Source organism: Solanum lycopersicum, chromosome 3 (assembly GCF_036512215.1).
Source record: "Solanum lycopersicum chromosome 3, SLM_r2.1".
NCBI classification, from domain to species: Eukaryota; Viridiplantae; Streptophyta; class Magnoliopsida; order Solanales; family Solanaceae; genus Solanum; species Solanum lycopersicum.
Window position 1 is genome coordinate 7,434,427 of NC_090802.1, and position 72,089 is coordinate 7,506,515.

Below are 72,089 nucleotides of genomic sequence, written 5' to 3' on the forward strand. Positions count from 1 at the left end.
TAATAACTCTATATGAGAGAAGGGATAGAAGAACACTTTGTTTTATTCGGTAGAAATCGTATTGCATGTGAAAACCGAAAGACCCACATTAAAATCATGATTTATATATGTTTTCATAAGATAAAAGTTCATGAAATTAAAAAATTGGTAGGGAAAGCTTACCCACATGAGTTTTCACAAAAATGCTCTCAAGTAACGGTAAGGGTGTAAGTCATTTTTGTAACGAAATTTATATTAACTCTAAATCACAAAATTAATAGGTATATCTAACCATTTTTTCTATAAAAAAAAAAAGGGGGTATTGAAAAATCTAATACTATATATAAATCTAGACAATTATTTGGAATCAGGTACACACACAAAAGAAAAATTAATAATATGTACCTCATGAGCGTTATTTAGAACAATTTATTCTGATACTAGTAAGTAGTATGCACGTGATTACCAATTTAAAAAATATATGTTATAGTAAATAGTATTGCTTAACTAAGTGAAGATTTGAATAATAAATTTAGCAAAAAAAATATTACAGGTTCTTTTGTGAATGTTCAATATGTATATATAGTTCACGCAGACCTATGAAGATGGTCAATGAAAAAGTTTATTAGTTAAATGCATAACGTATATATTTATTTCAATTTGATGATGTTCAATCATGTAGTTAGTCTTATCTTACTAATATTACCTTATATACCTTATTTATTTTGTATTTTTCTTGTCATTTAACCAAATGTGCTTTGCATGTGTATTTCACGTTTAACTGTTTAGATGTCATATGAACATGTGAAGAGAGCTACAACATTTTATATATTCACATATTTTCACATTTGTTATGAGATTTTTTTAAAAAAAAATAACTCAACGACCTTTTAAAATAATATCTCTTGAAGTTAGAAGATCTTGTTAACTTGATAAAACATTTTTGACATATATGATACTTTAATTTAAATACAAATACCTACCCAAATATAAATATATATTTGCATTAATAAAAATATTTATCTAAAAAATCTAGCTATTAAATAAATAATAAAAATTAAGCTAATACAAACTTCAATTGACGATATTACAAGTCATATGAACTTTTCTTCGTCCAAAATACTGAGATATTAGAAAATATATAGTAAATAAAAGGGCATGTTTATATTGTCAATTGTAATGATAATTTCAAAGAAAACTTTCTGAGAGTCTAAATCACATAAGTAACATCCATAAATAAAGTCATTCTTTTGTCTTGAGCATCAAAAATAAATTGTGAAAATCCTCTAAATTTTAAAAAGATATTTTGAAGCATATATATATGTACATCACAAGAGAAATTGTTAAAATAATACTCCCTCCGTCCTATTTTATGTGACATCATTTGACCCGACACAGAGTTTAGGAAATAAATGAAGACTTTGAATTGTTTACCAAATTGTCCTTTAAAAGTAGACTCACTTTTCTCTCTCCTCATAAATGTATTAGAGTATTATTTAAAATTAAGTGGTACCAACAATGGTAAAAGAGAAATTGTACCTTTAAATACTTAACATATAAGAAAATGTGACATTCTTTTTGGGACGGACCAAAAAGGAAATGATGACACATAAAATAGGACGGTGGGAGTAATAATTTAGACTACATCATGTTAACTTCGTATTTGGAACATTAGATACTAATGTACATATTAAGTGAACAATAATTATTATATCATCAAAATTATTTTCCTTAAATACTCGAGGTTATAAAATATACCCTCTTATGATAAAATGACTTGCTTTATTAGAATAGTGGTACCTCATATTCCTCTAAACTTCAAACTTACTCAACGATAATAAATCACACAAAACGGAGAAATAGAAGGGGAAAAGACATAAATTTTTCGCTAAACTTGTACCCAAAAGTCATTTATACGCTTTAACTAATGGGTGACCTATTACACACCTTAAGTACATATATGTATACTTAATTCCTCTTTCCGTCACCCAACCCAGGACATTATGCATCGATTGAGAGCCACTCGTCTCCTAGTGAAGTCATGTAGTAAAAGACCCCAACCACATTCATTTGACCCAAACCCATTTCTTTTGACCCAAACCCTTTTATTTCACCCAAATCCATTTTATATTACCCTGGGTCCATTTGTTTTACCCACCCATTTCCTTTCTCTAAGAACACCAAAATCTAATCGTAAAATCGTTTGTAAATCCTAATTTTAGCTAAAGATTTCTTCGAATCTATAGTATTTTTGAAGCATTCTTGTAGTTTTTATCATCGAATAAAGTTTTCACTATCATATTTGAATAACATTGGTGTGTTGTCAATCGAGGCGTTCATTGTTTGGTGAAGGTAAATTGGTGGTTACTAGGATTTGGTGGGTACAATCGAGGCGTTCATTGTTATTACATTATTTTCATCTCCATCTCTGATAGGTTAGTCAAACATCTCTAGGGTTACTTCATAGTTCATACTTTTTAGCTTACGATTTGCTCGTCTTTAATTTTTTTTCATATGTCATCTTTCATTCACATGATTTTCCTTTATTGTTGTATGAAGTTATTTGTTTTATATTTGTTGTTGAGGGTCAACTGTTAAAATGTCTTTATGAATTTTGTCTTTAATATTATTTTCAGGTTAAAATGCTTTTTGAATTTATTACTTTGAGATTTTACCACGATGATGTTATGAATATTGGAAAAAAAATGGATACAAGGGGAAACCATATCATAGTGGAGGAAGTTTTTAGATGTTGATGTAGAAAGGTTATTTTATTTTGAATTGAGAGATTGTTTGAAAGAGTTAGGGTATGACGCTAAACAATGTGTGTTGTATGTGAAACTTTCTAGAAGTATTGTTATGTTAGAAATAAAATCTGACCATGATACTACTTTATTTGCTGAGTGTTTAAGTCATAGGGATATTTTGGAGTGTTTCGTGTGTCACTTTCTTGTTGATCAAGTTTTGATTCCACTTTTATTGGAATTTGGGGAAAGTGGAGTAGGTGATGGAGCATCACAAAACACTGGGCCTAATGCATCTTTTAATGCTGAATTAGAACCAACACATCAGGCCCAAGAAAATGTCTCAATCCCTGCCCTTACCCTTACCCCTGCCGCTGCTCTTGCCCCTGCACATGTCAATTTAGATACATCTTTCTCTTGTACACTCTTTCACTGCTCCAAGTATTCCTCCTTCTGCTCATCAAACTCCAAACCCTATCCATCCTTCTACCAATCTAACTTTTAACCATGTTCATTCTTTCTCTGATCCAATTCTTGACCCTATCCATCCTTCTAATGATCAATATTCAGATAGAGAATCTTTAAATTGGGTGAATTTAATAGGAGTGATATAGATGATGAGCTAAGAAGTTTAGGGAGAAAAGAGTAACAAAAGGAGAAAGAGCTCCATTGCCTCCTGATCATGTCAAATTAGGAACTAGAAAAAAAAGGCTGGATGCTGGGTATGATGAATCTACAGGTGGTAGTAGAGATAACTTAGAAAGAAAGTTAGCTAGTCATGAACCTTATTATCCCTAAGATGAAGCTACTAGTTTTGAAATAGATCTAGATGCTTTTAGTGATGATGTAGGAGATGAGGTTCAACAAAGAGAGAGAATTAAGACAAGAAGGAGAAAGAAGGTGAATAGAGTTGTATTTGATGCATATTCACAGAAAATAGTGTGGGAAATGGGTCTTGTTTTTAGAAGTGTTAATGAGTTTAGATCTGCTATTGCTAAGTATGTTGTTGCTGAACTTGTTGCAATTGAGATGTGTAATGACCCAAAAGCTTCTCTTTAGAGTTTTGAATATTTGTTTAACTTAAGTTAATTAATCAATAGTTTATGGGCTAAAGTGATAATTTATTTAAGACCCTATACTATCTAACCTTTATTTAATAAAATATGTGGGTAAAACCTATCACAATTAGTACTTAATAAATTCATAAAAAGAAAAGAAGAAAGGAGAAATTGGGAACGGAAGAAGGGTTGCCGACGGCTTCAGGTATGAACTAAAGTGTTCATTTTTTTCTTCTTACGTAGCATTAATTGCTCTACTGCAGACGATTCCATCAATTGTTATACATATGCACATAACAATATTATATTATTATATGAATGGAACAATGAGAATTGAAACAAGGAATTTGGCAGTGCATACGTATTGATGTTGGGTAGGAATATGATTGATTTATATAAGTCTAATCATTGTCCAATGATGACCTAATAATTGGATAATAATGCCTAATCATTGGACATGATTGTGGAGTGAATAATTTATTGAATTAATGTTTATAGATGAACATTAGAAATATGTTAATCTGCAAATTTTTTGAGGCACATATGATATTAGTTAATTGTTTAGTTATCACATTATGGTTCAAGTTTTGATATATTGGTATGTAATTTAAATATTAGATGAATAAAATTTTGTGAGTACCATTTAAATTATGACGTTGGAAAAATTTGGGATGCAATCCTAAACTTGAAACTTGAAAAATATAATATTTGAAATGATAGTTGGCATCAAGAATTACGAACTTGATTATAAATTTGGGGTGAAATTTTAAGTCAAGATTAAACACACAAAAGTGTGAGTGTTTTTAGTTCTGAAATCTTATTGTGAATATATATACTTGCATAGATTGCATCGATTTGGAAGCTCAACGGAAAGGGAAGGCTCAAGTCCCAGAGTGATTATTCGAGTGGTTAAGGCAAGTGGATTTCTAAACTCCTGTTAAGCGTATGAAATTCGTGTATCTTCTTGTGTGATGTTGAGAATGATTTGGAGACTTGTTGCTTATTTGTTGGTGTTGTATTCCTTGTTGTAAATTGTGCTTTGGTATCAAAATGGTTATCTCCTCATTTTCATTTGAGCATATTATTTGCATTGTATCTGAGACATGGTTGTGGTAAGAGGATATACCATTTCAAGGGTCATATCGCGCGCTGCGATGGATATCATATTTCGAGGGATGCGCGCCGCGAAGGTTACTATTATCGAGGGTCGTGTCGTGCGCCGCAACAGATGCATGGACAGATATGTCCTCCATGGATCCCGGACTGAGAGACAGCGGGTGTGTATCATTAAGAAAGACATGCATCACTATATTTTACATTGTATCTCATGGCATTGCACATTTTATTATTAATGAACTTGAACACGTGTTTTGCTGATCTTGTGTTTGTTTCTCTGTGAAGCTTGTGACTGTTCAATATTGAGCTGTTATTGAGAATGTGTAAACTGATAGAGTGTGGTTATTGAGTTGTGTGTTTTGTAAACTGTAAACTATTAGGCTGTAGCGTGGAGGTTTAGATAGGGTGTAAGGAGTACCCGTATTTTGTTCACTTAACTTGTGTTTAGAGGTTTGCTTGTTGGGTACCGCGTGGTTTGATACTCACCCCTTGCTTCTACAAATTTTTGTAGGTTACGAGCCTGGATCTTCTTGATACCTGTCATTCTTTTCGTTTCCGAGGTATCTTGTGGAGGGTTGTGAGGTAGCTGCTTGTCATCTCAGCGAACTTTCCTACTCCAGTTTATGATTTTGTTTTTACTTGAAAGACAACTTCATTTTAAACTCTTATTTTATTTCAATTCTAATATGTACATTAGAGGCTTGTGCACGTGACAACATTGTTTTGGGAATTGAATTAATATGACTTGGTTTCATAATAGAAATTGTTGTCGAATTGTCATTACTTCCGCACTTTGTTAGATATTTGGTTTTAGGCTGACTTGTCTTGGTGGGATAAGATGAGTGTCATCACACCCATTTTTGGGTCGTGACAAAAATGGTATCAGAGCCCCAGGTTCATAGGTCTCACGTGTATACAAGCCGAGTCTACGTAGAGTCTCAAGGATCAGTACAGAGACGTCTGTACTCATCTCTGAGAGGCTATAAAGATTACTACGAAACTTCCTTTTGTTCACTCTTTCTCTTCGTGCTTAGTTACCTTCGTTAGTACTGAGTTGTTGTATACTCTTTTGACAGATGACGAGGACTAGAAATGATGTTATTGGTGGTAGAGGGGAGGCACTTCCCGAGGCAGTTGTTGAGGCCCCAGCTAGAGATAGGGGTAGATCTCGAGCTAGAGGTCGTGCTAGTAGTACGACAGTAGCCAGAGGTCATGGACATGGAGTAGCATCAGTGAGAGGTCGTGCTAGAGAGGTCTCTACAGAACTTCAAATTGATGGCAGAGAGGACCAGGTTCCTCCAGATCCTGTAGTCACACCTGTGATTCAGGATACACTATTGAGGGTGTTAAGTGTGCTAGAGGGCTTTTCTCAGGGTGGTGGGGCGACTACCACACCACATGACTCTCGTACTAGAGAGGGGGCTCAGACCCAAGAGCAGCAACAAGCTCCAGTTGTTCAGGATGCGGTGGGGAAACTACTAGTAGATCCCGCGGTTCAGAATGATGTTGCACCAGCAGTTGGGGGTCAAGTTGCATCGATGGTTGTTCTGACAGAGGATAAGCAGCGTAGGTATGAGAGATTTTGAAAGATGGACCCACCTCAATTTAAGAGTGGGAAAAGCGAGGACGCTCATGAGTTTCTAATTACCTGCCGAGAGTTACTAGAGGTGGTGGGATTAGCTGAGTCACATGGGTTTCGATATGCTACACTCCAGCTTCGTGGACCAGCGAGAGACTGGTGGAGGACTTATTCGGGATGTTTGCCAGTTGGATATCCTCCAGTGAATTAGGAGCAGTTTGCTAGTGCATTCCAAGATCATTTTATCCCATGGAGCGTGAGAGAGGAGAGTTGCTTGAGCTTTGAGAGTATGAGACAGGATGGTTTATCGGTTACAGAGTATGAGGCGCGTTTTTGCCAGTTGTCTAGGCATGCGTTGGCCATTATTCCAAATGAGACAGAGAGGATCCGCAGATTTGTGAGGGGATTGACTTTCTCTATCAGGTCAGCTGTGTTTCGGGCATCTACGGAGGGGGCTTCTTTTCAGTCCATTGTGAGCGCCGCCAAAGAGGCGGAATTGATGGAGAGAGAGGAGTTTGGGGACCCTAAAAGAGCTCGTATATCAGGTCAGTTTCATGGTGCCTCATTTGGAGGTAGGGGATCACAGAGAGTGAGTGGTTCTTTTCAGCAGCGGGGACCTATTCATGCATCTATGCCGACATTTGAGGGTGGCCAGACATCTAGGGGTTCTTATAGCCCGGGTCAGGGCTCGTACGGTTCACAACCGCGACCTACAGGGCGAGGTAATTATAGTGAGTTTTCAGGGTCCACACAGCAGTTCTCAGGTCAGAGATTTTGTTTTATTTGTGGAGATCCTGATTATCTACTGCGGCAATGTACTTCTCAAAGGGGTCGTGGTGAGCCTCGATCTAATTCTTTATTCCAGACTAGACCACCAGCTCTACATGGTAGAGGTCGTGGCAGAGTTCAGTCAGGTATATGTGATAGAGTTTATAGTTGTGGTGTTGCAGCTCAGCAGAGTGGGGGTAGAGGTACCACCCAGGCTGGAGGTGGACGAGGAGCCTACTGTTATGCTTTCCCCGGGAGACCTGAGGCAGAGACCTCTGATGCTGTTATTACAGGTATTATCCCAGTATGCCATCGACCTGCTTCTGTGTTGTTTGATCCAGTTTCTACATTTTCTTATGTGTTTACGTATTTTGCTGCTAAATTTGATATGATATGTGATAGCATGACTGTACCTATTCATGTTTCTACACCCGTGGGTAAGCCCTTAGTGGTGGATCGAATGTATCGATCCTGTCTTGTTTCTTTGGCTGGGTATGATACTTGGGTAGATTTAATCATTCTGGGATGGTAGACTTTGATGTTATCTTGGGTATGGATTGGCTTTCTCCTTATCACGCTGTCCTTGATTGTAATGCTAAGACTGTGACTTTAGCAATGCCTGGTGTTCCAAGGGTTGAGTGGAAGAGTGTTAGTGGTTCTTATCCTAGCAAGGTTATCTCTTTCATTCGTGCTCAGAGAATGGTGGAGAGGGGGTGTTTGTCTTACTTAGCGTTTATTCGGGATACTAATATTGAATCACCTCCCATGGACTCTGTTCCCATGGTTCAGGAGTTTGTCGATGTATTTCCTTCTGATCTTCCAGGTGTTCCTCCCGATAGGGATATAGATTTTGTTATTGATTTGGAGTGGGCACTAAGCCTATTTCTATCCCTCCATACCGTATGACTCCAATAGATTTGAAAGAATTGAAGGATCAGTTGCAGGATTTATTGAGTAAGGGTTTTTTTCGCCCTAGTGTGTCACCTTGGGGTGCTCCTGTATTGTTTGTGAAGAAGAAGGATGGGACTATGAGAATGTGTATTGATTACAGACAGTTGAACAAGGTAACAATGAAGAATAAGTATCCTCTTCCGCGTATTGATGACTTATTTGATCAGTTATAGGGAGCATCATTGTTCTCTAAGATTGATTTGAGGTCTGGGTATCATCAGTTGAAGATTAGGGCATCAGATATCCCTAAGACAGCTTTTCGGACCCGGTATGGGCATTATGAATTCCTAGTGATGTCCTTCGGATTGACTAATGCCCCTGCAGCATTCATGGAGTTGATGAATGGGGTGTTTCGACCATACCTTGATTCTTTTGTGATTGTTTTCATTGATGACATCTTGGTTTACTCTAAGACTGAGGAGGACCAAGTCCGACACCTAAGGATTGTACTTCAGAGGTTGAGAGAAGAGAAATTGTATGCCAAGTTCTCAAAGTGTGAGTTCTGGCTTACTTCTGTGACATTCTTGGGACACGTGGTGTCCAAGGAGGGTATTAGAGTAGATCCTTCCAAGATTGAGGTAGTTAGAGGCTGGACGCGACCTACTTCACCTACTGAGATCAGGAGTTTTGTGGGATTGGCAGGCTATTATCGACGATATGTTCGGAGTTTCTCTACTATTGCAGCTCCATTGACTAGATTGACTCGACAGGATATGGGTTTTCAGTGGTTTGATGAGTGTGAGGAGAGCTTTCAAAAGCTCAAGACTTTGTTGACTTGTACTCCTGTGTTGACTCTACCTGAGGAAGGTGTAAAATTTACTGTGTATTGTGATGCTTCAGGAGTTGGTTTGGGTGGTGTGTTGATGTAGAAGGGGAAAGTGATTGCTTATGCTTCTAGGCAATTGAAGTCCAATGAGAAGAACTACCCTACTCATGATCTGGAGTTGGCGGCTGTGGTATATGTACTTAAGTTATGGCGTCATTATATGTATGGAGTGCATTGTGAGATCTTCACTGATCATTGGAGTCTTCAGTATATCTTTAGCCAGAGGGATTTGAACTTGAGGAAACAGAGATGGCTTGAGTTGCTGAAGGACTATGATGTGACCATTCTGTATCATCCAGGAAAGGCCAATGTTGTGGCCGATGCTCTGAGTAGGAAGATTCCTAGCATGGGGAGTCTTGCAGCACTTAGTATTGAGAAGAGACCATTGGCTAGAGAGGTGCAGATATTAGCTAATAGTCTTGTCCGCTTGCATATTTCAGAAGAGAGTGATGGGATGATTGCTTTTATTGAGGCTCGATCTTCTTTAGTCGAGCGAATCCATGCACACCAGTTTGATGATGAAAAATTATGTCTCATTCGAGACAAAGTATTGAGAGGGGAAGCTAAGGAGGCTGTCCTTGATTCTGATGGTGTCTTGCAGATTGGAGGCAGAATTTGTGTGCCTAGGACAGGCGATTTCGTTAGATTAATTCTTGAGGAGGCCCATTGTTCTCGGTATTCCATCCATCTGGGAGCGGCAAAGATGTATCATGATCTAAGTCAGCATTACTGGTGGTGTGGGATGAAGAGAGATATTTCAGACTTTGTTTTGAGGTGTTTGACTTGCCAGCAGGTCAAGTGTGAGCACCAGCGTCCCAGGGGTGTATCTCAGAGGATGCCTATTCCTACTTGGAAGTGGGAGCGGATTACTATGGACTTTGTTGTGGGTTTGCCTACCACAGTGGGTGGTTATAACTCTATTTGGGTTATTGTTGATAGGTTGACCAAGTCTGCCCACTTCATTCCGGTTCGGGTGAAGTATACAGCAAAAAAGTTAGCCGAGCTATATATCAGTCAGATTGTGCGACTACATGGAGTTCCTGTTTCTATCATATCAGATCGAGGTTCACTATTTACTTCTCATTTCTGGAAGGAATTACAACATGGTCTGGGTACTCAGTTAGATATGAGTACGGCATTTCACCCTCAGACAGATGGTCAATCTGAGCGGACCTTTTCAGGTATTGGAAGATATGCCTCGAGCGTGTGTGATCAATTTTGGTGCAAGATGGGATCGACATTTACCCTTAGCGGAGTTTGCCTATAATAACAGTTTACACACTCTAGTATCCAAATGGCCCCATTTGAGGAATTGTATGTTAGACAGTGTAGATCTCCGATTGGTTGGTTTGATTCGGCGGAGATGGACTCTTTGGATATAGACTTGCTTAGAGATGCTATGGAACAAGTCCGTATGATTCAGTATAGTTTGTTGACAGCCCAGAGTCGACAGAAGAGTTATGCAGACCGGAGAGTTAGAGCCTTAGTGTTTATGGAGGGTGATCATGTTTGGCTCCGAGTATCAACCATGAAGGGTGTGATGAGGTTTGGAAAGAAGGGAAAGCTTAGCCCTAGGTTCATTGGACCTTTTGATATTTTGAGCCGAGTGGGAGAGGTGGCCCATAAGTTGGCCTTGCCACCAAGTTTGTCGGCAATTCATCCTGTTTTCCATGTCTCTATCTTCGGAAGTATATTCCGGATGAATCTCATGTGCTTTCACTTGAATCCGTGGAGTTGGGTCCAGACTTGACATTTGAAGAGGAGCCTATAGCTATTTTGGATAGGCAGGTTCGAAAGCTTAGGACCAAGGAGATTGCTTCAGTGAAGGTACAATGGAAGCACCGATCAGTGGGAGAGGCAACTTGGGAGACTGAGTCTGACATGCGTGCCAGATATCCTAAACTTTTTTAAGCTTCAGGTACTTTCTTTTACTCTATGTTCGAGGACGAACATGGTTTTTAGTGGTGGATAATGTAATGACCCAAAAGCTCCTCTTTAGAGTTTTGAATATTTGTTTAACTTAAGTTAATTAATCGATAGTTTATGGGCTAAAGTGATAATTTATTTAAGACCCTATACTATTTAACCTTTATTTAATAAAATATGTGGGTAAAACCTATCACAATTAGTACTTAATAAATTAATAAAAGGAAGAGAAGAAAGGAGAAATTGGGAATGGAAGAAGGGTTGCCGACGACTTCAGGTATGAACTAAAGTGTTCATTTTTTTCTTCTTACGTAGCATTAATTGCTCTTCTGTAGATGATTCCATCAATTGTTATACATATGCACATAACAATATTATATTATTATATGAATGGAAAAATAAGCATTGAAACAAGGAATTTGGCAGTGGCATATGTATTGATGTTTGGTAGGAATATGATTGATTTATATAAGTCTAATCATTGTCCAATAATGACCTAATAATTGGATAATAATGCCTAATCATTGGACATGATTGTGGAGTGAATAATTTATTGAATTAATGTTTATAGATGAACATTAGAAATATGTTTATCTGCAAATTGTTTTGAGGCACATATGATATTAGTTAATTGTTTAGTTATCACATTATGGTTCAAGTTTTGATATATTGGTATGTAATTTAAATATTAGATGAATAAAATTTTGTGAGTACCATTTAAATTATGACGTTGGAAAAATTTGGGATGCAATCCTAAACTTGAAACTTGAAAAATATAATAGTTGAAATGATAGTTGGCATCAAGAATTACGAGCTTGATTATAAATTTGGGGTGAAATTTTAAGTCAAGATTAAACACACAAAAGTGTGAGTGCTGTTAGTTCTGAAACCTTATTGTGAATATATATACTTGCATAGATTTGCATCGATTTGGAAGCTCAACGGAAAGGGAAGGCTCAAGTCCCAGAGTGATTATTCGAGTGGTTAAGGCAAGCGGATTTCTAAACTCTTGTTACGCCTATGAAATTCGTGTATTTTCTTGTGTGATGTTGAGAATGATTTGGAGACTTGTTGCTTATTTGTAGGTGTTGTATTCCTTGTTGTAAATTGCGCTTTGGTATCAAAATGGTTATCTCCTCATTTTCATTTGAGCATATTATTTGCATTGTATCTGAGACATGATTGTGGTAAGAGGATATACCATTTCGAGGGTCGTATCGCGCGCCTGTTGACACCCAATTTTGACCGACCTTTGAACTTTTTTAGAAATCCTATTCGATTAAATACGTATTTTAAATTTAGAATTTTTAGTCGACTTTGCTTGAAAATTATATATTTTAGTATGTTTTACTTTATAAAATTATCGTAAATATTATAATATTTTAAAATTATTAATGAATTTCAAATGTTTTAAAATTTAAATGATTTTCTCAATTAAAATGTTTTGGCTCTTCTTTATTTAAGGAAAATATATTGCTCTTCCTAATTCTTTCTTGCTTAAGTTTAGTAAAAAAAAATTTTAATAATCTGATTTGGCTCTTAAAATAAGAATAAGTTTAATTGATTTTCTTATTTTTAAATTTACTAATTTATTCTTACTTGTTTATATTTGGTAATGAAATATATTAACATATTTTTTGATTTGGATATCCTTTAAAATAAGGAAAATTGTATTATGATTGATTCCTTGAAATATTTATTTCCTTTATTTGTTCCCCCCTCCTCTACTATATAAAGAGACTCCTTTTATTCATTCAGACACTCATTCACGCTCAACCAAAAATTCTCTCATCACTCTCACTTCTCTCATTGCTCTCTTGGCTACTTAACAAAACATTAATATTCCGGTAATTATTCAAGGGTTCTTCTTTGCTATCTTATTACTTTGTTCGAGTAAAGGTTGAATCAATTCGTTTTGCTTAACGGGTTAGTAATCTTAACATTCATACTATCTTCATATTCACATATTTGTGTAAACCATTGTCTGTTTTTTATATAGAATTCGTCATTAAACGATTGCATATTGTCTCACCTTAACTAACAAGTGTGATTACTTGTGTAGTTATTTAATTACTTTGACAGGTTTCATATTTGAAGTTCAAGTTGAAGATTAACTGAAGAAGGATTTGTTTATTTGTTTGAATGTATATATATATCTATATATTTTTATTTTTTCCGCTATTTTATTTATTTGAATGATGTAACAATTGTAACCCTAAAGATCATATAATAAATTTATTTGGGGGTCGTCTATGGGAGGGGGATTTATATGCTTACTTGCTTCATTAATTTTTTTTAGAAATCATGCCTATAGGTTTGTCTTTAATCGCCTTGATTTAATATTTGTAGGTGTTATAATCTAACCAATTTTCAATTTACTTGACGCTTTCGTTAATAAGTCTAAAAAAAAAAAATAACTAGATTCCATTAATTTTTAAATATTAAAATCAAGTCCTAATAATAATAGGTTGTTAGATGTTAAAATATGTTATAAATTTTCATTTGTCTTATCACGTAGAACTATGCCTAAGTATTAAATTGTTCACATCATTTACAAAATCATGCATATATATGTTACTCTGTTTTTTTAAACACCTAGAAATCATGTCTATAGGGTTGTAAATAAACTCTCAGCATGTCCATAAAAAATAAAATTTTGTTTGTGCATATTTGAGCCCTCCCCTAAAATTAGTTAATATTATTTAACTAGTAATCCCATTCGTTTTTCTTGAAGATTTCCGCATTCCTTGCAATATGTTATTTTCTTAAATTAACACTAAATTAGAATCATTTCATGCATTTAACTTGACTTTAAAAAACATTTCATATCAAAACCTTGTAACATAATTTTCTCAAAAAGTCATTATTCAATCTTCTTTTAAAACTTTGGATTGATTTTGACATTGTTTGTTTTTGAAAATAAATTATAAGCACTATCTCCTAACCTATCGTTAGTGGGAAAGTCAAAGGAACTACGAGGTCTAGTTCCAATTTTTAAACCCGACGCATCCTCGGAAGTACCGCCTACCCATGAATTAAAAAAAAAATTATGTGCATTTATATGTAAATGTTTATGTGCCTACGTGTGAACTAAATCTTTTAAATCATTTTTCAAAACATAACTATTTTTAGACCGACCTCAAATCAAAATTGTTTTCTATGGTGGAGGAGCGCGATCAATAATATCGTGGCATCATCCCTATAAAGAAACAAACATTTTTTTAATAAAAATTCCTATTCAAAACTTATCAATTTTCAACTTTATTTTCGCACATATTAATTGCTTAATATTTGCCAATTTTGTTTATAACATAGTGTCGTATGTCAAAATAAATAAAATGAGCTTAATTGTTTATTTATTGTCATCGCCTAGTTTTACATATCTAAATAAATAAGAATAATAGTCTTAATTGTTTCGTATTTGTTATCACTTAGTAAGATTAAATAAATTAATAAACGACCTTGATTGCTACTTGTACCCCCACATAGATTGCATGAGATACGGCCGGGACCCACACTTGTGGACCTCGAGGGATGCCTAACACCTTCCCCTCGAGGTAATTTGAACCCTTACCCTAATCTCTGGCCCGTTGACCTTAGTTGGACTTAGTTAGGATAGATAGGTTCCCTAACGCACCTTAATTCGTTAGGTGGCGACTCCAAAACTCAAAAATCCCAAAAGAGTTGTTAGGTCGTGCACAAAACCCGTTTTCTGCGAAAATGGGGCGCGACAGAATGGCGACTCCGCTGGGGATATTAGGTTCTTACCATTACGTGTTAACTGCTTATTTATGTGGGGTTTACTTTATTTTTGTCATTCCACTATTTGTTAGGTGCTTACCATGTTTAGCTTATTTTGTTTTCTTATTTATTGTCTTCTCTTCATGTTCCACCCTTTTCCTTTTTCTTAATTTTTTATTATCATGTTTCACCCCCTTCCCTTTCCCCTTATTTGCTTACATGTTTAGTCTCGTATTCTTCTGCTTTATTTGTGTAGTTTTCATATTTTTATATGTTTAATTTTCTTTATTCATGCTTATTTATTTATTTATTGTTTATAAGCTATCTATATGTTACCGCTTTCCAACTTGAATGCTAAATGTTTATTGCTTTGATAATTGGCATCCCGCTCATACTTCCCCCAATTGGGACCCTCTTCCTTTTTTATTTTGTTCTCGTGATGTTGTGCCTTCGCACCTCTCACAACTACTCCATATTATTCAAATACCCATTATAGAGAGTCGGCATATGCGTGGACGTAGTGGATAGTTTTACTACCGCGAAGCCACGAGCCTCTCGCATAGAATCCCTTTCAAGTCCGTGTCAAGCCACTCTTAGAAGTCCTGGTTAAATCATACATGCTGCATAAACTTAGGTGGTTTGACCCTTGGTGTCAATCCACATAATTAGTAGCCACCCTCTCGTCTAAAGGGCCCCAACACCCTTAGACAAATTGCATATTTATGTGTCAACGTGATCATAATAATTAAATCAAGCCAACGTTGTCAAAATGGAGTTTAGAAGTCGTCTGTTACTTTGTTTCCATAGTCATGGCTCACCCTCATTTTCCCAACACACAAATGGTGGTCAAAGTTAATCCAATTTTTAAGATGATTTTGGCGATGAAAAAGAGAGAAGATGGGTTTGTAACCTCCTCAATACCGACTATACCCCAGAAATGAGGAAGCAGATTGTGCCTAGCATTGGAGAGCAACATAATTAAAATTTTTTTTTCTTTTTCTTTATTCCCCATGTGTTATCCCTAGACCTTTAGTTATCTCTAGATTGATGTATTAAATAGAAATTATTTTTAATAATTGAAAGTCGTTTTATTGTCTAACTCTAAACTCCAAATTGGCAAATAAGGTTTGAATTAGTTATTGTGCATCACTTATGTGTCGCTTAGGCCTACCTCTGGCTTAACGAGGCTCTTTGGCATTTAGGTCGTTTATCTTAAATAACGTGTTTGATATCTCAATTTATGCAATGTTCTAACTTTGGTTTTATTTTGCTTTTATTTATTTTACCCTTTCCCAATGGTTGATCTGTAGACCATGGTTTATCACACGCGATCAAAGGTCATTTCCTCTTCTTCCGACTGAGAATTGCAAAGGAAAAGTGAAAGGGACTAATGCTAAGGTTATGTGCAAAAACTATTGAAAAAGTGTCTTTCAGACAAGTTGGTATCAAACCTTGAGCAGAAAATAAAGAAGTTAGAAGTAGAGTTGTTGGACATGCGTGAGTGGGCAAAGTTTTTACTCTCTGCCAATCCAACTTTTGAGACGAACATTCACTCTCCAAAATAATCTTCCTCCGGATTACTCTACCTCTCAAAGTCAACCGAGCTTCATTCAAATGCTTCTAAAAACATCTTCTTTCCAAATCACCCATATCCTCCGCAAACACCATGCATATGCTCTTAAACCTCAACATCTTACTTTACACCCGCATTATCCCACTATGCAAGCTCCTCAATACGAAACACCTCTGCACCAAGTTCCTTGGCATCATGCACCTCTCATGCCATTTCCAAACCCTCCATATCAAATGTCTCTGTACCAAAGGCCTCCTATGCCATATCTTTTGAAACTACGTCAGACCTGATTCTCGTTTAGGAGGGGATACGTAGGCGCTCCTATGGGGTTCGGTCTTATCATAAATAAAACCTTTATTTTCCCCTTCTATTGATAATTGGGGCAGAATTTTTGAGAGGTTCTCAAAAATTCCATCAAGATTTCTTCTTGCGCATCTCCATACTAGGGCAGAAATTTTGAGAAAATCTCAAAATTTTCGATAATACTCGGAAGAGAATTCTATCAGACACCAAAGAAGCACGCTGTGCCAAATCATGGATACAGATCAACCTCCCCTTCAAACTAACTATTTTTCTTTGAATGTAGAAAATACAGGTACATATACAAAGGGAGTTTCAAGAATCAACATACCACTTTTGATCCTGACAAATGACACTTAACCTTTCCAACAAGGCGGATGTCCAAGCTACTACATACCCTCATCATTCAATATGAAGTTGCACTATGCCTGAGATTTAGGTTTGCATGACTACATTATGCCCGAGATCGCACTATGCTCGAGAAATGTATCATAGCATGTGCCCGATAATGCATGTGCCCAAAAATGCATCATTGCATTGTGCCCGAAAAATGCATCATTGCATTGTGCCCGAAGAAATGCATCATTGCATGTGCCTGATAATGTATCATTGCATGTGCCCGACAATGCATGTGCCCGAAGAAATGCATCATTGCATTGCGTCCGAAGAAATGCATCATTGCATTGTGCCCGAAGAAATCCATTATTGCATGTGCTCAATACTGCATGTGCCCGAAGAAATGCATCATTGCATGTGCCCGAAGAAATGCATCATTGCATTGTGCCCGATAATGCATGTGCCCGAAGAAATGCATCATTGCATTGTGCCCGATAATGCATGTGCCCGAAGAAATGCATTATTACATATACTCGATACTGCATGTGCCCGATATTACATTGTTCCCGAAGAAGTGCATCATTACACTGTGCTCGATATTGCATGTGCCCGAAGAAATGCATCATTGCATGTGCTCGATATTGCATGTGCCTGAAGAAATGCATCATCGCATTGTGCCCGAGACTGCATTGTGCCCGAAGTTTGCATAAGCCCAAGATTGCATCGTGCTCGAAGTTTACATGTGCCCGAATCAAATCAAGTCACAAGAGTATCAACAGATGTCAAAAACAGATACGCTCTCTTTACTCATTATTTATATTCCAAAGGCGTCATCCTCCAAAGGCGTCATCTTTCATGGCCTATGGACTTCATGTCATGGCCTGAGGACTTATTTTATGCTTACCATGTCCCTAAGGTATCATAGTCTAAAGGCATCATCCTCATGGCCTGCGGACATCATATCATTGCCTAAGGGTTTAATTTCTGTCTATCATAATCCGAAGGTGTCATAGTCTAAAGGCGTCATTTTCATGGCCTACAGATAACATTTTCATGACCTGAGGATACACCCTGCATATCATGGCCCTAGACATCATAGCCTAAGACGTCATTTTGCATGGTCTTAAGGCAAACATTCATGGTCAACATGGGAATTGCATCATGTTTACATATATATGTTCTATTTACTCTATTTAAGCTATATTACAAGTTACAGTTATGCAGATTACAGACAAAGTCGCCTTTTGAACGGCTGTTCACTTGTCTACAAACAAAGGCTCCGACAAATTCCTGGCTACTCGCACTATCATTTCGCTCCTCATCTATCATTCAGGCTACCATGAAGATATCTTCGGATTCAACTCGCCACCGTGACATACTGTCTCTTCATCTAGGCTCGTCCGCCTTACAATGCGACATCTAGGCTCGTCCGCCTTACAATGCGACATCTAGGCTCGTCCGCCTTACAATGCGACATCTAGGCTCGTCCGCCTTACAATGCGACATCTAGGCTCGTCCGCCTTACAATGCGACATCTAGGTTCGTCCGCCTTACAATGTGACATCCAGGCTCGTCCGCCTTACAATACGACATCTAGGCTCGTCCGCCTTACAATAGGACATTTAGGCTCGTCCGCTTTAAAATGCCATTTAGGTTTGTCCATCTTATAGGACATTTAGGTCGTCCACCTTAAAGGGACATTTAGGCTTGTCCGCCTCATAGGACATTTATTCGTCCGCTTTATATGATATTTAGGTTGTCCGCCTTAAAATGACACTTAGGCTCGTCCGCCTTAAAATGACGTTTAGACTCTCCTAACAACAAGAGATTTTTGTCTATATTATATCTTTACAGTATCAAATCTATTGGAGTTTGACGTCATTCTTCAGAGATGGGTTCAATCCTTCGAGAAGTTGAAGACTATCAAGGCTTGCACTACGTCTCAAACATATATGTTTTTATCACCTCTTTTCTATTTAGAACTCATATTTTATTATTATTGGTCATACTTTATCTATTTATAAGCTAACATTTTATCTAGAATTTGCAGATATGATCGATCGCCCTTGATTACAATTATCACGCTATCCTCTATCACAACAATGACCCTATCAATTCTTCGTTTTTCATACTCCGAACCCTCGCTCAAAGGCTGATAGCCTTACTCTATCATGCTCTTCTCGCTTCTCTGTCATACTCTTTTAGCCTCTCAATCTCTCTCTTCTCGCTACTCTAATCTTATCCATTCAAGCCAATATCGTACCTTTCAAACACCTTAGCGCTCTTTCAACTTTTAAGAGCTTCATTTGCTTTTGAATCTAGAACTACACACGACCTGATTCTCGTATAACCAGAGATATGTAGGCGACTTAAAACCAAAGTCTCGGTCGTACCCTTTTTCAACTCTATATCGTTTCAATTGATCCAACTGACATCTCTCGTCGGTCGGACAAAATCGGCTACTAAGTCAACGTTGGTTGCCTGACAATTCATTCTTCATTCTCAATCAACCAAGGGGCAGCTGTTGACACCCAATTTTGACCGACCTTTGAACTTTTTTAGAAATCCTATTCGATTAAATACGTATTTTAAATTTAGAATTTTTAGTCGACTTTGCTTGAAAATTATATATTTTAGTATGTTTTACTTTATAAAATTATCGTAAATATTATAATATTTTAAAATTATTAATGAATTTCAAATGTTTTAAAATTTAAATGATTTTCTCAATTAAAATGTTTTGGCTCTTCTTTATTTAAGGAAAATATATTGCTCTTCCTAATTCTTTCTTGCTTAAGTTTAGTAAAAAAAAATTTTAATAATCTGATTTGGCTCTTAAAATAAGAATAAGTTTAATTGATTTTCTTATTTTTAAATTTACTAATTTATTCTTACTTGTTTATATTTGGTAATGAAATATATTAACTTATTTTTTGATTTGGATATCCTTTAAAATAAGGAAAATTGTATTATGATTGATTCCTTGAAATATTTATTTCCTTTATTTGTTCCCCCCTCCTCTACTATATAAAGAGACTCCTTTTATTCATTCAGACACTCATTCACTCTCAACCAAAAATTCTCTCATCACTCTCACTTCTCTCATTGCTCTCTTGGCTACTTAACAAAACATTAATATTCCGGTAATTATTCAAGGGTTCTTCTTTGCTATCTTATTACTTTGTTCGAGTAAAGGTTGAATCAATTCGTTTTGCTTAACGGGTTAGTAATCTTAACATTCATACTATCTTCATATTCACATATTTGTGTAAACCATTGTCTGTTTTTTATATAGAATTCGTCATTAAACGATTGCATATTGTCTCACCTTAACTAACAAGTGTGATTACTTGTGTAGTTATTTAATTACTTTGACAGGTTTCATATTTGAAGTTCAAGTTGAAGATTAACTGAAGAAGGATTTGTTTATTTGTTTGAATGTATATATATATCTATATATTTTTATTTTTTCCGCTATTTTATTTATTTGAATGATGTAACAGTTGTAACCCTAAAGATCATATAATAAATTTATTTGGGGGTCGTCTATGGGAGGGGGATTTATATGCTTACTTGCTTCATTAATTTTTTTTAGAAATCATGCCTATAGGTTTGTCTTTAATCGCCTTGATTTAATATTTGTAGGTGTTATAATCTAACCAATTTTCAATTTACTTGACGCTTTCGTTAATAAGTCTAAAAAAAAATAACTAGATTCCATTAATTTTTAAATATTAAAATCAAGTCCTAATAATAATAGGTTGTTAGATGTTAAAATATGTTATAAATTTTCATTTGTCTTATCACGTAGAACTATGCCTAAGTATTAAATTGTTCACATCATTTACAAAATCATGCATATATATGTTACTCTGTTTTTTTAAACACCTAGAAATCATGTCTATAGGGTTGTAAATAAACTCTCAGCATGTCCATAAAAAATAAAATTTTGTTTGTGCATATTTGAGCCCTCCCCTAAAATTAGTTAATATTATTTAACTAGTAATCCCATTCGTTTTTCTTGAAGATTTCCGCATTCCTTGCAATATGTTATTTTCTTAAATTAACACTAAATTAGAATCATTTCATGCATTTAACTTGACTTTAAAAAACATTTCATATCAAAACCTTGTAACATAATTTTCTCAAAAAGTCATTATTCAATCTTCTTTTAAAACTTTGGATTGATTTTGACATTGTTTGTTTTTGAAAATAAATTATAAGCACTATCTCCTAACCTATCGTTAGTGGGAAAGTCAAAGGAACTACGAGGTCTAGTTCCAATTTTTAAACCCGACGCATCCTCGGAAGTACCGCCTACCCATGAATTAAAAAAAAAATTATGTGCATTTATATGTAAATGTTTATGTGCCTACGTGTGAACTAAATCTTTTAAATCATTTTTCAAAACATAACTATTTTTAGACCGACCTCAAATCAAAATTGTTTTCTATGGTGGAGGAGCGCGATCAATAATATCGTGGAATCATCCCTATAAAGAAACAAACATTTTTTTAATAAAAATTCCTATTCAAAACTTATCAATTTTCAACTTTATTTTCGCACATATTAATTGCTTAATATTTGCCAATTTTGTTTATAACATAGTGTCGTATGTCAAAATAAATAAAATGAGCTTAATTGTTTATTTATTGTCATCGCCTAGTTTTACATATCTAAATAAATAAGAATAATAGTCTTAATTGTTTCGTATTTGTTATCACTTAGTAAGATTAAATAAATTAATAAACGACCTTGATTGCTACTTGTACCCCCACATAGATTGCATGAGATACGGCCGGGACCCACACTTGTGGACCTCGAGGGATGCCTAACACCTTCCCCTCGAGGTAATTTGAACCCTTACCCTAATCTCTGGCCCGTTGACCTTAGTTGGACTTAGTTAGGATAGATAGGTGCCCTAACGCACCTTAATTCGTTAGGTGGCGACTCCAAAACTCAAAAATCCCAAAAGAGTTGTTAGGTCGTGCACAAAACCCGTTTTCTGCGAAAATGGGGCGCGACAGCGCCGCGATGGATATCATATTTCGAGGGACGTATCGCGCGCCGCGAAGGTTACTATTATCGAGGGTCGTGTCATGCGGCGCGACAGATGCATGGACAGATATGTCCCCCATGGATCCCGGACTGAGAGACAGCGGGTGTGTATCATTAAGAAAGACATGCATCACTATATTTGATATTGCATCTCATGGAATTGCATATTTTATTATTGATGAACTTGAACATGTGTTTTGCTGATCTTGTGATTGTTTCTTAGTGAAGCTTGTGACTGTTGAATATTGAGCTGTTATTGAGAATGTGTAAACTGATAGAGTGTGGTTATTGAGTTGTGTGTTTGGTAAACTGTAAACTATTAGGCTGTAGCGTGGAAGTTTAGATAGGTGTAAGGAGTACCCGTATTTTGTTCACTTAACTTGTGTTGAGAGGTTTGCTTGTTGGGTACCGCGTGGTTTGGTACTCACCCATTGCTTCTACAAATTTTTGTAGGTTACGAGCCTGGATCTTCTTGATACCTGTCAATCTTTTCGTTTCCGAGGCATCTTGTGGAGGGTTGTGAGGTAGCTGCTTGTCATCTCAGCGAACTTTCCTACTCCAGTTTATGATTTTGTTTTTACTTGAAAGACAACTTCATTTTAGACTCCTATTTTATTTCAATTCTAATATTTACATTAGAGGCTTGTGCACGTGACAACCTGGTTTTGGGAATTGAATTAATATGACTTGGTTTCATAATAGAAATTGTTGTCGAATTGTCATTACTTCCGCACTTTGTTAGATATTTGGTTTTAGGCTGAATTGTCTTGGTGGGATAAGACGAGTGCCATCACACCCATTTTTGGGTCGTGACAAGATGCACATTATGAACCCACAGGGGTAAGGGTTAGGTATACAATTAGTTGTCCTTGGGTTTTATTTGTTAGCTTTGATTCCAGAACAAACAATTTTGTTGTAAAGACATACAATCGAGTTCACAAATGAGATCCTACTAATAATAACAAGCTTTTTAATAGTAAGTTCTTATTTAGTCACATGGTGAAATGATAAAGGAACAATCTTACATTAGAATATTTGAGTTTTAAGGTCTTATTAATAAGAATTAGATTTACATGTCGGAAGAATAGTGTTTAGGAGAGCAAAAAATAAAGTATTACAAGAGCTAATGGGTGAATATGTTCTTGAGTTTGGAAGGATTTTGGACTACAAAAATGAATTGCGAAGAACTAATACATGTAGTACATGTGTAGTCAAGCTTCCTAAAGAATAATTTGAAAATGATAGAAAAATGTTTCGAGGATTCTACATATGTTTTGATGCAATGAAGAAGTCTTTCTTAGCTAGTTGTAGGAAATGCATTTGTTTGGATGGTTGTTTTCTAGAGTATGTATCTAAAGTCAATTATTGGTTACTGTTTGTAAGGATGAAAACAATCAAATGCTGCCACTGAATTGAGTAGTAGTTGAAGTTGAAAATAAATTTACTTGGTCTTGGTTTGTCAAACTTATAAACAAATTTCTTCAATTGGGAAATAGTACAGACATCACAGTAATATCAAATATGCAAAATGTTAGAATATGTATTGATTTTTTGATTTATCTCATTTCTTAAATTTATTTATGAATGTCTTAGTTTCTTAGTTTCACGTCTTGAATTTTCTTATAGGTTCTTGTAACTGCCATACTTCATCATTTGCCAAATGTTGAACGTAGAATATATGCTAGACATATTCTTTTTAACTGGTCACAAAGATGGAGAGGTATTGAGAGAAAGAAATGTTTTTGGAGGTGTTCAAGGTCTATTTCTGAGGATGAGTTAAAGGATAACAATAGTTATATGAAAAAGTTGGGAGATAACATAGTTGATCACTTGTTGTATTATAATCCTGAAAGATGGTGCAAGCTTTATTTTAGTTTTACCTCAAAATGTTATGTTGTAGACAATAACATGATTGAATGTTTCAATTCATGGATATAAGCAGCAAGGCATAAGACTATAATTATGATGATTGAAGAAATTAGGGTGAAAATGATGAAAAGAATAAGGCAGATGATACAGTTTGTGGTGTTTAATTATGTAACTACATTGACAGGTATTAACTTCCATTTGATTAATGATTATGCAGTTATGAATGTTGTTTATGCATCAATATATATTGGTTCTCTTTTATTTGATGAATTCTGAGTATATATACACATTAAATGTATAGAAGATGGGGGATCCCAAGATACAAAACCAAATACTTGCCAACATATATGAGACAAAATAAGATAAGGGAAGTCTTGCAAATTCTTCTTTACACAAATGAAATCAAATGCAACTTCATTACACAAACAAATTCAACTAACATCATTCATTACACAAAAGTCTTACAAGTTTAACACAATATTACAATTTTTTGGTACAAGAAGAGATTACGGCAATCTCTTTGAATCTCCTTCTCCTTTCAGAAAAAATAATCATTGAAATATAAACTTAAACCTAAAATGCAAACACAAAACATATCAATTCAAAGTTGTTTCTCCCCTTTCTTGGACTTGGCCAATTTGTTTTTTCATTTCTTTTCAACTACTTTCATTTTCTTCAAATTATCATCGAAATTGTCCATTTTTTACTCTATCCTATTCATATCTATTTTTCTTTCCATAGATTTAGTCGACTTAGTAGGCTTGTTGACTTCCTTAGATGAAGTTTCAACTTTTTGAGAAAATTCAACACTATGTTAATGCTCAACAATTCTTCCCAACAACTTGGGAATCACAAATTTGGATCTTGGATCAATATAATTATCCTTCCAAAGCAAAAAATCGCATGATCTAATATTTATTAAAAAGTAAAAGAATTAGTCTATGACTCTTGAAACAACAAAACGAATCATTCAACTCTTAAAAAATATTAACTTACATCATAGTAAAGACAACCCTAATATCTTCTACCAAATTTTTTTGGGGTCCAAGTGGTCAGCAAAAGGAAAAATAAATCCATGTTTTCATCACACCTCTTCCAATTCATGATCTTCCCCTTGTAAACAAAGCCTAGTCAAGATTTTTCGAGCCATTATGGCACCTTAATATTAATTACAGCGAATCAAATAACTAAAAAAATAAAAAAATTACAATACAGATAGAAACAACGGAAAAGGACGTAAAATACCCTGAAAGTATTGGATATGATACAAAACTACCCTCCATCCACGTATTGGCTCCAAATACCCTTCTTAACCATCTATTGGGTCCAAAATACCCTTTTCATCCACCTTAGGGTTTAAAATTGACCACTTATTTAATGATTTTCAATTTAAATTATTTAAATATTTTTTAAAATATTGGCGTTCAACTATTTGTTATAATTTAACTTATATATATTTTTTTATAAACAAATTCACTACCCACCCATTACTAATTGAACCTCACTAATTAATAAACACGCCTTAATTAGTACTAATGCAACAACAAGAAAGCTACTGTTAATGAGTGTTTCTACAAATTTGAGGTGAAAATATCTATAGAAGTACATTATCATATATACATTCGAGTTCTCATTTAAAATATTTCATAATTGAAGTGTCTAAATATAAATTACTGATAAACTTAAAAGTCTGACTATGTTTATCTTAATTATTCCTTCGTCTTAATTATATAATGTTACTTAATCGATAACATTTTTAAGAAAATAATATATTAAAGTTTTAATATTTAAACAAATCATAAATATTTATAAAACTATATTTTAAAAAAATGCATGAATTATTCGGGATGTATTTCTTCTTTACGTTTAATCATAAATTTGAATTCAAGCTTGAAAGAGATTCATATTGAAAGAGACCTCTTAAATGAGCGGTTCAACCTAAATTTAATTGGAGCTTCAATTCGAACTCGAATAATTTTGGATGTCATTTTCAGGAATCTGTAATTTCGCTGTATTTTAGCAGTGTTTAGAGCAATTTTTATATTGGAATTGGTTTATTAATTGGGTGGGTAGTGGTTTTTTTATAAATGATATTAATAAATTAAATTATAACCAATAGTTGAGCTCAAGTACTTTAAAAAATATTTAAATAGTTAAAATTTAAAATTGTTAAATAAGTGGTCAGTTTTGAACCCAAAGATGGATGACAAGGGTATTTTAGAGCCAATAGATGGATGTGAAGCGTATTTTGGAGCCAAGAGGCGGATGGAGGGTATTTTTGTACCATTTCCAATACTTCGAGGACATTTTAGACCCTTTTCCGTAGAAACAAATCAAAATGAAAAAGAGATGAATGAATAATAGTGAAAAAGAGTTACCTTTGATTCAAAATAAGGAATTTTGAGTTTTGTTTGAATTCAATTTGAGCTTCAGATTTTGGGTGAAAAATTAGGGTTCTTCTTTATTAGGGTCGGGTGGATGGGTTATAAGGAATGAGAATATAACCATTGGGTTGGGTTCTTATAATTAAAATAAATTAATAAAATGACTTTATTAGTGTGTTGACGTGATCAACTATGTGGAGCGAAACGCGCCCTGGATTTGGGTGACGGAAGGGGGATTAAATACACATTTATGTACTTCAGGTGTGTAATAGGTTGCCCCATTAGTTAAAGCGTGCATATGACTTTTGGGCACAAGTTTAGGGGGGCAATTTATGCCTTTTCCCGAAGAAGAAGAGTAGAAGATCAAAAAATTATGGTGGAAAACTGAGAGGAAGTCCCTCTATTTATAGTCAACAAAGGGTAGTATGAACAAATGTTTTTTATGTCTTATTTGAAAAGTAATGACTTTTTCTAGAAGCAATAACACTTTGGAAAAATCACAACTTATTGAAAAAGTCACAACCCTTTAAAAGATTACAATTCATCAAAAAATGACAACCCTTCAAAAAAGTCACAACTCATCAGAAAAGTATTAGGAATACTATAGTAATTTAACATTCAAGTTAGGAGTTCATGCTGGTAAGGTAATACAGATAGATAAGGTACCAATAGAGGCTTATATATTTAATTTTCATTTTATTGAGTGATCATTTTTTGTTAGGATCTTAACATTGGGGAAAGGGTACTCTACAAAATATATAAATTTTCTGTGTATTAGGGTATTCCATATATGGCTTCAACTTAGGATCCTTTATGTACCCACAAAGACAAGGCTTCTGCTCTATCAACACAAGGCAACATGTAGGAGTGGGTGGTATTCCAGTAAGAATTGCTTCGGCGCATGGACTTAATTCTGAGACACTACATGTTATTGCCTTCGCCCTCAATAATTCTCCAAGTAATATAACCAAAGTTGCGATAAAAAATATCGCGAAAATAGAACTACCCTTCTTCATTAAAAATTTTTATAAAAGAAAGAAAGTGAAGTTTAGACAAAATGAATAGTGAATTACCGTTTCAATTTATAATGAACCAAGGGCCCCCCCAAGGTGTTAATTTTTCATTATCTACAATTGGTTGTTGACAAAATTTGGTAAATTCATTCTATGCTCTTTTGATTTTCATTGAATGCTCTTTTCATTAATTTTGTGTAGTTTAATTTGATTAAGTTACCGCTAAATCGATAGTAACTCAAATTAACCAAAAAATAAATGTTAATTTGACTATAGCATTAAATCATTGACTAAAAAAGGATTATGAATTTTGCTTAATTTAATTTAATTAAATTACTACTAAAATTAAAACTAGCCAAAAAGGAACATTAATTTGATTAGCCGCAACTTTTCTTATACCACAATAATTAATGACTAAAAATTAGTACTAATTAAGAGATTTAATTTTTTTATTAATTGTGAAACTAATGATTAGCCGTAAGTTTTCTTCCTTTCTGTTTTTTCATCAACAATTTATTTATTTTCAATTATATTAATTAGTATGTATTAATATTTGAGTAATTATATTTTATTTAATTTTGTGTCTTTTTATACTTTTGTACTATATATAGATTGAAGTGTATTTTTTTTCTTCATGTAGTAGCTTGCTTACTATATGAATTGCTTTTAACTAGATTGTTAGTCTAACATATTTTTCCTTTTTTTTTCTTCAGAAGAGTTGGTATATAATAGACATGGTTTGATGATAAGGAATATGATTTGGAGAATGTGAAATGCGATTAAACAAAAGAAAAAAAGTGAATTGATTTATAAATTTTCACTCTTCATGTATGAGACTAAGATGACACTAATTAAATTCTCTATTGTATGTTCAATCTCTTATTTGACGTCTTGATCACCTTAATTTTCATAATTTATTGTGAAATTATGTTTATTGAATTTTTTTTTTTTGATAGAATATGTTTGACAAGTGGACTAACTAACGTGGAATACAAAGTCATCCATGAGACAATTAAAGAACAAATTGAGATAATCGATGAAAAATTTATGGCAGAAAACTAAGGATACATACAAGTAGGAGTTGAAAATTTGTCTCGATAGTAATCATAAATTTTCACAATATTTTGTTACATTAGTGTTTGTACGACAATTATAGGACTCCTCTTATTACTTGGTGAAGTTATTCCTAAATTAGATGAGCAAATGAGTTTAGAAAGTACAATTATGCAAGTTTTCCATAGAGTACTTATGAGTAAGTATAATTGTTTAGACAGCTACATTATTGTATATTCATCAATTTTTTGAAGAAAAAAATTTGTGCTCTTTGAATATATCGTCTCAAAGCCTATATCAAATATGCAATTCACTTTGTTAAAAAATAAGTTTTGTGTTTGTGTTTTTATGATTTAAGTTTTATTAGGTTTTATTTCATTTTTCTTTTATTTGAAATGCAAAATTACTTATTTTTAAATGCAATTCATCTAATACCAATAAAAAATATTATTTTTAATATAACAAAACTAAAATTAGTTTTCGCTGCACGAAGTTATAAAATATTATTTTAATTTATTATTTTTTTATAAATTACGTGAAGTGCTGTCAAATTCACTAGTTGATATTCATAAGAAACACTAATTAGAACCATTTATTCAAATATAAAGTACCAATAAAGGCGTATAACATGACAATATTCTATAGTATATTTAATTTTCACTCTATTGAGTGAATTTTTTGTTACGATTTTAACATTTTGGAATTGGTACTCCACATGTTTTAGAAACTTTTTTGGCATTAGGAGAGTCAGCATATGGCCTTAACTTCATGTATCCACAAAGACAAGGGATTTGCTCTTTCAACTTAGCACAACATGCCGGAGAGGCTGGTGTTCCCTTAATAATTGCATCGGCGCATGGACTTAACTCTGATACATTGCAAGTTACTGACTCTGCCACGAACAACTCGCCAAGTAAAATGACAAGTATCGTGACAAAAAATATGGCGAAATTGGAACTTCCCTTCTTCGTAATAGAAATTTTTAAAATGAATTCTTTTAGAAAAAATGAGAAGTTTAGATGAAAAAATAGTGAAGTTTCAATTTATAAGGACCGAGTCCGAGGTGTCAATTTTTCATTATCTACCGCTGGTTTTAAACTAAATTTGGTAAATTTCATTGAATGTTCTTATGACTTTTAACTCCATCTTGGCAAATTTCATTAAATGTTTTTTTCCCTTCTTCGTTCACATTTACTTTTCACACTTTGACAATGAAAATAATTATTGATACAAATATTTAGCAAACTATTCCCTATTGATTGATGCTTTAAAAAATAAGTATTTAATGTTGGGGATAAAAAATGAAAATAATTTTTTTTTGATATGTCAAAAATAACAAGTAAGAATGAAATCTATGTTAGAAATAAGTGACGAGTAAAAATGAATGAAGAGAGTATATATAAAATTTATTGAGTGGTCTCTTTTTATTTTTTTCTATTAAAAAGTAGGCGTTCACAGTGCAGTTTGAATTGGTTTTTAGTTAAAATTAAATTAATTTAGTCAAATTTTAAATAATGAAAATTAAATTAAATCAATTATCATAAATATTTTTCAGTTTGATTATTATTGATTTTGATTTGATTGTTCGATTTTTAACGTAACTTACAAATATATACTATCTACTTTTTTCTACTATTGCCTCTTGACAACAAAATAAACAAATAAAGTTATAAAAAAAAGTTATTAAGAAAATGTAATTAAGCAAAGGTAAATGTAATATCATTTCATCATATAAAATGTACTCATAAGAAGGCAAATTTATTTAGCAATGCAATGTTTTGATTAGAATTGGAGACTTCTAATGTGATAAATTTGTGTTAGCTAGGATAATACAAAAATAAATATTTTTGAAACTATATCTTCCTGGCATAAGAAAGATTGATCAATCCTTATAGAGGAAAAAATGTTAAGCCTCGTAAACTAAATTCCTTTTTAATTTCTATCTACTCTAATTTAAAGAGTTAGAGATAAGTTTGTAGACAATAAAAATTGTGTTGAGAAAACAATAATCAAGAACGAAAAGGTATCGCCAATAATTGTATATATTGACTTTAAAGTGTGAGTGTTACCATCTCTATGATTTTTCTGAATTTGTATTTTCAGATAAAGATTCAAGGGCTCTTGAACTTGATCTTGATTTATCTCGAACTTGATCTTGGATTCAAGGGCTTTGAAACCTGTTCTTGAATCTTTGATGAACTTGAACTTGAATCTTGTCTTGATCTTGACTTTTATTTGAATTCAAAGGCTTCAAGTATGTTTTTGAATTCGGTGGTCTTGATCTTGATCATTCTTGAACTTGAATTCTTGAACTTTTTAAACTTGTAGTTTATAGAGAAATCAATGGTGTTTGATTCACGAGTTCTAACTTCTAATTTAGAATTTTCGGTCCCCTTTCTGAATTATAAAGACCCCTATTTATAGTTTTAGAATAGAGGAATTGTGATTGAAATAAGAATAATTCGACCATGATTTAAGTGACATGACATATGAGTTTTATGGAAAGGGCTTGTCATTTTGACATATCACATGTGCCTATTGACTTCTTTGTTTGACTTGATATGCTACATCATTTGTCACGTGGCGCCAAAACAGGCCTATAGGATGAGATGAAGTTGGACTTAGCAAATTGGGTTCATCTATTGTAGTTCAAATTACTTAATTTGGACTTTAATTATATCAATTTTTATTGGATTTTAAAAAGTATAATTTACCTAAATTTCATAATGTTAAGAGTTAATTACATTATTTTCCTATTTTTTTTCAAATCACAAAAATCTCTTAAAATTTATGATTTTTTGAATACATTATTGGACTTTCGAATACATTAGTAGACATCTGGATACATAGGTGATGAATGTTCCAAGAGAGGAGAGATGTATTAGAGAGGAAATACGATATCCGGTTAAAACATTGGACGTCTGGATACATCAGCAGACATATGGATACACATGTCAGTGATGTGAGGCCAAAATACATATTTTCAATCACTATTTGCCTCACATTTATTATTTATATATGTCCTTTTTGAGCATGGATTTTATGAATTGTGCTTAATGCTATATTTTGTTTTTATTAAAGTAATGGAAAAAAAAATTTGGAGCTAAAAAGAATTAACGATGGAAAATTGAAGAAGAAAATCAAGCCGACAACTTAATGAATTAAATCAAATAAATTAATATAAAATATATTCGAAGTTCACTTGAAGTACTTTGAATCGAAGTTTAGGTCATCTCTATAACATCTCGCAAATTGAAATAAATATGAAGAAGTTAAGAATTGAAAAAGTTATTTTTGAAAAGAATGAAAATCTGTTTTGTCAAGTTAGGAGAAAGTTGAGTTTTTGGTCAACTTCAAACGGCCATAACTCCTAGTTTAGGATGAGTTAGGCCATAAAGTTGAGTTCAGAAAATCTCTTGGAATAATCTTTCAATGCCGCCGAATTTGCGAGATTTCGAGTTTTTATGAGTTAGTTATGCCCTTTGAAAATTAGATTATTCAGATAAGGAAATGTCCAATCCGAATTTTTGAAGGGCATTATGCTCTTTTTCTCACCCACTATTTTATTTCATTTTTGGTAATTAATTGGAGTCTAAACTGATCTTAGTCAGTATACACTTTTGAAAAAAGAGTTAAGATTTTGAGAAAGGAGGAAAGTAAGAAAGAATGTCAACAACACCGAGTTTAGCTTGTGGATTTCGTGAAGGGGTGATCCCTACGAATTATGTGAGTTCACATAGATTTTGTTTCATTAACCCACGCGCCAAACATGTTTAATTCAATGATTTTCGTCGTAAAAGAGCTAGAAAATTGATGTTCTTGAGTTGTGTTCCTGAATTGATTTCATTTTTGAACTTACACATGATTGATGGTTTTCTTGAGACGTTTTAGTGATATTAAAAATTATTTCAAGTTATATTCTAGTGTAAATGTGTTGGATATCTGAATGTAAGAAAGTATTTCGAAAAAGAATCGATTCAAAATGATTAAGGATCGGAAAACGAGTTGAAAAACTCGTTAGACGCACCTGAGAAACAGATCGCGCGAACCACCCCAAAAGCAATAGACAGGCTAGGGCGTCGCGCCGTAGAATTGAGCCTCAGTCAAGTGGTGTTGGCACGGCGCACCGCAGATGCCCTCGGATCGGTATTTTCACCCAGTTTTCATCATTCAGTCTGTTTAAGCCTTTCTAAAGTGTATTAACACGTCCTATTGATTTTAACTACTTTAAATGACCTCTAAACATATAGAAATCATCCAAAATATGAATTACTACCTTAATATTCATAAATCCAAATTCAAGAAAAGTTAAAAGGCAAGTCTAAGAAGTTGTTGGAGTCTTTTGCAAATGCTTCTAACTTTGTTTTAAGACTTAAAGATCAAGTAGAGTAAAAAGTAAAGATAAAGATTGAAGTTTATTTCTTCAAAGAAGAATATGTGGACTAAGTATTCTCAAAGAGTTTAAAATGTTATCACATTTAAATACGAATGGAAACTGAAATTTCCAAAGAGTCTTTGTGCTAGTTTTCATGAAAGAGTAATCGCTTTCTAAATAAAGTAAGAGCTGAAACTTTATTTTCCAAGATAGCGTTTGAGCTAAATTTTTGAGCAATTATCTGAAACCACAGAAGAGCTAGTATCATATTTTGAGAGCAATATTGAGTACCGATATGGAGGGACAGTTTAGACAACTCACAACCCCATAAACCATGTAGTCATCATGGATAGAAAAAGATCATACTTTTTAGATGAATTTCTTTAGTGATTTTTACCATAGACTAGTGGATCAACTTAGTTGTTCAGGATCTATATCATGGCAAGGGATATGACGGTCCTGGAAGCATGAGGCAAAATGTTGTATCATCACAATAACTCTTATGTGATGATTGTCAATTAGAAAAACTCCTACAGAAGTAATTGTATTTTATATACACAATTTATTATATTTTGGGAGTAGTATTTACCATCGATATGAAAATGCGAGTTCATATTTACTCAAGTCTTCATAATTCATGGAGCCATCGTGGGTAGTAAATGATCATACTTTTTAGATGACTCTTAAGTCATTTTTAGCATAGACTAGTGGATCCACTTAGTTAAGGTGTTCTATCTAACGACAAAGTATAGGACAGTTCTAGTAGCGTAAACAAAATATTGTATCATCACTTAGGCTCATACTAATGATTGATTGTTAGATAAACTCCCACAAAAACTATATTACTTTATTACTTCAGTAAAGGTTGAGTTTGTTATTGTATTTCTTAAACGAACTGAGTTGCTTGCTACTGTTTTAAAAGTTTTTTTATATATTGCATGTGTGTTATTGCTTTATATTGAGTCGTTTCTTATGTCGACTGAATACTTTCTGAAGCATTCTCTTTTGTAGACTAAGCTCTGCTCCATTGGCCTTCTCCATAGTAGCCCGATGGGCTCTAGTTGTCTTTATTTAGTTGTCTGAGCTGCTCAAATTGCCTTATCCTTCGTAGCTTGACTTGCTCTAATCATCTTATCTTATTGTGCTCTGTTCCTTTAGCTGAATGAACCATCTCGATGCCATGTTCTTTTCTGCATTTTTTGACCAAACTTTGCCTATCTTCCAACAGGTGCTGTGACATCTTACCCAACATAATTCTTTTTCAAACTTGAGGAGAAGTGAATCCAAATGAAGCCTGATGTTTAAGTTTGTCAAAATCCTTAATTGTTGACATAGGATCTATGTAGAATGCCTCTTTTGTGATTTTCATTGTTCCGATTGAACCTCCAAGGAGACTGATACCACACATTAGAACAATCACAATAGAATTCACAAACAAGTTGGAATTATGGTAAAAACCAATATAAGCACTCATTACTGTGTTTTTTAGTATGCTTAGTGTGTGGACCTGTGGCTTACTAATTTATTGTTTATCAGTCGCAAACTTAGTATTAGAAACTTTACAATTTAATCATGTGCAATTTCAGAATGTTTTTAGTTTGTGATGTGAGTTCGTAAAAGTTAATGTATTGAATAGTAGGTGCACAAACAAAAACTCTGTTAGTTAAAAAATTGGCAAGGTGGTTCCTTCACCCTTTGTCTTCTTGTCTTTGTTCTTCTGAACCTAAGTCATACTTCTCCATAACAAAATGTCATTGATGAAGTTTCGACCTTACGGAACAAAGAGAAAATCTCCGTAAAAGAGTTATGAAGGACTTGAATTTTTCCCTTTGTAGCATTCTTACTTCTATTATTAACATGAGAGGGGAGTGATGCATCAGAGGGAATTTTTTATTTTTTTTAAATGGTAGGAATTTTAGAAATTATGGTAAAATAAAGTATGTATCTAGGTAATATTTCCTTCAAATAAGTAACACAACTATATTAATTCATGATATATAGACTAATATATTAATTATTGGAAAAATTACACAGTTAAACAAACTTATACTATTTAGTTATTCATTATAGCTACATGTTGCTATAATTACCATTTGTGACTGACTGACATTATACATTAATTATGTGCGCCAACTTCGAATTCGTATGATTAATCACGTTTGTATATGTATAATTCGCTAGAATATACAAATACGTACGTATAATATACAATTATCTACCGATATACATATACAATTCACCTCTCTCCCACTCTTTGCCCTCTCCCAATCTCGCTTGCCATATATATATGTGCATATGTATAATACACAATTATCTAACCTATATACATATACAATTCACCTCTCTCGCACTCTCTGGCCTCTCTCATTCGCCTCTCCTCCCTCTCCCGATCTCGCTCGCTTCTCTTCTTCCTATCTCAATCTCTCTTGTCATATATACAAATACATATGTATAATAGAAATTATCTAACCAATATACATATTCAATTCACCTCTCTCTCACTCTTTGTCCTATCTCGCTCGCATCTCTCCTCTCTCCTAGTTTCGCTCGCCTCTCTCCTCTCTACAACGTGTTGCTACGAATTGTAATTAATAAACTATAGTAGCTATGAAGAGTAATTAAGTTGTTTTTTAGTGACTAATTGACTATATGTGACAGTTCCTCATTATTATTTATTTAATATAATCTGAATCATTTTATAAATTTATATTTAATATTTCAAATGATTACAATTTACAAAGTTAAAGCCCAGAATAAACATATAAATGAAACTTGTTCATGTTGGAGAAAATTATAATAATTTTGGGTATAAATAAATCAAATCTATTTTAACATACATGTTGAAGAAAATTATAATAATCTTGGGTATAATTAAAAAAAGGATAAATCACATAAATATGTTATATTATAAAAGTATTTATCATTTATGTCAACATAATTTTTCTAACTAAATATAACAATTTTTTGGAATTAAGAAAATTGTACAGTTTTCTCGCCTCTTTCTCGACCCTTTTTCATCTTCTTCTTTTAATTATTCTGCTTCTTCGACTCTTTCTTTCTTTCTTTTTACTCTTTTGCTTCTTCATCTCTTTCTTTTCTTCTTCTTTTACTCTTTTACTTTTTGTCTCTTTTTCTAGTGTTATTTATCTTCCTCCTCTTCTTCTTTTTTTTGTTTAATTCTTGTTCTTTTCTTTAAACTTTTCATCTAAATAATTATATTCCTCAAGTCAGTTTTTGTTCATGTCACTATTTTTATTCAAAAACAAGATGAAAAGAGGAACAAAAAGACCGCAAAATTGTATAAAACAAGTTTTTAAGCAGAAATTTCAATTCTTTAAAATTACAGAAGCAAGAGTTCAATATTAATGGTCATTATAAAACTTCAAGTTTTGAATTCATTATTTGAATTTTACGAATTTGTGATAAGTTTGAATAGGTAGTTCCTAAAAATAATTGAAAATATTGTTTGAAGTTTATATCTCAATTTTAAGATGGTTTGCTTAAGTTTATAATTGATTTTCGGAGAAATATTAGATTGAAATGAATTAAATCTAGCATTAAAATTGTCTTGCAATTGTATTAAACTTGGATTAGATAACAATTTTAATGCAAATTTAATTCATTTTGAAGTTTTTTTTTTATTGATTTTTGTTATTGTTGGATACTTGTTTAATACATTATTGATATAACTTATCAGTTTATTGATCATTGTCATGTCTCGTTTGTTACGTTTTCCATTCATTCTTAATTCTCTTTTCTAATTCAACTTTAAATACCTTATAATACAATTTTAATGCAAATTTAATTCATTTTACAACCTTTTATTTTATTTGTTACTATTGGATACTTATTTAATTCATTATTGTACAAGATTAATTCATTCTACAGATCATAGTATTGTTAATCATAGTTACATTTCCATTTATTCTTAATTCTATCTTTTTATTCAAATCTAATACCCTTTAATACAAATTTAATTTATTTTGCAGTTTTATATTCATTTATTTGTTCCTATTGGATACTTGTCTAATTCATTATTGATACAAGTTTATCACTCTATAAATCACTGTGTAATATTTTATTTTGTTACATTTTTTTTTTAATTTATATGTAATTTTCTCTTCTACCTCAACTTTAATACTTATGTAATACACTTTTGTATTTTGAATTTATTTTGCAATTAATCGATTGATTTGTTACGATTAATTACTTGTTTAATTCATTATTGATACAAGTTTTATTCAGTTTACATGCAGATCAAATAATGCTCTTTTGTTTTCTATATTCTGCATTTATATTTAATTCTCTTCTAATAATTCAACTTTAATATGTTTGTAATACATTTTTATTCAAGTTTAATTCATTTTGCAGCTTCTTATGTCTCTTCATGTGTTACGATTATACTACTTCTCTTCTAATAATTCAACTTTAATATGTTTGTAATATATTTTAATTAAAGTTTAAATCATTTTTTATTTTTTTTTATGTTACTTGTCTAATTAACTATACAAGTTTATACAATCTAGAAACATTGACTATCGTACGAAAAGAAAGAAAAAAGAACAACAACAGAAAAGGGATAAAGAGCAAAAAAAAAAGCAAGAAAGAAAGGACAAAAGAAATAAAGAAAGAAAGAAACAAAGAAAAAAAAAGAGAGTGAGGCATAGAAAATGAGAACAAAAGAAATAGTGAGACATAGAAAAGATAAAAATTAAAGAAGTTGTTAGGAATGATAATAATTAAAAAATATATTTAAAATAAGTAATTATTTTGAAAAAGGAATCCACTCAAGTAATTAATTCATAAAAGAATGGTGAAAAACATTAGGCATTATAAAAATTAGGATATTATGCTTATAATTATATATAGAACTTTTGCTCGTCCGATTTTTTTCTTCATTTTTAAAAATTAAATTAAAACCAAATTAAATATTTTCTGATTTTGAAAAGTTCAAAATCAAACGGATAAAATTATTAATTTAGGGTTTGGATAGATTTTCAACTCCAATTTTATAAATTTTCAATAAATAATCTTCTCTAGAATATATGGCTAAACGCTTGCCTAATCTCTTTTCGTGTTTCAGTATTATGCACAAATAATTCAAAAATATTTTTACCAAGAAATTATCAAAAAAATTAATATAAGTAATTTGTCGGGATAACTTGCATCATTTCTTTTTTTAGCATTATTAGTATAACATTTAGTTATATACTTTCTGGCATTACTCTCACGTAAAAATTCTATTCTTCTTAGTTTCTGGCTAAACTAGGAAGTTTTTGTTTGTGGGGAAAAAGTGCAAATTCTTGTTGAATTTTTTTTTAATGGAAAAGTGTCTATCAATTTCTCTTTCTCTTAAAACACTAATTATTAGTACATGGGCAAAAGAGCCCTTAACACTTTACTTATTCATTTACAACTCTGCATGTATAAGAGAACTCAGGAATAGAAGGTTTCGGGTGTATCAATATTGTTTTATTTTAAATATTAGTTTTAAGTGTAAAATAAAAATAATTAAAAAGGGCTTAAATTATATTTAAACCCTGGTCTCCTTTACATTTTATGGGTGCACTGTTAATTATATTCTAATTTCTGTAGATTTTTCAAAATAGATACACATATATACATATGATTATTTTTGAAAGATAGTGGAAGCACGTGCACCACTTCTAAAGGTGTTGGCCCGCTTTTGTCTGCGCATTCAATTTTTATACAAGCAAAAAGATATTCCCTTCGATCACTTTTATCAATTATTCGTAAAATAAATTTTTATTTTTATTTATCACTTTTCACATATAAAGAAAAAATAATTATTTTTGTCCATGTTTTATCCTCAATGTTAGATATTTATGCTCTAAATTATTTTTCAAGATCTAATACTAAATATCAATTAATAGAGATATTTTGATAAAATACATATATTAATAATTAGTTTTAAGGAATAATGCCCAAGTACCCTCCTCAATTTATGCCCGAAATCTCAGAGACACACTTATACTATACTAAGGTCCTATTATCCCCTGTACTTATTTTATTAATAATTTTTACCCCTTTTTAGCCTATGTGGCACTATCTGGTGGGTCCAATGATAATTGACTTTTTTTTTCAAACTAGTGTCACGTAGGCTAAAAAGGGGTAGAAAATTACTTATAAAATAAGTTTATGGGGTAATAGGACCTTAATATAGTATAAGTGTGTCTCTGGAATTTCGGGCATAGGTTGAGGGGGTACTTGTGCATTTTCCCTAGTTTTAATGAATGTGTCGAGCCAAATAGTGATTAGTAAAATGAACGGATGGAGTATAACAAACTTACTCCTAATTCTATTAATTATATAACATGATACTATTGTACTTGATACAAAATTTTAAAAAGATAAGATATTTAAAATTTGTGGCCAAAAGTATTCATTGACTATTTGTGTGATTATAAATCATTCCAACGTAAGGAGAAACTTAAAAATTTAATTATTTTCAATTATAAAAAAGTCACTTTTTTTACACGAACTAAGGGACATGTCACAACTCACAAGAAATTGGTTATTGCTAATGGGTTAACAAATTTTTAATGATTTTTATACAAAAATTTATTGTGTTATCGACTTTTAGTATTGGCATATTGGATAAACCTATAATTCATTAAGACGATCGTAATTTACTACTAAACCCTTCATAAATATTAATTTTTAATAAGTTAATATAACTAGACATTTATTGTTTGCTGTTTTATTGGCTTTTTATGTTTGATTTTAGTTTTGCATTTTAGTTATTATTTATCTGTTATGTTGCTTCTTTAGGGATTAGGAATTGTTGTTCAAGAAGTAATGACATTGGTTGTACAAAAAAAATGTGCAAGACATATTCTTGCAAATTGGTATAGAAGTTGGAAAGGAATTAAAAGAAGAAAAATAGTTTGGAGGATCGTTAAATCCACATTTGAAGCTGAGTTGAAGGTTAAGATACATGAAATGAAGAAATTAAGAAAAACATGGTTGGGATGATCTTTTATGGTACAACTTGGATACATGGTGCAAGAAATATTTTTCAAGACTATAGCATACGTGATTCGTGGACAACAATATGACACGGAATTTCAATGCTTGAATACTTCCTACAGGCATAAACAATCATCACAATGCTTGAGGAGATAAGGGTGAAGATGATGAAAATAATTGGTGATTTGAGACGGTTCTCAAACACTTAGATCGTTGATATACATCTTATATTTTTGAAGATTTTGCAAGAAAATACTGACAAGTCTGCATTGCAACTTGTCTTGGGATGGAGAAAGAGGTTTTGAGATTAAGGACTACGGTTTTACACATAATTTGGACAAATAAATAAACATAAAGTAAAAAAAATCATGTCTCGTCCCATCAAACACTGTCCCATCTCGTATATATAGTGGGACGAGATGAGACGTAATTTTGTCCCGTCATTTTCGATCCTGCTTGGCCTGGTCCCGGTCGAATCCCGACCAAGGACTTCCCCCTTTGTCCCGTACCACTATCCCCGTCTCCATCCCCTTGCCAGCCCAACTGGGAGTTGCAGTTGTAGATATTGGAAGGTTAGGGACAATTTTTGTGCTCATGGTAGTGTTATCATTCATTACAAGGAGATGGAACCAAATCAATTATATGGCTAGTTATTATAGCAAGGAGACCTATCTCAACACATATGTCAATTTTATTCCACCAATGAATAACATGAAAATGTGATCAACATCAAACAATACAATTGTAAAGCCACCAAAGATCAAGAAGATTCTTAGAAAACCAAGTAAGGTTAGAAGAAAGGAAGCAAATGAAAGCAACAAACTGGAAAGCTTAGCAAAAGTGGTATTGTTGTGACTTATAGAAAATTTGGTACATAAGAACACAATAAAAGAGGATTTCCTACAAGAAAACAAGCCGATCCAAGTCAATCGGTTGAGACACCTTCTTAGGCAAGGATATATTTTAAATTTCTACTTACTACTATTATATGTATTTGTACTGAAATATCAATATACATGCTACTGATAGAGCAAGAAGCATAGCAAGAGGTACTGGTCCAAGTCAGTCAACTGAAGCATCTTCGCAGAAATATTTTTATTTATTACTTTTAAATGTAAGTTATAAGTACATGTATTGATATATCAATATGCACGCTACTGAAACAACAGTAAAAGGCAGAGCAAGGGATATTAGTTCAATCACCTGAAGCTTCTTTACATGTATCTGTATTCATTTGTGAAAAGATTTAGTTTTAATTTCATGTACTAATATGTGAAAAATCAGGCCACCACAAACAATGAAAGTGGTAGAAAAAGAAGTACATGAAGAGGTAGATTTTCAAGTTCTTTAAGTGATCCTACTCAATTTGAAACTGCTACAAACACAGAGGTAATATATCTAATTATTCTATCATTTATAAACAATATTTATACTCTAATATTTGAGTTTCAAGTACAAGTTGTATATGTTAGAGGTAGAGGTAGAGGATTAGGTAAAGGAAGAAAAATGCCCCAAGAAAGAAATATGAACGAACTACATAGAGGAAGATGAATACATCAATATAGTCAAACTAGTTTTGAAGCACTCTATAGTGCAAGAGGCCTGCAAAAAGGGAAGAGGCTAGTAGAACATGAGACACCAGTGTAGGATAAACAAGGTCTTTTAAAAGGCCAAGAATGGTAGGGGTTGGCATATACCAAGCTGTAGATAGATTTACAACTCTTAATGTAAATTTATATGCATACTTCAGATTTTATGTGCAAGCCTAAATGTCTTTTGATTTGAATATGTATTTATTTGACTAAGCATGCCTGGAGTGCCAAGCAGAATAGTCATGAATACTGGCACAAGAGTGACAAAGAGGACGGGTGTTAATACTGGTTATATTGGATATATACTAAGACTCGAATTCAAATGGAAGGGTAAGATAACTATTACAAGTAGCAACCTAGAAAGAATGAGGGCTCAAAAGTTAACCAAACTAGGTCTACAACTACTACTAACAATAAAAGCCAAACTAGTTCAAATAGGAATACCTATGTGCCATGGAAGTAGCGCATTCTGATGTTGTGTTGTTGATTTTGACAAATAAAGTTTAAATATGTAATTTTGGCAATGTTTTACTTTGGAATCAAACTCAACTTTGTGTGTAACCAAGTAAAACAAGATCAATTTTGATAGTTGCAGTTCAATTAAATGATTATGTTGGAATGAAGTCCTCATTTTCACCATTTTTTGTTGTTTTTCGTAGTTAATACTTGCTTCTTCTTCTCATCTATTTGTAGTTGAACATGTTTTTGAAGTTTCTATAGACACAACCGAATACATTAACAATTCTTCAATCATAATTATTTCGACAATAAAAAATAACGAAAACTTGAGCATTCGACGACAAAAAAAATCAAAACTTGAAAGTAAGTAAAGATGTTTATGACGATTTTGGTTGCACACACCTACATGCTCCATCCTTCACATTCTTGGTTAGACTTAAATATTAGGAAAAAACACTACTACAACCAAGACAATTAGCTTTAAGTTACAACATGAGCTCATCTTCTTCTTCTCTTGCATCATCCATGCATTATTTTCAACACGACATTCATAACATGCTAATGCTTCTTCCAACTCCTTAATTATGTTCGCCAATCTTAAATAACGTATTTTAATCATATATCAACACCTTCAAGATCCCTTCATCTAAAGAAGTTGCATGCATTCTCCTAAAATACGTCATAAAAATATTAAAGAAAAAACAAAACATAGAAATATACGTAAAATATCTCCTGAAATGATTTAGAGACCATACAAGATAACGTGGACAAGACCAAAATCATCGATCTGAATTGTGCTCCGACCATGAATTTTGCATTGAAAGTAAGTCTCCATGTTTGCGTCGGAATTTCACTCACTACATCGATCATTCTCATCATTACTACTACAATTGAACATTGCATTTTACATTTTCCTTCAAAACGTAATCACAAAAATATCTTCATTGCTCAAAATTAAATGAAATTATGAAGAAATTAAACCTTGAAAACCTTTAAATTAACCTTTTTCACTGGAAATTAAAAGAGAAAATGAATTCTTACCTTATTGCGCTTGGTAAAGATGATGAATTCGTAAAAGAGAGTACCGGAGTTTATAATGAAATTGTCTATCAAGAGAGGCACCAACAACTCTTTTAATAACTTTGTACCAACAACTCTTTTAATAAATTTGTTTTTGGGGAAGATGATGAAAAGGAAGAAAATAATTAATTGATAAGGGAAAATTAGTGTCACGTGCACATTTAAATTGGTTATTTGCAGTGAAAACACTGCTTCGCACTCCTCTTGTGCGTGTTCACAACCCAGGTGAGGGAATCGGTCAAAATGGTCACCCTTTTATAACGATATTAGAAAATTTTGAGGGGATAATATGAAAGTTGCAAAGTTAAAGATGGTGTTTTTTTGAAATTTTGGAACAACTTCAATGATGACTTTATCTATGTCTTTTTTCTATATAATATGTATTTTCTATGTATAATTATTTATACTATTATATATATATGCTTTGTACATATTTTACAAATTAAATGATCATAGGAAACTTTCACATATAGCAAACATAAAAAAACATATTTGTATGTTATGACTATAGTTTGCATAATTGCGCTCTATAACAAACATAAATATGTATATTTCGCTATATATATACAAAAGAAAGCAGTTGCATAATTTCGCTATATATATACAAAAGAAAGAGTTGTATAATATGTTTTGGTATACATATATAAAAGATCAATTGTATAATCTATGTTTGTATAAAGTGAGAGAGAGAGAAATACAAAAGAAATATGAACAGGGGAAGATCTTATTTGTATAATCATAAGTGTACACAACGAAAACATATGCATTTGTATGTGTATATAGAAATTTCTTTAGCTTTATACAAACATAAACACATTTTATACATTTGCATTTTTTGTATAAAGTGAGAAAGGAGAGTGATCGAGCAAGATCTGGAGAGTGGTGCGCGAATTCTAGGGGAGGGGAACAAAAATATGTATATATATACAATTTTCTCTCGCTTTAAACAAACACAAACACATGTTATACATTTGTGTTTGTGTAAAAATGAGAGAGGCAGGAGAGAAAACGAGAGTGGCAAGCGAAATTCAGCAAGAGAGAGGCGAAATAACAACAATTTGCTATTGGATACAATTAAATCAAACTATATTTATAATATTTAATTTGATTAATAATTTGCTATTATATACAATTTCCCTTTCTAATTATTCTCTTTCCCAAAGGTTAGTTCCAAGCTCCAAATTTCTAACCGACCGAAATTCATTCACACATCATACATCATTTATTTGTTGAAAAATCAACAAAGTTGAAAGGTTTTTGTTTGTGGAAAATATGTGGCACGTCATTCTTGAATATAATTTGTGAAGTCCTCAAGTCAATCAAATTATGACACCTTATAATTATACCCCCTCCCCACCCCCACCCCCCACCCCCACCCCAATTTTCCACCAACTGATCTCTAAAAATTTTTTATTTTTCGAAAATAAAAAAATTCTATTTCATTTCACTTATATGAATTGGATATGAATTTTCATGTTAATCCGTTTTGTTCATATTTATATGAAATAGGTTGAAAACTATATTAATCCATTTAAGAAAAAAAATATATGAGTGATTCATTTAATTTAATATGAGCAAACTAATTTTATTTCACTTATATGGCTGAAATTGTAACCCCTGATAATATATAAATACTCTTAAAATAATATCTTCTTTCTATTTAATAAATACTAGAGAATATAAGTAAAAAACTTACTTTTTAAAAAATATTTCAAAGAAAATTATTTTATGTGAAAAATATTTTCATTAGTACCAAACACTAAAATTAAATAAAAAAAAAATATATACACCCACCTCCCTCGAACCATTGTTGTTCTTCATTCCGATCTCCACCGACACTTATATCATGTACTCGTTCCTTTTTTACATTTTATTTGTCTTAATTTGTTTCTCGTATATTTATTTAATCATAATTTTCACTTGTCTCTCTTAAGATTATAAAATTAAATAGCATTTTAATACATTCTAACCTATTTTTAGTTTAATTTAAAAATCTCTACTTTTTAAAACTCCATTAAATTAAAGGAAAAATTAATTAGATAGGTGTCTTTCAATAAATAATTGCTGCTTTTAGTCATATTTTTTGTATTACCATTTATAGTAATACATAACAATAGTATAGCTGCAATATGCATTAAAATGAATAAAATATGCAATATATATGTATTATAACTATTTTTAAAAATATATTATGTTTGTTCGGTAAGAAGTTGACACATTTATTAATTATAAGTGTATTTAAATGTGTGATAAATATATTATCCATCAATAAAATTTGTATTATGTGTGAATAATTTCCTCTTTTTTTGTAATATCTATTAAAATTGTATTATAAATATATTAAAAATGACCAAATAAAAAAAAATGTTACTGCTATAGATAATAAATATTTTTACTATAGTATATTCATATAAGTTTTTTCCTAATTATCAAATGTTATTGTTTTCCCAATGATCAAGGCTACTAATCTTTTCGAAAACTGTTGCTAAGAATCAAAATTACATAAATTTCTCTCTTTTAGCATGGGATATTAGTAATCATAATGACTTAATAATTGAGTAACCTATTTCACTAATGTCTTTAAAGAATCTTGATTATAAGCCCCTTAAGGGTACCAATATCAAACATTAAATATGTAGGAAATACTAGAAATAATTACTCCTTTCATTTTAATTTATATGGCATTTTTGAAAATTTGATATTCAAATCTTTGACCGTAGGTTTTTATATGCCATTCAAATATTTTGAATCGTAAAATATTATCACTAATAGTAATTTTATATAGTTATTTAGATATATTAATTAGTTTATTTCTAAACATTAAAAGATTTCATATCCGAAGTCTTCATCAAATTAAATAGGTCTGATTCTTGAAACATGCCACATGAATTGAGATAGAGTGAATAATAAAAAAGCATGATTCAGTATATATTAATATATCAATTAATTACTCTTTATTCTCAAACTAGTTGGCATCAACACAAGATTCAACAAGTAGGGAAATAGACAATTATTACGATAGAAGTACAACCATTTTATTTCAGTACAAAAGTGTCACTAAAAAGCTAACATGGCTTACGAATACATAAAATGAGTACAAGTTACAATATAATGCCATACATATATAGATGATAGTGTTTAGACACTTTGAGGAAGTGTGGAAAACGAAAGGCGTTTTCTGGTCATCCATGAATGATCATCATTTGTGAATTTTTATTTGTTAGAATCCTAACAACTTGGAGTGGATACTCCACAAGTTTTAGCAACTTTTTTGGCATTAGGAGAGTTGACATATTGCTTAAGGCTTGGATTCTTAAGATATCCACAAAGACAAGGCTTTTGCTCTTTCAACTTATTGCAACATTCCTTAGAGGGTGGTTGTGATGACAGGATCGCCGCGGCACATGGAACTAGCTCTGTAACACTGCATGTCACGGCCTCCGTGACAAGCAATTCACTAAGAAAAAGGACTAACAATATTGCAATAAAACTACTTCCCTTCTTCATATTCAAAGATTTTGGAGAAATTTGAGTAATAGTAAAGGTGGAGAGCTTGTGAATGATAGGGTCTTAATTTATAGTGGCAAATCCACACTACTATGAAAAAAATGACACCAATTGGGCCACATTGTTGACTTATTTTTTGTCATTGGCCTATAATAAAGTTTATCCTATTACAGATGGTGCTTTGGGCAATAATTATTAGGTCAGTAGGGGCTCACTAAACGTACAATCATGTCTCCACCGAAAGGAGATGTAATTTATTAGTGGGGTTTCATCAAGTTTCATCCTACAATTTGAAAATATTGATTTTCAAAGAAAAAAATAAATATGAAAATTCAAAGTTATATTGTATTTGTTTAGGAATACAAATTGAAGTTAATTTTAACTTTTTGTTAATAATTTGAAGTAAAAAATATGGCTAAACTTGATTTTCGGAGTTAAACTATTAAAAAATGAATTATGAGCTAGCTATTTATCAATATATATATATATATATATATATATATATATATATATATATATATATATATATATATATATATATATTTTTTTTTAAATAAAATATACCTTATATATACGCTTTGTACATATTTTATAAATTAAATGATCTTATGATTCTAATTATTTTATTTCCTAAAGGTTACTTCCAAGCTGCAAATTTCCAACCGATGGAAACCTTTCACACATCATACATCATTCATTTGTTGAAAAATCAATAAAGTTGAAAGGTCTTTGTTGGCACGTCTTTCGTGTGGAATATATCTTGGAAAAAGGCACTACTCACTATTAGTTCTTGGGCCTAAAAAGTCCTCAAGTCTATTATATTAGGACACCTTGTAATTACATTAGGCATAATTTGTCACGATCTAAAAATTATGATGATGACACTCCAAAACTCAACAATACGCAAGTAATACGAAAAATAAACTAATAATAACACAAGTGCGAAAACATAGTCATTCTCAAATATCCAAAAACTTGGTTGTTACGTGTACTAGTCACTAATATATAATAACAGAGTTTGAAAGACAAATATAAGTCTTAATGCCATTGTCTCTCGAATAGAACAAAACATAATCAAGAACAAGAGGGTCCGCCGGGATGACAAGCAGCTAGCTCTCAATGTCCACATATTAGCCTCAGATATAGATAGAAGAAGAGCAATCACCCATATTCAGGTTAAGAACCTACACAACTCTATAAATAAGGAGTGAGTACCAAAAATACGGTACTCAACAAGCTCCCCACTAAAACAAGGTAAAACTAGCTAGAAAAATGTGAACTCCTTTTATCCCAACTGACCACCACAACTATAACTAGCATAGAAATTAACTCAACCTAATAGTTCACAATAACATTTCACAAGGTTTCACAGGCATAGTCCAACAATTGCATTTCATCAAATCACAAGTGTCAAAACCATCAAGTATCAAGACCATCAATCAAAAACATCAAATTCAAGTCCATCAATCTTAAGTATCACATTATTCAATCTCAAGTATCAAGTCAAGTTCATCAATCTCAAGAATCATGTTATTCAATCACAAGTATCAAGTCATCAATCACAATAATTAAGTTCATCTATCAGAAATATCAATCGGGACTCACCTAGGCATCAATAACACTTACTAACAATGACATTGACATCAATAACACTCGCCAACAATGACCTTGAAATCAATAACACTTGTTGGTAATGGACTAAACATCAATAACACTCGTCAATAATAACCTCAACATCTAAAACACTCACCGGCAATAAAATTGTTATTAATAACACTCGCCGAAAATGATGTTGGCATCGATTACATTCAGTGGCAATTATGACTTTGATATCAATAACACTCATTGTCAATGTCCTCAGCCCTAATAGCTCTCACCGATAATGACCTTAGCATCAACACTCACTGACAATGATCTCGACATCAATAACACTCACTACAATGACCTCTGTTGGATTTAGCAAGTGTGAATGGGAAAAGAAAAGAAAGAATATGAAAAGAAAGAATATGAAAAGTGAGGAAACTATTTTGGAGGAAAAATGAAAAGTCATTTACAAAGTGCAAATGAAAAGTCATTTCTCCCATATCGACAAAAGAAAGGGAAATTATTCTCCTCATATAAGGAAACACTTCCTTTACTTCTTAAAGAGCTAAGAAGAAGGTGCCATCGCGCCGTCGTTGTCGCTCGGCCTCGACTTCGGCTTCGGATTTGGATTTGGATTTGGCAAATGATGTGATTGTTTGATAAATTTTTTGGACAAAATTTATTTAATCAATTTTTGTTAATCAAACAAATCATGTTAATATTATCTCTTATAAATTAATTCAGCACGTTAGTTAATTAAAAGAATTAATTCACGGGTAACGATAACATTCCAAAAAATTGTTACTCTTCTCGAAAAGTTATTACTTTCCGAAAAGTCGTTATTTTCCTAACAGAAATATTTTTTGAAAAGTTGTTATTTTTTCCAAAGACACAACATTCTGGATAAAACGGGTCTGAACAGTTTTTTCTGAACAGACATGTTTCTTACTGAAAATGGCTATAAAAGGAAGTCATTTTTCGTTTTTTCAAACACTGAAATTTTCCTTTTTTGCATACATTTTTATCTCAAAAAAATCAAAGTGTCGACCGACTAGTCTGTGTGACTTGTTGCTGTTCTTAAGTTCGCTGAAGTTAAAGAAGTTTGAGGTACCGCTATTTCTTTAACAGAATTAATCCGTTTTATCTTGGGAGAAATTAATTCATAACCTTGGACACAGTGAGAGAATTAAATTTCTTAAGGAGTCACATTAGTTTATGTGGATCGGATTATTTTGTATTTTTTCTGCTTCATCATATTTCTGTTTCTATTTATTGGCTAACCTTATAAATACAGGTTATGAACAACTTCCACATCAATAACAACACATCTCATCACAATGTTTGAGAACTGATGTAAACAGGCATGTTCACACAACAATGAGAAAATGACAAATTCAATTAATTCATATTCACAATAATGCTATCAAAGTATTTCATCAACCAAAAGTTTAATACCAACACTCAAGGAAATTGACACAACTAGATACAACATTATAAAAAAGTTGACTTTTTATTAACCTCAACTATATCATTAAGGTTTCTCAATTTGATCATATCCCTTCACCTTATTTCAATTACTCCCCAACACATAAAGAAAGAGAGTTCAAGATTCTAGAAATTTTGACGAAGTCTAGAAATTCACTTGCGTTAATCAATCACAAATCAATCCCAGGAAATGAGCTTTTCCTTTCCGAACGATATCCAAACCAACACAATCTAGTTAAACAAGTATGTATAACGAGATTTTGAAACTAACAACATTCATATCAAGACATCTGAATAAATAGGTCAATCAGCTCAAAAACTTGATATCAAAAGTAAGGTTTGAATCTAAAAATTGTCACTTGAATAGGTTATATTTAAGACTCATAGGTGAAAACCATTTTGAAAATGGATTTATATTCAAATCAAAATCGTGATTATCAAATTCCTTCAACCTTTTCAAAACCCTTTTCTGTTGGGAAAAACAAGGCACTAACAAAGAATGCCTGACAGGATAACAGGGGAAGAATACCTAAGTCTATACTTTCCTTTCTCGATTTGAACCAAGAGAAGGCAAACAACCACAAGCAATATGATAGTAAGGCAACAAGTAATTCAACCAAACAAATATAACAAGGCAATAATAAACCAATCACACAAGACACCAAGATTTACGTGGAAAACCCTTCGATGTGAAGAGTAAAAAACCACGGGACCAAAAGCTCCACTATAATCACCAAGAGTTACAATATTTTTCTCTAAAGTTGGCCACAAAACAAGTGCCAAACAACGATCAACAACAAAATAAGACTGCACCAAATCTAGAGAATTAAAGGAGCAAAATCACCAATTTTGCAGCTACTGTTCACGACAGTAAAACTAAATCTGCAGGCCACCAAATCCATCTCTGTCAGTTCCTAATCAAAGATTGAGATGAATATAATATTCTGTCCAAAAATCAGCTCAATCGGACAAGAAACGAAGCAGAAATCGCAATTTGAAGTTGACTGTTAGGGCTGAATTTTGACTGCAAAAACTGCTTTCTTTCTCTCTTTTTGGCTGCTGAAAAAACTCTCTGTGTATATGAAAATAAGACCTAAATAGGCTTACATTTGCCTCATAAGAATGGGCCTATGGGCAAAAATGGGTTGGTCCAAATTGGGCTTTTATTTATCCACATAGGAAGGGAACAAGGCCCATAACCCAACAATTCTCCCCCTCACGACTATGTGGAGGAGACCGTCATCCCGGCGACCATGCAACAATCTTCAAACTTCCCTCTTGGCAAATCTTTAGTCATCATATCTGAACCATTGTCATTTGTATGAATCTTTTCAAGCTCAAGCAACTTAGAATCCAACACATCTCGAATCCAATGGTATCTCACATCAATGTGTTTAGACCGATCATGGAACGTAGAATTCTTGCCAAGATGTATAGCACTTTGACTGTCACAATAAAGCACATACCTCTCTTGAGCACAACCAAGTTCCCCCAAGAATCTCTTCATCCAAAGCAATTCTTTACAAGCTTCAACGACAGCAATAAGCTCAGCTTCTGTAGTAGATAGAGCAACACATTTTTGCAACCTAGATTGCCAAGACACAGCTCCCCCTGCAAAAGTAACCAAGTACCCTGAAGTAGACTTGCGCGTATCAACATCACCAGCCATGTTTGGATCAGTATAACCACAAAGAATAGGCTTCCCTGTACCAAAACAAAAACTCAGACTAGAATTGCCATAGAGATATCTCATAACCCACTTCACAACATTCCAATGTTCTCTTCCCAGATTAGAAAGAAAACGGCTAACAACTCCAACAGCGTGAGCAATATCCGGTCTTGTACAAACCATCGCATACATCAAACTACCAACAGCTGAAGCATAAGGAACTTTCTTCATATCTTTCTTCTCATCATCACTAGAAGGACACTGTTTCGTGCTCAATTTGAAGTGCATAGCTAAATGTGTACTGACAACCTTAGCTTTGTCCATGCTGAATCTGCGAAGTACTTTCCAAATGTACTTCTCTTGTGATAATACCAATTTCTTGGCCTTTTTATCACGGACTATCTGCATGCTAAGAATCTGCCTTGCTGGTCCTAAGTCTTTCATAGTAAAAGACTTACTCAACTCTTGCTTCAACTTCTGAATCCTGCAAGTATTATGACCAACAAAAAGCATGTCATCAACATAAAGCAACACAATAATAAAGTCACCATCAGAGAAATTTTGCACAAAAACACAATGGTCTGAAGTAGTCTTCTTGAAGCCCTGCTGACTCATAAAAGAACCAAACTTCCTATACCACTGCCTGGGAGCTTGTTTCAAACCATACAAGCTCTTTTTCAATTTGCAAACATAATTCTCTTTACCCTTGAATTCAAAACCTTCCGGTTGCTCCATATATATTTCTTCATCTAAGTCACCATGGAGGAAAGCAGTTTTAACATCCATTTGCTCAACCTCTAAATCTAGACTTGCAGCCAAGCCTAGAACCACACGAATGGATGACATCTTCACAACTGGAGAGAATATCTCATCAAAATCAACTCCGCTTTTCTGATTAAATCCCTTGACAACTAATCTAGCTTTGTACCGTGGAACTGGATTTCTATCTTCATGTTTCACCCAAAAAACCCACCTGTTTTTCAAAGCTTTTCTGTCTTTAGGTAACTTAACCAAATCAAAGGTATGATTATCATGCAAGGATTTAATCTCATCTTCCATAGCATCAAACCACCTTTCTTTTTCTTCACTTTCCATGGCCTCATCAAGACTCTCAGGTTCTCCCCCGTCAGTCAAGAGTACATACTCATTGGGAGAATAACAAGATGAAGGAATTCTCTCTCTACTAGATCGTCTGAGAGAACTCTCTGGAGCATCTTTAATTGGTTGTTGGACAACCCCATCATCTTCCACTGGAGCATCAACAACATCATGCCGATCATTCTGAACATGATCACCATCTTCATTATCAACTTGATTTTCATCATTATGAAGATTTTCTTCCGGTGCAACAGTCAAAGGAACTGGATCAACATCAACTAAGCTCTCACTACTCTGAAAACCAGCCTTGTCAGCTTTGTCAAAATCTTCAATTGTTTGGTCTTCAAAGAACACAACATCACGGCTTCTAACAAGTTTCTTCTCAACAGGATCATAGAAATGATAGCCAAATTCATCTTGACCATAACCAATGAAGATACACTGCCTAGTTTAACATCCAACTTTGACCTTTCATCCTTAGGAACATGTACAAAGGCTTTACACCCAAAGACTCTAAGATGATCATAAGAAACATTCTTACCAGTCTAAACTCTGTCAGGGACATCACCATCTAAAGAAACAGCAGGAGATAAATTGATAACATAAGCAGTAGTATTAAGTGCTTCTGCCCAAAAGGAATCTGACAGCTTAGCATCTAAAAGCATACATCTAACCCTCTCAACTAGAGTTCTGTTCATCCTCTCTGCTAAACCATTTAACTGAGGAGTCTTTGAAGGATTTTTCTGATGCCTAATACCCTGCTCTCTGCAATATCTATCAAAAGGACCAATAGACTCACCACCATTATCTGAGCGGATGCATTTCAATGTCTTCCCTATTTGTCTTTCAACCAAGGCCTGAAAACTCTTGAACACATCAAGTACTTAATCCTTGGACTTCAAAGGAAATACCCAGAGTTTGCGAGAATGATCATCTATAAAAGTCACAAAGTGAAGTGCACCACCATGATATCTTACCTTAAAAGGACCACATAAATCAGAATGTACCAACTCCAGCAAATCAAGCTTTCTTGAAGGCGGATGACTCTGAAAAGAAACTCTTTTCTGTTTACCGGCTAAGCAATGAACACATTTCTTCAACTTTGCTTGTTTCACTCCAGAAAGCAAATTTTTATTAGCCAAACTATCAATCCCCTTATCTCTCATATGAATCATCCTTCTATGCCATAACTCTGATGAAGTATCATTCTCTACCAAATTTATTGAGTCTCTGGACATGGAGCCCTGAAATACATACAAGTTAGACAACTTGTCACCACGAGCCACAACCATCAAACCTCTAGTAAGCTTCCATTGGCCAACACCAAGTGTATTAACATAACCCTCATCATCAAGATATCCCACAGAAATTGAATTCAAGCAAACATCTGGAGCCTGCTTGACATTATTGAGAACTAGTTTGGAACCATTGTTACTTTTCAAACAAACTGTCCCAATGCCAATATCTTCAACTTCATGATTATTGCCCATTTTCAACGTTCCAAAATTACCTGGAGTATAAGAAGAAAATAATTCCTTCTTTGGCGTGACATGAGAAGTAACACCAGAATCCACAAACCAGCTAGACTCATCACGAACAAGATTAATGGCATTTGCATCACAAGAAACAAGAAGATCATCATTAGCAACAACAGCAACACGATTTTCATTATCGTCTTCTCTCTTTTGTTGTCTTATATCTCTCTTGTGCTTGTAACAATATTTCATGATATGCCCATTCATGTGGCAATAGTCACATGGAATATTCTTGTATTTGGACTTTGACTTGCTTCTACTTTTACCTCTATCATTCTTACCTCTGGACTTGTTTCTCCCCCTATCTTCAGTAACCAAAACATCGGAGTGTGAAGCTGAAGAAGATGAGGCTTGAGATCTTCTTCTCATTTCTTCATTCAAGACACCACTCTTAGTATATTCCATGGTTACAACACCACTGGGAGCAGAATTAGTCAAAGAAACTCGAAGAGTTTCCCAAGAGTCTGGCAGAGTATTAAGAAGCCAAAGTCCCTGTATCTCATCATCAAACTTTACACCCATTCTGGACAGCTGGTCAAGAACACCGTGAAAATCATTAATATGATCAGAAATAGGAGTGCCCTCTTTATACCTGATAATCATTAATTGTTTCAATAGGAACCACTTGTTGTTGCCAGTCTTCGAAGCATAAAGTGTCTCGAGCTTGTCGCACAAACTTTTGGCATGTGTCTCATACACAATATGATTTCTAACATTATCTTCAACCCATTTTCTAATATAGCCACAAACCTGCAGATGTTCAAATTCCCATTCTTCATCATTCAAAGACTGAGGCTTATTAGAAGCAAACACATGTAAATGCATCTTCTTGACAAATAGAAGATCTTTCATCTTGCCTTTCCAAATATGATAGTTACTACCATTTAAACACACCATTTTTCTCATATTTGCCTCCATAATTCAAAACGACAATCAACAATAACCAATGCTCTGATACCACTTTGTTGAGAAAGACAAGGCAATAACAAAGAATGCCTGACAGGATAACAACGGAAGAATACCCAAGTCTATACTTTCCCTTCTCGATTTGAACCAAGTGAAGACAAACAACCACAAGAAATATGATTGTAAGGCAGCATGTAATTCAACCAAACAAATATAACAAGGCAATAATAAACCAATCACACAAGACACCAAGATTTACGTGGAAAACCCTTCGATGTGAAGAGTAAAAAATCGCGGGACCAAAAGCTCCACTATAATCACCAAGAGTTACAATATTGTTCTCCAAAATTGTCCACAAAACAAGTGCCAAACAACAAGCAACAACAAAATAAGATTGCACCAAATCTAGAGAATTAAAGGAGCAAAATCACCAATTTCGCAGCTATTGTTCACGACAGCAAAACTAAAGCTGCAGGCCACCAAATCCAACTCTGTCAGTTCCTAATCAAAGATTGAGATGAAGATAATATTCTATCCAAAAATCCGCTGTTTCAACAAGAAACGAAGCGGTAATCGCAATTTGAAGTTGGCTGTTAGGGCTGAATTTTGACTGCGAAAACTGCTCTCTTTCTCTCTTTTTGGCTGCTGAAAAAACTCTCTGTGTATATGAAAATAAGACCTAAATAGGCTTATATTTGCCTCATAAGAATGGACCTATGGGCAAAAATGGGTTGGTCCAAATTGACTTTTATTTATCCACATAAGAAGGGAAAAAGGCCCATAACCCAACATTTTCAACTAGGAGTAAAACTCCATTTAAATCATCAAAATAATCCTTTAAAACAATGAGGAAGTGAGTTGGATGTAGAAATTGTCATCCAAAAGTTAAATCTTTAAATTGCCCAAAATTGAGCAGTCAATATTAAAAAATAATTAAATGGGGCAGAAACTTCGATTATGATAAAACATTCTATTCGGGAAAAAATTGCTCATCGTGATCCTGATCAAAGGTCTCACGATCGTGATGAGCAAGCAAGTCAACTCAATAAAGTTGAGCATCGCGAATCCGAAATCCAAAACCTATGAAACTCACAAGAAGCAAATATAATGCTTCGAAAGGACCAATCAAATTCGGGACCTCTAAAAATTCAACCAAGACCTTTTCTACCTAAAATCATCCTCAGAATCAAAATGAACTGTCAAAAATTTGATCCAAATATCTGAACACCAAATATTGACCAAACTCACCTTAAAGGCTAAAATCTCAATAATTTCCAACTTAGGTCCTCAAATTCACAAAAATACTTCGAGTCTAAAATTGACAACCATACTAGATCAATTCTCATATTTTGAGACTAATGAAATCGATAAAATTCCATTCTGAGACTCAAAACTCTGAAAGAGACTGAAGACTAGTTTTTAACAACTTTAGCATTTTAAAATAAAAAACTTTCATAACACCCAACTTTAGACTGAAAACTTGAAATCAATTTCAAAGTCGAGTCAAAATGACTCATGATTAATATCGAGAGGAGTAAAATGATAATTTTACGCAAAATTCTAAAAGTGATCAACCAAGACATTACATACATAGCTATAACGATGGTACATATACATCTTAGTAATTATATAAACTTCGTTAATTTGTGATAACACATAATTAATACAATGTAATTTGTATGTGTCAAATCAAAAGTAGATATAAGCCAATTTAGCCAAAAGTAAAAATCAGCCCAAAATTCATAATTCAATATTAACTCACACCTCTTGGCAAATGGCAATAGTCCCTCATGAAATCCTAACATCTTATCCCACCATTGAAGGACTAGCTATTTTTTTCCTTAGATCAACCCTACATTAGTACCAATCATGATAAAAGAGTTGCAGTCTCATAAGGATGGCCTCCATCCAATTGGAACTAACACAAGAATTGACATCTAAATGTTTAACCACCTCCATTATTGTCAGGTCCGGAGCCTACACCCTGAATGTGGCCGACATTCAACGACCATTGTTGGCCTCGAGCAACCCTTTGTCTGGTTTACTTAACTCTTTGGAAGACTATTCTAAACTCAGATAAAGAATTAAATACATTCTCATCAGATAAATTAATAACTTGTCTTGGCCAAAATGACAATTAAGTCTCAATACTGGAACATTACGAAGTATAAAATGAAGGTGACTCCAAAACTGAACTATTACATTCTCTTTGAAGCCTCTAAGTTGACTGCGACGGATGTTGGGACAGAACCCACAACATCCTAATGGTCTAAACTAGAAAAGCAATAAAAGGATGTCCTCCAGGATGCACGGAGGTTCACCAATTAACTCTGGAGTGCTCAACTGGATCAAAAGTGCGCTGCATGCTGATCCTGGTTACTTGCGACTGCATCATTAAAGGATGCATGCTAACTGGCACCAGTACATTGAATATATGAGTATGCGATTTGGAATGCTAAACACATCTATACAACTTGAAATGGATTAAGAAAGAACTTACCTTGACTCTGTTTGACTCACAAGATAACAACGCAATATAAAGTAATAAACACATGTACAATATATATCACTGATAAAACAGTGTAAACACTTAGTTAATTAAATATAAAATAAATAATAAACTCAACTTTAATTATATATGAAAGTTATATAATTTTTGTGGGAGTTTCTCTAACCGACAACCACCACTATGAGCCTAAGTGGCGATACATCGTCTTGCCCACGCTTCCAGAACTTTCCTATACCTTGCCATAGGTATAAGACCTTACTTAGCTTAGTGAATCCACTAAATTACCTTACGTGATCATCTAAAAAGTATGACCCATCAATTTCCATGATAGCGACATGGTTTACATGGAGACTTGAGTTAATATGAACTATCATCCCCACATCGGTGCTCAATACTACTTCCAAATCATACTTTAGCTCATACTTTTAATAAAATTTTCTTCCTTTGGTTGAGATAATTTAGTGAACCCTTTAGCTTTAAAAGCTCCTTTTTAGAATCAATGTTCCCCTCTTTTGTTCAAAACTCTTTTGAAATTTATTATTTTCCTTTTTACTTAAATGTGAAAAATTTATAAACCTTTAGGGAATACTTAGTCCTTTTATGAACTTTAAGAAATAAACTCAACTCTTGCTCTTTACTTAACTTGAACTTAACTTTTAGGGTATTCTTAGTTCTCTTATATTACTTTGAAGAAAGATCTTCAACTCCTTACTTGACTTCAGCTTTGCGTTTTTAAAATAAAGTGAATTTATTTGTGAAAGACTTTAACCATTCCTCATTTTTTAATTCGGAACTTGAGCCTTAAAACAAAGTCGAAACATTTAGGCAAGACTCTTGGAAAATTTAAGAAACTTTAATTTAACTTACTTCATAGCTTTATACTCACTCCTTAACTCACTTGACTTCGATCTTAAATTTCTTTGAATAGATTATGAGTTCAAGGTTTCGATTTGAGTTCTTGGATGATTTCTAGGTATTTAGAAACCATTTGAAGATGTTAATGTATCTTGGCAGGACTTAAAAGGGCTAAACTACAAAAACTGGACGAAAAATGCGGGTTTGGCGTACTTGCCGTCTTCTTCTCCTTTCTCCTCTTTTCTCCTCTTCTTTTCTCTTCTCTCAAAACCCTAACTTCCATGGTAGTATAAGATGTTAGGATTGCATGAGGGACTATTTCCTTTGCCAAGAGGTGTGAGTTAAAATTAAATTATGAATTTTGCGCTGGTATCCACTCTTAGCTAAATTGGCTTATACTTACTTTTGATTTGACACATACAAATTGCATTGTATTAATATGTATTATGACAAATTAACAAAGTTTATATGATTACTAAGATGTATATGTACCATCATTGTCGACGAGTGTTATTAATTTCAATGTCATTGTCTGTTGTTGATGTTGAGGTCATTACTAGTAGATACATTGTAACGATTCTTTTGGTTGTTTCAAGTGCTAAAGCCTTGTGTTTCATAAAATATTTTTCGATCGATTCTAAATGGGTATTTTTGGACTATTCATAATTATAATTATGAAATTAGATGGATAGTTTTTAATAGTTATTTAGTTAGTGGTTAAGAAAAATAACATTATAATTAAGGAGGGTCACTTTTACTATTTTTATAGTTGGTTATATGATAATTAGGGTAACAACTGATCTGTAGAAAAGAAGAACATAAATAAATAATAAAAAAAAGACACTATACGATTGGAATAACCGATTCTAGAAACAATTTGGGTGAGAATTCTCGTCAATTTTCTTGTTACATGTATTATATGTGTGTAGTTGAATTGTGATCAGCATCCGAGTTGTGATGTAAGAGAATTATATATTGAATGTGTAGTAATATAGAGATGAATTATCGTTGAACCGTAAAGAAAATTATGGCTATTGGTTATTGTCGCCTTAGGTGGAATAATGGGTTGAAAACTTTGACAGAAGTTATGTTGTTTAGTCTATGTGGAGTGACAGTCATTGGAAATAAATATTCCAAGTGACCTACTTTAGGATAATGATGATAATTAGTAAGGATCAAAGAAATTGGTGCTAAATGTATATGTGCATATGATGTTACAGTTAGTGGAGAAAACAATAGAAACTAAAGTAGTAGAGGCCACTGGTTAGTTGCTGTTTTTTTTTTCTTTTTTTTTTGTTTAATTAAATCAGTATTTAATGTATTAAGAGTGGATTTCGGGTGTAAGTACTATAAAATATAATAGTTACTGATATGTTCATCTTTTGGAATGGGTTTTATGTGTGGATTGCCACTGGTATCGTGATCAGTGATTTTAGTTTACCATATTATAAATTTAAATTTTGATATATTGAGATATGTAATTAAATATAAGGTGTAGTATGTATTATATGAATTACATTAAAGTTATGTTTATTAGGGGAATTAAGACCTACCCTTAGGTTGAACTTTAGGAAATTGATTATGTAATTAGGTGAGTTTTTGGGTCTAGGCTAAACATAGAATAATCTGAGTGTTTATGGGATTGTCAACTTACACATTATGCATATATATATTTGATAGATTGGAAGGGTTCAGAGGTAATAAGGAAAAGAAAAGGATTAGAGAAGTAGTTGCTTGACTTCAGTTCTCCGATAAAGGTAGGTTATGATTTATTTCTATTTGATAGATAAACTCTCAATAGCGATTGATATGTATTGACTGATAATGTGATGTTTCTTATGTACTTGATTGTGTGGTTGTGTATCTTGATTTTGTGATTTGTGGTTGGCTTAAATTTCTGAGACTGTTGAATTTATAATCTTGAATCCTCTTTATCAAAATGACACCTTGAATAATGAAGGCTTGACAAAATAAATCAATGAGATAATTGGATCAGAGTTTCACGTTTCGACACAGTATTCTTTGATCGGAGTGTCACATTTCGACACGGTATTATGGGATCAGAGTGTCACGTTCCGACACGGTATATGCTATCGGAGTGTCACATTTCGACATGATAACATTAAAGGAAAGAAATATTGAATTAGCTTAATATACTTAATCTCAAAGATCCCATGTTCCAAATGAGTATGGTATGGAGGCATGAGTCCTCATCAGTGTGCTTGATACTGTGATTGATGGTGTACCTACTATGGTGTTGTTGTCACTTGTTCATTTGTTTGTTACTTGCCACCTGTTAAGTATTGTAGTTGATTTTATATTATTATTCAATATATATTGGTTTCTATTTTGAGTTGGCCACTGATACCTACTCAGTACGCGTTCCTTGTACTGACCCCTACTTCTATTTTTTTGTTGTTCTTTTGTGGAGTGCAGCAAGTGTACCATCGACTTCGACTCGCCCTCAGCTCTAGCCAGTCTCCAGCACATCAGAGTTCAGGGTGAGCTATTATTTCTAGCTCGTGCTAGATTCTCTCATTTATGTCATGATGTCCTTAAATTTCGGACACGACCATCTGATTTACTTATTTCGATATTTTCAATATTCTTAGAATTACTATTTGGATATTAGATATCCTTGATGTGATGACTTTCAGGTTTTGGGAAATGATACATTAATAAGTTTTGGAGCTTCCGCATAATTTTTTATTTTCATAGTTGACTTATTGGTATATGTTGGGGTTTGAATTTCTTGGTTCATCCACCTTGGTAGTTAAGTGTGGGTGTCACTCACAACTCGTTTTAGATCGTGACATACATGAACCATAGGTGTCTCCTATGAGTCCCGATTGATATTTATGGTAGATGAACTTGATTATTGTGATTGTTGAATTGATACTTCTGATTGAATAACTTGATTATTGAGATTGATGAACTTGAGATTGGTGAACTTGACTTGATACTTGAGATTGAATAAAGTGATACTTTAGATTGATAGACTTGACTTTTAATATTATATATATTTTTTTAAAAAAATTGAACCCACAAATTCCATTCACTTTTAAAAAAGAAATTTTACATTTTTTTTTACTTTAACTTGAAAAAAAAAACTTTAAAAATTATTACTTATATATTAGCCAATAAAAAAATGTCATGGGTATGATTTTATCTTCTTTTTTTTTAATTATTATTTCATGGGCTTTGAGAAGAGTGGGTACATTCACTTTGTGACGTCAGCTCTTAGAGTGGTATTTAATCAGTTCAAAATTGTTAAGGGGATATTTTAAACGCTCGTATAGTTAAAGTACTAAAATAAATTTTACTACCAAGTTCAACGGATTTGATGTATTTTCCCCGTTACAAATCAAAACTAAGATTTTCACATAAACTTCCTTTTTTTATTCTCTTTACCATCTAATCATACATGTCTATTAATTGAGTAACCTATTTCACTAATGTCTCTTGAAAAATGAAAATCTTGATTATAAGCACCTTAAATTTATTGAATACTATAAAACTAAACATCACATATCTAGGAAATATTAGAAATAATTACTCTTTTCGATTATAAGTCCCTTAAATTTATTGAATACTATAAAACTAAGCATCACATATCTAGGAAATATTAGAAATAATTACTCCTTTCATTTATTTTATGTGACATTTTTGAAATTTTGAGATTCAAAAAAAATATTTTCTTTAATCATAGTTTTTCACGTCATTCAAATATTCTAAATTGTGAATTATTATCACTTATAGTATTTTTTAGGAAAAATATTATGTCCGAAATCTTAGAGACACGCTTATACTATACTAAGGTTCTATTACCCCCTGAACTTATTTTATAAGTAATTTTCTACCTCTTTTTGGCCTACGTAACACTAGCTTAAAAGAAAAAGTCAATCAGTGTTGTGCCCACAAGATAGTGCCACGTAGACTGAAAAGAGTTAGAAAATTATTAATAAAATAAGTTCAGGGGGGTAATAAAACCTTAGTGTAGTATAAGTGTGACTCGGAGATTTCGGACATAGGTTTAGAGGGTACTTGTGCATTATCCCTACTTTTTTTTTTTTATAGTTTTTAGATATATAAAGTTTGTTTCTAAAACATTTAAAGATTTCATATTTGAATTCATAATCAAATTAAATAGGGTTGACTCTTGAAATTCTTACAACATAAATTGAAATAGAGAGGATAAAAAAAGAAGCATGAGTAAATATACATTAATATATCAATGTCACTTTCTCCTTATTCTCAAACTAGTTGGCATAACACAAGATTCGATTGAGGAAAAAGGTGATTATTACTATAAAAGTAAAATATTTTTTTTGAGTACAAAGTGCCACTAAAGACTTACAATATAATATATATCACATACATATAGATAATAAAAAGGTATAAAATATATTTTTATTTTAATCGAAATTATTGTTATTATATCAAATTTTGGAAAAAAACATTTTATCCTCTGCACTATTTAATAGTGTATTCTAAAGGTATATATGTGTTCATATGGACATAAACAATATTGTATAATTATAAATAGTAATGTGTCCATGTGGACACATACATACCTTTACAATACACTATTAAACAGTTCAGGAGAAAAAATGTTCTCCGTAAAATTTGATATCGTAACAACAATATCGACCAAAATTAAAGTATTTTTCAGATCCTTTTTCCCACTAGTGAATGATAGTCTCAATTTATAGTGGAAAGTTGAATAAAGTAGGCAAATCCTCTACTATGGAAATGAAACCAATAGAGGCCACATTGTTGAATTATTTTTTTGTAATTGGCTATAATTGTTTGCATTGAACAAAAAGATGATGAAAAATGTATATAACCTTGTCCTACTGGCTACTAGAGATAATGCTTTTGGCAATAAGTATATTAGGTCAGTGGGGACTCACTAAATGTAGAATCATGTTTAGTCTCCATCGAAAGGAGACGTAATTTCTTAATTTTATCAATTATTACCTTCTAATTGATGTGTAGAAATATTTTTATTTTGGCATAATATATATATATATTAGATCCTAAATTTGACTTCAAATTTTAACTTTAACCTCCAATTTTCATAATACACAAACAGAAATTTTAACTATCCAACTTTTAAATAAATAAACACATGAGTCCTACATGACACAATACACGTAGGACACCATGTAGGATAAAAAATGACATGTAGGACATGTGTGTCTGTTTGTTCAACTTTATACAAGTTTAAGTTTTTACTTATGCACATCCAAAGTTGAAGGGCATAAATTTGATTTGAAACCAAGTTAGATGGCATATTTATGTATTATGCCTTTTACTTTTATCAATTTTAAGTAGCAGATAAAATTTAAATCTCTTTATTTCTCTTATCACTGATGTAACGACCTGTTTAGTCGTTTTAAGCAGCAGATTTTATTTTTGGAAAAACTGGCTGAGACGACGGATCCCACTACGGACCGTCATGGGCACGACGGACCGTCGAGGGGGTCTCGTTCCAAAACACTTAGAATTCTGAAATTTGGGTACTGAAATCGACTCTCTGAACTTCGTAACGGAATAGCAGGACGGACCGTTGTGGGCACGACGGACCGTCACACATCTTCCACAGAAATTTAGTCTCTGAACTCTGTGACGACCCAGCAGGACGGACCATCGCAGGCACGACGGCCCGTCATAGACTGCGTAATCCCAGGCTGGATAGGATTTCTTTAAATGTTTTAAGGGACGTTTTGGACTATTCCTGCTTATAATTATAAAGTTGGTGGTTGAATATTAATAATCCAATTTCTTGAGGGGTAAAGGACATAACCTTAAATTAATTGGTGGGTTATTTTGTCATCTTTTATACGTAATTATATGTTAATTAGGGTAAAAGAAAGAGGGTTTGAATAAGAAAAATAGAAAGAACAAGAGAGGGAGAATCAATCAAGAGAGAGAGGAACGAAGGGGATAACAAAGCTTTGGGGAAATTGCTTGCTTGATCACGAATCTTCGGTGGAGGTAGGTTATGGTTTTTATGCTATTCGTAGTAAACTCTTAATAGCGAATGATATGTACTGGGTAGTGTTGTAAACCCTTCTATATGCTTAATTGTATGCTTGCATGAATGTGATTATATAATTGTGATAAAATAAGCATGATGAAGCTATTGAATCTTAAATCTGGAAAAGAAACCCTAATCTACTTTGTTAATGATGATGCCTTGGTATAAAAGAAGGCTTGATGAACGAAAGTAGTGAGATTAGGGGATCGGGTGCCACGTTCCGGTACCAGGATAGTATATAAGGATCTGAGTATCACGTTCCGACACCAGGATAGTATATGGATCGGGTGCCACGTTCCGGTACCATGATAGTATATGAGGATCGGAGTGTCACGTTCCGTCACCAGGATAGTATATGGATCGGGTGCCACGTTCCGGTACCAGGATAGTATAAGAGGATCGGAGTGTCACGTTCCGACACCAGGATAGAATATGGATCGGGTGTCACGTTCCCACACCAGGATAGTATATGAAGATCGGAGTGCCACGTTCCGGCACCAGGATTAGCAAAGAGAATGAATCTTGAAATATGTTAATATACTCAATTTAATGAACCTAATTTCCAATGAGTATGATGGGGAGGCGTGAGTCCTCATTGATGAGCTTGGTGTTGTGACCAAGGGTTATGGTAATTGTAAATGCCGCATGTTGAGTATTGTAGTTGATTTTATGATATTATCTGATATATACTGTTTTCTATTTTGAGTTGGCCGATGATATCTACTCAGTACCTGTGTTTTGTACTGACCCCTACTTGTATGTTTTTCTCTTGTTATTTGTGGAGTGCAGCAAACGTGCCGTCGACTTCAACTCAACCGCACCTCTAGCCAATCTTTATTACACCGGATTTCAGGGTGAGCTAATGCTTCTAGCTTGGACTGGATCTTCCTCTTCATGTCTTGATGCCTTGAACTTCCGGCATGAGTTAGCTTTTTACTTATTTTAGTTTCTTCGATACTCTTAGATTAGTAATTTGAGGATAGATGTTCTTGTGATGATGACTTCCAGATTTTGGGGATAATGATAAGTTTGAGTTTTAGAAGTTGATTATTGATTTTGTTAATAAGTTTTAAGTCTTCCGCATTGTCTTATATTTATTATGTTTGAAATGTTGGGGTTTAGATTGGTTGGTTCACTCACATAGGAGGATAAGTGTGGGTGTCAGTCGCTGCCCGATTTGGGTCGTGATAAACTTGGTATCAAAGCATTAGGTTCGTTGGTCTCATCACACAAGAACGAGTCGAGTAGAGTATTAAGGAATGGTAGGGGGACGCCTTTACTTTTCTTTGAGAGGCTATAAGACTTTAGGAAAATTTCATTCTTTCTTTCTTTCGTGCTATTACTTGGATCCAATTGGTATCTAGGTGATCTTCACTCTATTTCGCAGATGGTTAGAACTAGAGCAACGACTGCACCAACACCAACACCGGCAAGACAAGAAGCGTCTGAGCCAGCCACTGGGGCTGAAGCTCGAGGAAGAGTAGTGGCAAGAGGCCGTGGTAGAGGTCGTGGGAGGACGTCCTCTAGGGGAAGAGGACAAGCGCCCGTCCCATCTAGTACTAGGGCAGTGACTCCTCCACCGACTGAAGAAGTAGTAAGAGAGGGTGAGGAAGGGGAAACTGAGCAAGTGCAGAACGAGGAACTACCACCCCAACCTACCCCAGAGATGATAAATCAGGTTCTTGCTTATCTTAGCGGGTTATCTGATCAGGGCCAGACACCTCTAGTGTTTTCTGCACCAGCACCTCAGGTTCCGGAGGTACAACATGTGGCTACTGTGGCTCCCCGCATGGATGCCTCATTGGAAATAGGCACGTTTCCTCGGCTGACTACAGGGCCTATAATGACAAATGATCAGCATGAACTTTTCAGTAAGTTCTTGAAATTGAAACCTCCAGTCTTCAAGGGTGCTGAATCTGAGGATGCCTATGATTTTCTGGTTGACTGTCATGAGCTACTACATAAGATGGGTATAGTAGAACGGTTTGGTGTTGAGTTTGTGACTTATCAGTTTCAAGGGAATACCAAAATGTGGTTGCGGTCACATGTTGAGTGTCAACCAACAGAGGCACCACCTATTACTTGGGCATCATTCTCTAGCTTGTTTATGGAGAATTATATCCCCCGGACTTTGAGGGATAGGAAAAGAGATGAGTTCTTGAGCCTAGAGCAAGGCAGGATGTCGGTTTGTGCCTATGAGGCTAAGTTTCTTGCACTCTCCAGGTATGCCACCCAACTTTGTTTCAGTCCACAAGAGCGGATTAGCCATTTTGTGAAGGGGTTGAGGTCAGAATTGCGGATTTCGGCCTTACAGGTAGCGGCTACGGCAAAATCCTTTCAAGAAGTGGTAGACTTCGTGATAGAGGTGGAAGGAGTGAAGCCAGATGACTTCACCATGGCATCGACATCAAAAAGGTTTCGAAAGGGAGGTGAGTTTAATGGTTCTTACTCTAGAGGACAAGGTTCAGGAGGTTACTCAGTCCGACCAATTCAGTCTTCACTACAGACTGTAGTTGGGGGTCCACCGCAGACTGGTCAACACTTCTCTGAGTTTGGAGGTTATCCCCAGACTTCGTCATTCTCACAGAGACCTATGCTTGAATCCAGAGAGTGTTATGGATGTGGGGAGACTGGACACATTAAGAGGTATTGTCCAAAACAGAGTTACAGACCTCAAATAGTCAGAGGTAGAGGTGGTCATGGAAGAGGCCGTCATTCTGGAGGGCGTGGTGGCCGAGGTAATGGTGGTCACCAAAACGGCTGGGGTGACGGACAAATGGGAACTACTGCAGCGCAACCTGGTAGAGGCAACGGGCAGACAGGTGATAGAGCCCATTGTTATGCCTTCCCTGGGAGATCTGAAGCGGAGACATCTGATGCTGTCATCACAGGTAATCTTTTGGTTTGTGATTGCATGACTTTTGTATTATTTGACCCCGGATCCACATTTTCATATGTATCTTCCTCATTTGCAACTGGTCTTAAATTAAATTGTGAATTGCTTGACATGCCTATTCGTGTTTCTACTCCGGTGGGTGAGTCTGTGATAGTTGAGAAGGTGTATAGGTCTTGTCCTGTGACTTTTATGGAGAGCAATACTTATGTAGACTTGGTTATCTTAGAAATGGTTGACTTTGATGTAATTCTGGGTATGACTTGGCTTTCCCCAAATTTTGCGATCTTGGATTGTAATGCTAAAACTGTGACGTTAGCCAAGCGTGGGACAGATCCGTTAGTGTGGGAGGGTGACTACACTTCCAATCCAGTTCGTATCATCTCCTTTCTTCGTGCTAAGAGAATGGTTAGCAAAGGGTGTGTAGCTTTCTTGGCACACCTCAGGGATGACACTACCCAAGTACCTTCAATTGAGTCGGTTTCGGTAGTCCGTGAGTTTCTGGATGTGTTCCCTGCAGATCTTCCTGGTATGCCACCAGATAGGGATATTGACTTCTGCATTGATCTTGAACCGGGTACTCGCCCCATTTATATACCTCCTTATAGAATGGCTCCCACAGAGTTAAGAGAGTTAAAGGCCCAAATTCAAGAGTTGTTGAGCAAAGGCTTCATTAGACCAAGTGCATCTCCTTGGGGTGCTCCTGTTTTGTTTGTGAAGAAGAAGGATGGAAGCTTTCGAATGTGCATAGACTACAGACAACTAGATAAGGTAACGGTTAAGAACAAGTATCCTCTTCCTCGCATTGATGATTTGTTCGATCAGTTACAAGGTGCTTGTACCTTCTCAAAAATCGACTTGAGATCTGGTTATCATCAATTGAAAATACGGGCAACAGATATGCCCAATACTGCTTTTCAGACCAGGTATGGGCATTATGAGTTCTTAGTAATGTCTTTTGGGCTTACGAATGCCCCTGCTGCTTTCATGAGCTTGATGAATGGGATTTTTAAGCCATATCTGGATCTCTTTGTGATCGTATTTATTGATGATATATTGGTATACTCAAAGAGCAAGAAGGAACATGAGGAGCACTTGAGAATTGTATTGGAAATGTTGAGGGAGAAAAAGCTTTACGCCAAATTCTCTAAGTGTGAGTTTTGGCTAGATTCAGTGTCCTTCTTGGGGCACGTAGTTTCTAAGGATGGAGTGATGGTGGATCCTTCTAAGATTGAGACAGTGAAGAATTGGGTAAGACCTACTAATGTGTCAGAAATAAGGAGCTTTGTTGGTTTAGCTAGCTATTACCGTCGATTTGTCAAAGGATTCTCTTCCATTGCTTCCCAATTGACGAACTTGACTAAGCAGAATGTTCCATTTGTATGGTCGGATGAATGTGAAGAAAGCTTTCAGAAGCTCAAGACCTTGTTGACTACCGCACCAATCCTTACCTTGCCAGTGGAAGGTAAGAATTTCATTGTCTATTGTGATGCATCCTATTCGGGTTTGGGTGCAATACTAATGCAAGAGAAGAATGTAATTGCTTATGCTTCGAGACAATTAAAGGTGCACGAACGTAATTATCTGACCCATGATTTGGAGTTGGCTGCGGTAGTGTTTGCATTAAAGCAATGGAGACATTATCTATATGGAGTCAAGTGTGAAGTCTATACGGATCATCGTAGCCTACAGTATGTCTTTACTCAGAGGGATTTGAATTTGAGACAGAGGAGGTGGATGGAACTACTGAAGGATTATGATGTTACCATCGTGTATCACCCAGGAAAGGCTAATGTTATGGCAGACGCCTTAAGTAGAAAAGCAGGGAGCATGGGTAGTTTAGCCCACTTACAAGTTTCTAGACGCCTATTGGCTAGAGAGGTTCAGACTCTGGCTAACGACTTTATGAGGTTAGAAGTAAATGAGAAGGGAGGATTGTTGGCTTGTGTGGAGGCAAGATCTTCTTTTCTTGACAAAATCAGGGGAAAACAGTTTGATGATGAGAAACTAAGCCGAATTCGGGATATGGTGTTGCGAGGAGAGGCTAAAGAAGCAATAATGGATGAGGAAGGTGTTTTGAGGATTAAGGGAAGGGTATGTGTGCCCCGTGTTGATAATTTGATTCACACTATTCTTACAGAGGCTCATAGTTCCGTATATTCTATACACCCTGGTGCAACCAAGATGTACCGTGACCTAAAGCAACACTTTTGGTGGAGTAGAATGAAGCGCGACATTGTTGATTTTGTTGCCAAATGTCCAAATTTTCAGCAAGTAAAGTATGAGCACCAGAGGCCCGGAGGAACACTTCAGAGAATCCCATTCCTGAATGGAAGTGGGAGAGAATTGCAATGGACTTCGTGGTTGGTCTTCCAAAGACATTGGGGAAGTTTGACTCTATTTAGGTAATTGTGGACAGATTAAGTAAGTCTGCTCATTTCATTCCGGTCAAGGTGACTTATAATGCAGAGAAGTTAGCCAAAATTTACATCTCAGAAATTGTTCGATTGCATGGGGTTCCACTTTCCATCATATCAGATAGAGGTACGCAGTTTACTTCTAAGTTTTGGAGAACATTGCATGCTGAATTAGGTACTAGGTTGGACCTTAGTATTGCATTTCACCCTCAGACCGATGGTCAGTCTGAGCAAACAATTCAAGTGTTGGAGAATATGCTTCGTGCATGTGTGATAGAATTTGGAGGACATTGGGATAACTTCTTACCCTTAGCAGAGTTCTCATACAACAATAGCTATCACTCAAGTATTGATATGGCTCCTTTCGAAGCATTGTATGGGAGGAGATGTAGGCCTCCCATTGGTTGGTTTGATGCATTTGAGGTTAGACCTTGGGGTACTGATCTTTTGAGGGATTCATTAGAGAAGGTGAAATCTATTCAAGAAAATCTTTTAGCGGCTCAAAGCAGGCAAAAGGAATATGCAGATCGAAAGGTTATAGATTTGGAGTTCATGGAGGGTGAGCAAGTCTTGCTAAAGGTTTCGCCCATGAAAGGGGTGATGCGGTTTGGAAAAAGAGGTAAGCTAAGCCCAAGGTATATTGGACCATTTGAAGTACTTAAGCGAGTAGGGGAGGTGGCTTATGAATTAGCCTTGCCCCCAGGACTGTCAGGAGTGCATCCGATATTTCATGTGTCTATGCTGAAAAGATACCATGGGGATGGAAACTACATTATCCGTTGGGATTCCGTTTTGCTTGATGAGAATTTGTCCTATGAGGAGGAACCTGTTGCCATTCTAGATAGAGAAATTCGCAAGTTGAGATCAAGGGAGATTGCATCCATCAAAGTTCAATGGAAGAATCGACCAGTTGAAGAAGCCACTTGGGAGAAGGAGGCACATATGCAAGAAAGATACCCACATCTGTTTACAGATTCAGGTACTCCTTTTCGCCCTTGTTTTCTTCTTGTAATCGTTCGGGGACGAACGATGGGTAAATTGGTATCTATTGTAACGACCTGTTTAGTCATTTTGAGCAGCAGATTTTATTTTTGGAAAAACTGGCTGTGACGACGGATCCCACGACGGACCGTCATGGGCACGACGGACCGTCGAGGGGGTCTCGTTCCAAAACACTTAGAATTCTGAAATTTGGGTACTGAAATCGACTCTCTGAACTTCGTAACGGAATGGCAGAACGGACCGTCGTGGGCACGACGGATCGTCACACATCTTCCACAGAAATTTAATCTGTGAACTCTGTGACGACCCAGCACGACGGACCGTCGCAGGCACGACGGCCCGTCACAGGCTGTGTAATCCCACGCTGGGTCGGATTTCTTTAAATGTTTTAAGGAACGTTTTGGACTATTCCTGCTTATAATTATAAAGTTGGTGGTTGAATATTAATAATCCAATTTCTTGAGGGGTAAAGGACATAACCTTAAATTAATTGGTGGGTTATTTTGTCATCTTTTATACGTAATTATATGTTAATTAGGGTAAAAGAAAGAGGGTTTGAATAAGAAAAATAGAAAGAACAAGAGAGGGAGAATCGATCAAGAGAGAGAGGAATGAAGGGGATAACAAAGCTTTGGGGAAATTGCTTGCTTGATCACGAATCTTCGGTGGAGGTAGGTTATGGTTTTTATGCTATTCGTAGTAAACTCTTAATAGCGAATGATATGTACTGGGTAGTGTTGTAAACCCTTCTATATGCTTAATTGTATGCTTGCATGAATGTGATTATATAATTGTGATAAAATAAGCATGATGAAGCTATTGAATCTTAAATCTTGAAAATAAACCCTAATCTACTTTGTTAATGATGATGCCTTGGTATAAAAGAAGGCTTGATGAATGAAAGTAGTGAGATTAGGGGATCGGGTGCCACGTTCCGGTACCAGGATAGTATATAAGGATCGAAGTGTCACGTTCCGACACCAGGATAGTATATGGATTGGGTGCCACGTTCGGGTACCAGGATAGTATATGAGGATCGGAGTGACACGTTCCGATACCAGGATAGTATATGGATCGGGTGCCACGTTCTGGTACCAGGATAGTATATGAGGATCGGAGGGTTACGTTCCGACACCAGGATAGAATATGCATCGGGTGTCACGTTCCGACACCAGGATAGTATATGAGGATCGGAGTGCCACGTTCCGGCACCAGGATTAGCAAAGAGAATGAATCTTGAAATATGTTAATATACTCAATTTAATGAACCTAATTCTAAAATGAGTATGATGGGGAGGCGTGAGTCCTCATTGATGAGCTTGGTGTTGTGACCAAGGGTGATGGTAATTGTAAATGCCGCATGTTAAGTATTGTAGTTGATTTTATGATATTATCTGATATATACTGTTTTCTATTTTGAGTTGGCCGATGATATCTACTCAGTACCTGTGTTTTGTACTGACCCCTACTTGAATGTTTTTCTCTTGTTATTGGTGGAGTGCAGCAAACGTGCCGTCGACTTCAACTCAACCGCAACTCTAGCCAGTCTTCATTACACCGAATTTCAGGGTGAGCTAATGCTTCTAGCTTGGACTGGATCTTCCTCTTCATGTCTTGATGCCTTGAACTTCCGGCATGGAATAGCTTTTTACTTATTTTAGTTTCTTCGATACTCTTAGATTAGTAATTTGAGGAGAGATGTTCTTGTGATGATGACTTCCAGATTTTGGGGATAATGATAAGTTTGAGTTTTAGAAGTTGATTATTGATTTTGTTAATAAGTTTTAAGTCTTCCGCATTGTCTTCTATTTATTAT

The 72,089-nt window shown here is 33.9% G+C and overlaps 1 protein-coding gene and 3 long non-coding RNA genes across 4 annotated transcripts; 2 read left to right on the forward strand and 2 right to left on the reverse strand.

Annotated features, from left to right (window-relative positions):
- The first annotated feature begins 12,707 nt into the window (after nt 1-12,707).
- LOC138347803 (uncharacterized) lies at nt 12,708-14,097 on the forward strand. Its single transcript, XR_011220359.1, has 2 exons — nt 12,708-12,873; nt 13,010-14,097. It is a non-coding gene; the product is annotated as an uncharacterized lncRNA (long non-coding RNA).
- A 5,856-nt stretch (nt 14,098-19,953) lies between these two features.
- Nucleotides 19,954-20,443, forward strand: LOC138347733 (uncharacterized). Its single transcript, XR_011220272.1, has 2 exons — nt 19,954-20,119; nt 20,256-20,443. It is a non-coding gene; the product is annotated as an uncharacterized lncRNA (long non-coding RNA).
- A 21,519-nt stretch (nt 20,444-41,962) lies between these two features.
- LOC104646177 (uncharacterized) lies at nt 41,963-43,115 on the reverse strand. The gene is made up of 3 exons (XR_740335.4): nt 42,732-43,115; nt 42,446-42,604; nt 41,963-42,359 (listed from the first exon to the last, which is right to left on the reverse strand). It is a non-coding gene; the product is annotated as an uncharacterized lncRNA (long non-coding RNA).
- A 2,668-nt stretch (nt 43,116-45,783) lies between these two features.
- On the reverse strand, nt 45,784-46,337 carry LOC101259614 (non-specific lipid-transfer protein 2). The gene has a single exon (XM_004234529.5). It carries the CDS (start codon nt 46,275-46,277, stop codon nt 45,999-46,001), a length of 279 nt encoding a protein of 92 aa, XP_004234577.1. The 5' UTR covers nt 46,278-46,337; the 3' UTR covers nt 45,784-45,998.
- Between the last annotated feature and the right edge of the window lie 25,752 nt (nt 46,338-72,089).

What these genes read in the sequence shown, in the direction of transcription:
- LOC101259614 (XM_004234529.5), bottom strand. Translation starts at nt 46,277, where the DNA reads ATGAAGAAGGGAAGTAGTTTTATTGCAATATTGTTAGTCCTTTTTCTT.